The 60,221-nt window shown below is 37.9% G+C and overlaps 3 protein-coding genes across 3 annotated transcripts; 1 reads left to right on the forward strand and 2 right to left on the reverse strand.

The window, feature by feature from the left end:
* Nucleotides 1–4,486: 4,486 nt before the first annotated feature.
* On the forward strand, nt 4,487–19,339 carry LOC122038186 (probable calcium-transporting ATPase 9, plasma membrane-type). The gene is made up of 7 exons (XM_042597820.1): nt 4,487–4,980; nt 7,382–7,445; nt 7,526–9,465; nt 9,676–9,834; nt 17,918–18,089; nt 18,176–18,474; nt 18,632–19,339. The coding sequence occupies exons 1-7, from the start codon at nt 4,804–4,806 to the stop codon at nt 18,938–18,940; spliced, it is 3,120 nt and encodes a 1,039-aa protein (XP_042453754.1). The 5' UTR covers nt 4,487–4,803; the 3' UTR covers nt 18,941–19,339.
* A 1,022-nt stretch (nt 19,340–20,361) lies between these two features.
* LOC122038187 (protein BONZAI 3-like) lies at nt 20,362–30,039 on the reverse strand. The gene is made up of 16 exons (XM_042597821.1): nt 29,745–30,039; nt 27,126–27,173; nt 25,766–25,914; nt 25,643–25,691; nt 24,613–24,669; nt 24,165–24,341; nt 23,943–24,077; nt 23,774–23,835; nt 23,586–23,679; nt 23,388–23,502; nt 23,010–23,086; nt 22,768–22,905; nt 22,249–22,413; nt 22,056–22,169; nt 21,750–21,846; nt 20,362–20,720 (listed from the first exon to the last, which is right to left on the reverse strand). Exons 1-16 carry the CDS (start codon nt 29,898–29,900, stop codon nt 20,590–20,592), a joined length of 1,764 nt encoding a protein of 587 aa, XP_042453755.1. The 5' UTR covers nt 29,901–30,039; the 3' UTR covers nt 20,362–20,589.
* A 312-nt stretch (nt 30,040–30,351) lies between these two features.
* Nucleotides 30,352–32,122, reverse strand: LOC122011837 (probable indole-3-pyruvate monooxygenase YUCCA10). Its single transcript, XM_042568237.1, has 3 exons — nt 31,499–32,122; nt 30,812–31,168; nt 30,352–30,700 (listed from the first exon to the last, which is right to left on the reverse strand). Exons 1-3 carry the CDS (start codon nt 32,120–32,122, stop codon nt 30,527–30,529), a joined length of 1,155 nt encoding a protein of 384 aa, XP_042424171.1. The 3' UTR covers nt 30,352–30,526.
* Nucleotides 32,123–60,221: the final 28,099 nt, after the last annotated feature.

Raw genomic sequence — 60,221 nt, forward strand, 5'->3', positions numbered from 1 at the left:
GGTTCACAACGACAATTGCAAGCTCTTGTTGTTCAACCGACACTTCAACATTCGATCCTTGTTGCATAGGTCGCCATTATTGCCTTGTAGGGTTATTATATCTCGATCTTGCTCTCCCACAACCCCTAGCTGATTGAGATCTTGGTCTCCCATATCTTTGCACATTTGGATCAGTTTGGGGACGGTTTGGTTGCTGCCCCACCGGTGTGGCTTTTCCCCGGTAATTTCCCGCTAGATGACCCAATCTATTGCATGTTTGACAAAAATCCGACACCATTTCATATACGATCTTCAAATCCACTTGAAGTCCAGTAGGTAGTGTGATAGGGACCTCATGAACACGCTCACCAATAGCCAGAATCTCTACCATAAGCCTTGCATACTCCAACCGTTCCCTTGTCCTAGTCAAATTATCCATGTACAACGGTTTGCCAACTTCCGATCCAATCTTGCTTAGCACAAATTGGCTCCAACAATTTGGTGGGAGGCCATGAATTTGAATCCATGCCGGCACAAAGCGTTCATCTTCATCAAATAGAAAACACTTGGGCATAATCTTTAAGAACATCGAAATACCAAAGGCAAAGTAAGGACCTCCTTGAAGAACTTTTTAGCGATCCTCTTCTTTATCAAACTTAAACACTACCCATCCACTCTTGTGTAGGAAGAATTTGTGAGGTGTCTTCCATTGGGAACCAATATATCGGACTCCATCTTTGCCCGGATGACGACCCATGAAGCATCCAACCAAACAAAACCCCATTGCATCCTCCACGTTGTCTATGTCTTCAAACCGGATGGCTATTCTTTCTCCTTTTGATTAGTACTGATCTAAATTCATAGCGAGCTTAGTTTTGCGATTATTCTTGAAGAGTCCAGCCCAATCTTGCTTCTTTGCTCGCTGATCAGTCCCTTCCTTGTTCCCAGCATCATTCCTTTATTTCGACGAGGTGTTCGGTGTCGTAGCTCATTGTTCTTGCATCTCTGGCAAGGTCTCCATCTCCACCACCGGTGGAGCAGGTGTTGGAGGAGCTTCTTGGGTGTGAGGTTGCTGGAGAGGAGATCCTCCATGCTATGATATGTCCACATCATCATCCACACGGGCTAGATCCTCCATGTCATCAAAAACCGGTTGGTCCACATGTTCAAGTGACTTTGTCACCTTGGATGCTTCACTTGCCACCTCATCTTGGTTGCCCACCTTGCTAGTTGACTTTTGACCTGAATGTCTCTTGCTCTTCCCTTTTCCCTTAGCCATGAGAGGAGAGGAAAACAGCTTGCACGTTGGAAAAACTTCACCTCACAAGTTATCCAATGAGAGTCTTTGCATGCATTGCCTTTGACCAAACTTTCAATGAGTTGGCAGCCTCCAAACCTCCCCCAACCACTTGGCAACCCAAGAGTGGAGGGGAGGGCCGCCCCTCGCCGGAGAAGGTGGCCGGTGCCGGAGCAGTTCGCCAGAGTTGGAAAAAACTGCCCTATAACACAAGAGTGCGGAAAAACCAACTATAGGACCACTTACCTTGCTGCTTTGGCCTCAAAATATCCACAAGAAAGCCCTCCACAGATCGTGGAAGACACCCACAGCGAGAACGAGCCCTCGTCCTACCGGTGAGGAGGAAGGAAACCTCCGCCGATCTCTCCAACTTCAGGAGGAGTGTTAGGAAAGTAAATCGTATCCTATGATTCTTGCTCTAAATTTGTTAGTAAAGTAAATGGTATTTAATAATTCTTGTTACAAATATCGATCATATTAGAATTATTGAATTATAGGAATAGAAGATATATATACTTGTATATATATTACATCTTTATTAATGAGAAAAATAGAACAGATTATTAACATCATCTTCTTTTATTTTACACACTCAGATAATGTGAGAAAATTTGAGTATTATCTATTTCAGATACTTAAGTTTCATAATTTTAAAAGCATGTATCACATTCCCATTAAGCCTCTCTCTTTTTTTTCACATTTAAAATTTTAAATTATCTATTTAAAAATTTATATTCTCAATTTATATTGTCGAATTCAGATCTAAAAGTATTAATACATTTAGTAGGTTTGTAAAAGTATATTAATTAAGATTTGAAATGATTTAGAGTTCAATCTATTAATATTTGACATTGTAAATTTAAAATATTAAATTTTTTAATGGATAAAATAAGGGTTGACTCAAGGTATAAGTCAACAAGTCTATGTCTAGGACCCTATTTTATTGGGCCCATTAATTTTTTATATTATATATAAATAATATTTATTAAATAAAATATGACTATAGTTTTTTAAAAAAATATATGAGTTTGGATGATAAATATTTAAAATTACTAACTAAAATAAGTTTCAAATTTATTTTGATAGTTAATTTTAATTTTTTACTAGACAAATTATATTTCATCAATAATTTTTAATTTTTTAGATTTCACCAATAATTTTTTTTCCATTTTTATTTTTATAGATCAAAGTTGAATTTGATCATTTTAATTCATTATTTGTAGATTAGGTTATAATTTTAATTTTTTACTATTAAAGTTATTGATAAAAATTTAATTTTATTAACCAAAGTAAGTTTATTAATAAATCAAAATATTTATTAATTATACTTTTTAATTATTTATATTTTTTTATAAAAATATTATTAAAAATTAAAAAATATTTAATATTATACTATTATTTCTCTCTAAATTTTATTTTTTTCTCTTTCTTCTCTTTCATTTTTTATACCCTTCTCATCCATAATTTATTATTCACACTTTTTTTTAATTCACCATTGATATTTATCAGTTAAATTTATTGAAATTAAAAATTGATTAAAAAAATTGAAAAAGGTCAGTACTACTCACTCAAGACCCCAAAACACAGCATTGCAGTTACTTTTGACTTAGAAAGAGTTTGCATCACACTTGAACCTCAAAATTTAGTATATATCTTTCGAATGAAAATTCATGAATTTCTACCCAAATTAAGCAACAAATAGTTTCCAACGCATAACCTCCTAATGAATCAAAAGACAAAATTTATTAACGTGCTCATAAGGACCTCCAGACAATGTGTTATGCTTTCCATCTCATCTCCTCAACTACTCTACCTACACGTCCCCACTCCCGTCCTTGGTGACATCTTCCCCACTTGTATCATTTATATCATCAGTCCACAAACCCAATAAGCAAAAATCCACTAGTAGGTACATGACATGAGTAGCAACAAGAACAAGGAAAAAAAATTAAATAGGGAGCATGAACTTATTGAAATAGAAGAGAAAATCTTAAGCATTCATTTGGTAAGAATAAAGTTAGGGAACATCGTGCATGGCTTACTTACACATAAAAGAATACTTAAGCATAGCTGAGCAATAACAAACATGTTGCAATGGTGGTGACCGTCCTTAGAGCACATTCATTAGTTCTATAAGCATGAACTTTTGGGAGGTACAGTCTAAGATTACTTATAATTATATAGCCAAAGCCAACATATAACACATCTTCATTCATGTTTGGAAGGATCTTCCCTAAATCTTATCCCGGAACACCCATCTCGTACTGTCACTGTACATGCACATATTCAATCAAATAATCATATAAGTAAACGTATCACATTCTTATCATACTTCATAATTAACTATGCATGATGCTTAGACAAACTTTCATAGAAAGAACTACTTAGAATATTAAGCAGTGCTTATACATAACTTGAGGAAACAAGGGTATAACAATTACTTAAAACAACATGCAACTTCCAAATCTGTTTAGAAGTAGAGAATATGAATAAATATGATTGATAGAAGTATGTTGTTTGATTAGTACTAAGGAATTATTATTATTGCCATAAATGATATTTGATTTACTAATAAACGAATCAGTATAATGTATTTTCACATTTTATTTTTTTACTATATCTCATTTTTAAAAATATAAAATAATTATATTTAAAATTACTCCCTCATATTATATTTTTATTACATTATATATTTTTTAAAAAAATATATAAACTAATAATTATATTTAAATTATATAGTAATTAATCATGTTATAATTTATAAAATAAAGAAAATTTGACATTTTATTGAAACTGAACATATTTTTTTTCAATCCGAATAATATTTTTTCCCCTTCCTTCCATTTACTCAGAACCTATTATCATATTTGAGGAATTGAATTTATGAGATCCACCATCAATCGCTCTAACTAAACGTCAACTTTCAATCCTTTTCCCCTTCCTCAATCCTATTCCATCCAATCAAGCACCCGTAAAATCACGCATCCCTAAAGTCAGATGGGATTAAGGAAATATAATAATCAAACTTCTCGGCGGTCTAATAAACTACCGTTTTTTTTCTTCGTAAGTAAATTTTGACAAGCTTCAAGATACATTATAATAGGGAAATTATTGCTCTCAAATAAATTTAAATGGATTTAATTATTATTATTTTTTGAAAAGGGGAAAATATAGATAATTGAAAAATGTTCGCAAGCAAGTAAAGTGTAGTTTTAGATGGACGATGGAGTGTGAATTTGATGGTTGACGATTTTAAGAACTCAGGCATCTTGAGAACTGAGAAAACAATAGCGTTAAGTACACCTGCTCTGATACCCAAAGAGATAGAGTGATTGGCGGAAGCGGGACCACGCAGATGCGCCGTAGCTCCGCCGTAAACTGCTGCTCCTTTCCCCTTCCGCCCCCGCTGTATTACGCCGAGTCACGGGCCACTCCGCGAGTCTCCTCTTCCTTGCTTGATCTGTCGCTGTGACCGAGACTGAGACTGAGGCTGAGAGGAGAGGAGGGAAATCGGTGCGCCGGATACGATGGAGAGCTTCTTGAAGAGCAACTTCGAGGTGGAGAGCAAGCACCCCTCTGAGGAGGCGCAGCGGCGGTGGAGGAGGGCCGTCGGCTTGGTTGTCAAAAACCCCCGCCGCAGGTTCCGAATGATCCCCGATCTCGACAAGCGGTCCGAGGTCGAGGTAAAGAAGAAGAAGATCCAGGTTTGTGCATCATCCCATACCCTAGTAGATCGAAAGCATCATCATCGTTCCCATCTGATTGCTTTATTTCCTTACCGTTTTTCGGAATTTGTTTGCCATCGGGATTTTCGTTTTGTGGGTTTCTGTTGTTTCTTCATAAGAAATTTTCATCAAAAACTTTCTTTCTTTTCTTTTTCTTTTTTCTCGTTAAGTTCGGCAAATCTGATCTTTGGTCAGTTTTTCTTTGAAAAATTTCAAAGCACAGTTAGGGTTCAACTTACTTTAAAAATAGAGCAACTTGGAATCACTGAGCTAGGAAATTTCTGCGAAGCTTCCTGTGTAACCGCAAAAGTCTAAAGCTTAAGGGGTCCTAGGACATCACTATTTTGTTATTCTTTTGTGCCCCTCTACGCCTCCGGGTTATTTTTTGATGCCTGGGCAACTGATGGACAAGGACCGGGCTTATGAAAACTCTGCTGGATAGAATCATGACGTACTCCCGTACTGCACGGCTAATGACCGTTCATATCAAATGTAGAGATAAATGATGGAGAAAGCCAATTTTTTCCCGTCTTCTTAAAGTAGGCTCGATAGCTGCTTTGTTCCTCATTTTAATATTGTTTATTAGGCGATATTGGAACACAGATTTGGGCCAACACTTCTATTCAGACGAAAAGAAAATGAACAAAAAATAATAATTAGGTCCATTCACCAATCAGCTTTCTAGAACAAATTACTTTTGTCTAAACTTTTGAATTAAAAAATATTTTACACGTAACTGAATTGACATATATTCCTATTTTATTTATTTATTTATTTTGAATTTGTCGATTCCATCAATTTATAAAATGAGGGGCCCATTTATTTATTTTTTAAATAATTCAATTTTCTAAAATAAAATGAGGAAACTATTTAATTTTATGAGTGTTTAATTTTTCAAAGACAAAAAGGAAAAAGTATTTTTCAATATCAAAGGGCCTGTATGGGTAATTGCTGTCTAGGTTGGGTGGGTGAATCTTTCTTTTTACTACTAGTGGATTTGAAATTTTGATTAATTTTAGGAATAAAAGCTGTGATAGTTGAATCCCTTATATAATTGGCTGAGAATTTTTAAACTAAACTGACTATCTTAGTTTTTTTTTGGGATGAAGGTAAATTGTATTATAAATCATGGAAAGGTATACATGTTAGACGCCTAAAAAGAGGAAAACATGCTTAGATATCTTTCAAAATATAGTCTCTATGTTGGGGACATCACCCTCATAGAGACATCTATTCGGTGCTTGCCAAAGTAAGTAAATTATACAAGACATGCATAAATACCGAGCTTTGTCAATGAGCAATGGCCTCAGAATCTTCGATGGAAAACCTTCAACATCCACTTGGGCATGCCTAAATCTGGCCTTGTGTGTAGTTAGGCTCTGACTATGGTATGGAATACTGTTCCGTGCCGCTCGACACGTATGATTTTTACCGTTTCGCTTGGGGAGCGAAACCGGTACAGGAAGCTTCCCAATTTCGTGTGTGTTAGCCGTCCATCATGCGATTGCGTCGCATGACAGAAGCATCTCCGAGGCAAAGCTAGAAGCCTTCGGCACGTCAGAGGCGTCGCCAGACGGTTCGGGCGCCGCCGGAGGCGTCCCGCAACTCTTCCAACGGCCCTGGAAGCTTCTGCAGGTGCTTGTTGTGGAGATTTCACTGTGCAACATGATTTACTTAATTTAAACAATTCCACTAAGTGTGATATTTTGAAAAGACTTTCATAAATCCTAAATAAATTATCTCAATAAAATATATAAAAAATATTAATTTTATTAATTGATATTCTGAAATTATTTTTTACTGTTTTAAATTTTATTTAAAAATTATAAAAAAATCTTATAAATCAAATTTATATTCTGATATTTTTTTTAAATTTTTTTTTACTGTTTTAATATTTAATTAATATTATGATATTTTTTTACTTTTTTAAATATATATGATTTAAATAAATAAATAAATAAATAAATTATTAATTTATATAATTATTATATATAAAATAATATTTTTGTATTAATTTATATAATTATGATTGTTTAATATGAGGTCTGGAAAACTATATGGTGCCGGTATGAATTTATGAGGCTGGAACACTTTAAATCTTCAAATACACAAGGTAGGAGAACCTGTATTCCAAGTTCTATATGGACGGTGAGGCATTCTGATAAGGAGCTTACGCTAATATACATATGCATGGATTTGTCATCGTATCTCACCTTGACTTCATGTAATTACACTCAGCGACATTCTAGGTTTTGTTATTTGGTTGTGCTATTGTTTCTGAGTGCTTTCATTTCTGTCCATCGTTCATTTGACTGTAAACAGACTCCTTTTGGTAACACAATGTCTTATGAGAGATAACACGCTTGTGGTTTTTACACAGGAAAACATTCGGAAATTTCGGGTTGCCCTTTACGTGCAAAAGGCTGCTCTGCACTTTATTGATGGTTTGAACTTCAAGCACTGAAATTATAAGTAAACTCTTGTTCTGTTCGGTAAATCATTTTTTTTAATCTTTAAAATGCAGCTAGTGCAACTGCTGAGTATCCACTCACAGAAGAGGTTAGAAAAGCTGGTTACCTTATCAATCCTGATGAATTGGCAAACATTGCACGCACACATGATAACAAGAGATTGAAGAAGCATGGAGGAGTAAGTGGGATAGCAAGGAAAACTTCTACTTCACTGGATTATGGTGTCAAAACAAGCGACTTATCCATTAGACAGGAAATTTATGGAATTAATCAGTACGTTGAAAAGCCTCCTAGGAGTTTTTTAATGTTTGTGTGGGATGCTTTACATGATTTGACATTGCTCATCCTCATAATATGCGCTTTGATATCTATTGTTGTGGGTCTTGCTACTGAAGGATGGCCCAAGGGTATGTATGATGGGCTGGGAATTGTTCTCAGTATTTTCTTGGTTGTCATAGTCACTTCCATCAGTGATTACAGGCAATCATTACAATTTAGAGACTTGGAGAAAGAAAAGAAGAAAATATTCATTCAAGTAACCAGAGATGGCTACAGACAGAAGGTTTCAATCTATGATTTAGTTGTTGGAGATATTGTTAATCTTTCTATTGGAGATATAGTTCCAGCTGATGGGCTGTTTATTTCTGGGTATGCTTTGTTGATAGATGAATCAAGCTTGTCCGGGGAAAGCCAACCAGTGCATATTTCTGATGAGAATCCCTTTCTTCTAGCAGGAACTAAAGTCCAAGATGGCTCTGCCATAATGCTTGTTACTTCTGTTGGAATGAAGACTGAATGGGGAAAATTAATGGAAACATTGAGTCAGGGTGGGGAAGATGAAACACCACTTCAGGTAAAGCTCAATGGTGTTGCAACAATAATTGGGAAGATTGGTTTAGCATTTGCAACATCAACTTTCTTTATCCTGTTAGCAAGATTCATAGTTGAGAAGTTCTACAATGAAGGCTTCAAATGGTTGCCAAATGACGCTTTGACAATACTAAACTATTTTGCTATCTCTGTTACAATCATCGTTGTAGCTGTTCCTGAAGGGCTACCTCTGGCTGTGACTTTGAGCCTTGCCTTTGCAATGAAAAGACTAATGGAGGAGAAGGCACTTGTGCGGCATTTATCAGCATGTGAAACTATGGGATCTGCTAGTTGTATTTGCACCGATAAAACTGGTACACTAACCACTAACCACATGGTCGTTGATAAGATATGGATTTGTGAAATAGAAAAATCATTTAGGGGTTCTGAGACTGCTGTATCTTTGACATCCATGATACCAGAAAGTGCCCTAGCAGTCCTTTTGCAATGTATATTTCTCAACACTGGTTCAGAAGTGGTTAGAGGGAAGGATGGTAAAAATACAATACTAGGGACCCCTACGGAAATTGCATTGTTAGAGTTTGGTTTGGAGTTAGAAGGACAAGTAGATTCACAATATCAGCACTGCAAAAAATTGAAAGTTGAACCTTTTAATTCAGTTAAAAAGAAAATGTCTGTCCTTGTTGAATTACCTGATGGAGGGACTCTCGCTTTCTGCAAAGGCGCATCTGAAATTATCCTACAAATGTGCGATCATGGAATTGACAGTAATGGAAAAATCATTCTTTTATCCAATAAGCAAAAGGAGGATGTTATGAAGGTGATTAATGAGTTTGCTTGTGAAGCGCTGAGAACTCTTTGCTTAGCCTATAAGGACTTAAATGGTGAAGACCAGAATATGGATGGAATTCCAGCTACTGGCTACACACTTATTTGTATTTTTGGCATCAAAGATCCAGTGCGGCCAGGAGTTAAGGAAGCTGTTCAGAGTTGTATAGCTGCTGGTATCAAAGTGCGGATGGTTACCGGTGACAACTTAAGTACAGCTAAAGCCATAGCAAAAGAGTGTGGCATATTAACAGAGGAAGGTTTGGCTATAGAAGGGTCAGAAATTCGGAACAAGGACGCTGAAGAAATTAAAGATATAATACCAAAAATTGAGGTTTCTTTAAGTTGCTTTTTTGCAATGAGTAACAATTTCAGCAGCACTAATATGTTTGCTGTCAACATTTTCACACTGGGGTCACAAATAATCTTTTTTTTTCTAAAAAACAAGCAACCAGTTTAACTGAAAGATTTACAAGAAATTATATGTTGTAGATTTATATTTCCTAAGCTTTAACAACTAGTCTACTCCATAAATTATGTGCAGGTAATGGCCCGGTCTTTGCCTTTGGACAAACATACATTAGTAACAAACTTGAGGAAAATGTTTAATGAAGTTGTAGCAGTGACAGGCGATGGCACTAACGACGCTCCAGCTCTACATGAGGCTGATATTGGTCTTGCAATGGGCATTGCTGGTACAGAGGTAAACTTGTTTCAACCCTAATTACTTATGCTGGTTATGCATAGTAATGGTACTTCTTGAATTAATTTTAAATTGACTTCTTCTTTGGTTAACTCCTGAAGAGAAATTATTTGAAATGAAGGAACATAGCATTTTTATATTGGTTTGATTAAGCATGTAAACTAAAAAAACCTGAAAAAAATAAAAGGAACTGAGATGTGAATACTAAGTAGAGATATGGAGATATGAATACAAATCAAGTTGGAGCCAGTGGCTATGCCTCATTGTGGTAGTTGGAGCTAAGCTTTGTTAGCTGGACCTATGAAGCCTTGTAAATGACTGTTCTTAACTACTTGTTAGAATCTTATATAGATGGCTATTCTAAAAATTCTGGGATCTTATCTCCAAGGGTAGCTGCCAGAGTAATACTCTTTTTTGGCATTCCCTCATTATTCAGAAATCAGACTTTGTTTATTATTAGGTTTTAACTTCTTGCCACAATTTAAGAGTAAATAATGGAACCTCACTTTATTTTCCTTTGTAACCCTTTGTTAAACGCCCCTTTATCTTCACAGACTTTAGAATCTTGTAGAATCAACTGTCTGAGGGAAGATCAAGGAAGAATTATTTGGAATATCTGCTCAATTCAGTCTCTTTTGAAGATTGTCAAAATTTTAATTCAAACAATTGCTATGTCAAAGCTTTTTAATTGCTTCATTAGTGTTGGATCTTCATCATCTTCGATAGGTGTCTTAGTCTCATTTTTCTATCAGCGGAATATATCATATTTTGTAGGACATTGATCACCATCTATGCTCGTCATGAGGAGTGTTAGCTGGGGATACCTGCTGGCTGTGTCTCGTCAGGGCACAACACCCATGCCCAATTGGGTCATGTAATGGGTGGTACAACCCACTTGGCATTGCTAATGTTAGTGCTAATAGTTAAATATGTGTTAGTTGTTGGAAATTTAATGTAAATGAGAAATTAAATCTTGATCGTTGGATCAAGATTGACAAATCTTGTTCATTCAACTTGAAAGGTTTAAGTGCCCTTTGGATGACTAAATCTCATTCATTGATTTCTAAAGGGTGGCATCTAATGAAGAGGTCGTGTGTCTCATAGGAAAGGATGTGATCTACATCATCCAATTCAAAATGGATGGATGAGATCTAATTGAACCAAGAGGTTCTTATACCCTTCATTTAATATAAATAAGGTCCCTCACATCCGCATTTCAATCACTCAATTCCTTCCAAACAAAGCAGGCATTGCATTCCATACTTGCATTGGAGAGTTCGAGAAGCTTCTTCGGTTCGGAGGTCTTGCGATTTGCAGTGCTGCTATCGTAAGATAAAATCGTATCTTAGGAGATGATTGTCGTGTTCTGTGAGCACTGTGTACTGGGCAAATTCGTCTTAAAGAGATAAAGTCTAACTCTAGGCTCGACTTCGCCAAAATGGTGGTATATCGTCATTCTGTCCGTGCTCAGATTGCACCACTACAAGATCCCAATAATTTTAAGACGAATTTTTCAGTGCAATCTTAATAGATTCATCATCGACGACTCTTGTTCCACCGGCACATGACGAGAAGCTAGAGAAGTTTACAGGTACGGATTTCAAGAGGTGGCAGCAAAAGATGCTGTTTTACCTAACCACGTTAAACCTTGCGAGGTTCTTATGTGAAGATGCCCCTCTATATCTCAAGACGAGGCTGATAAAGGAAAGAGGGCGGCATATGATGCCTAGGGATATAGTGACTTCTTATGTCAAAACTATATCCTCAATGGCTTGGATAACACGTTATACAACGTGTTTATTCCAATGACAACTGCAAAGGAATTATGGGAATCTCTCGAAAGGAAGTACAAACAGAAGATGCCGGATTGAAAAAATTCATCGTCGGCAAATTCTTAAACTTCAAGATGATTGATTCCAAAACTGTGACAACTCGTCTAAGAGTTGCAGTTGAACCTACATAATTTGCATGTCGAGGGCATGACAATGAATGAGTCCTTTCAAGTTGTCGCGATAATCGAGAAACTTCCACCTTCGTGGAGGGAATTCAAAAATTATCTAAAGCACAAACGAAAGGAGATGGGACTTGAGAATCTGATTGTAAGACTGTGGATTAAAGAAGACAATCGCAAACAATCAGAATAATAAAAATGCCTATATTTGCAAAGACAAATCTGCGGAAACCAAACACTGGCAGGAAAAGAAAGTATCCGGGTAAAGGACAGAGCCAAGAGAGGGCCAAGAAGTTCCAAGGAACATGCCACAACTGTGGCAAACCGAATCATAAGGCTAAAGATTGCCGACGTCCAAAGAAAGTCACTCAAGTGTGTGGGTGCAGTCGACCTAGGTTTGATCATGTACGATCATGATTTCGATGTGTGTGTTAAAGAGTTTAAGTTAGGTTTCATGTATGTTTGAGTTATGCAAGACTTGGTGAAAGACACATAAGGAGCTTGGTGTGGCCAAGCTTAGAAAAACTCATCCTATGGCTCAGGTCCTTGAGATCGGTGAAGGATGGTGCATCCGAGGGACCGTTGGACGAGGAGCAACGGAGTGAAGCCGAGGGAAGTGAACTTCAAGGCAACGTAAAGGATGCATGGAGAGGAGCCGCGAGCTTGAGTGCATCTGAGGGGCGAAGGTCGAGGAAGATGGCTTCAAGGGTGACTCCGGAGAGGATGAGTGTGAGCGTGTAATCGGGACCGGTCTATTGATGGAAGTTGCAGTCGAACAGAGGCGTTATGTTCGCTCAGCTAGCAGCGATTAGTCGACTGATACTTTTACTAGTCGACTGGTAAGTGGTCGTTAGTGACCATTAGCAGAATCCCGGATTCTGCAGAGTAGCCGTTGGCTACATCCGATGGTAGCATCAGTCGACTGATGGTTTTGTCAGTCGGCTGGTGCGCAGGAAATGAGTTGATTAGTGATCAACTCTTTCCGCTCTATTTGTAGGGAGCTTGGGGCATTGAAAGAGATTACTGATCTTGTTGATATACTCCTAGTCTTTGCCTCCAAGCTTCTAAAGTCTACACTCTTCTTCGTACATCTAATTCCCAATCTTGTAAAGAAGAAGAGTTTCTTTGTTGGAGGTTTTGCTTTATCGAGAAGGAGCTCATTTAACCAAAGATTGTCGGGGACTAATCCACCGAAGGATTGAAGGTTCACCCACCTCAAGAACAAGTCGTGGGGTAGGAGTAAGCAATCTCCGAACCACGTAAAAGGAAACGTGTTAGCGTTTGTCTTCTTATTGCTTTCAATATATTTGTATTTCCGCTTGCACAACTAACAACTTGTAGAGAAGCAAACGATTTGAGGGTGACCATGCTATTCAACCCCCCTTCTAGTCGGTCACCGATCTTCAACAAAGTGCACATGACTGAAGATAAGTCAGTGTCAATAGATATGTCAGAATTAGACCTTGAAGCCAATTTAGTGGACAATCTAAGGCAGTGGTGGGTCGATAATGGTGCCACACGGCACATTTGCTCTGACAAAGCCCAGTTTTCAACTTATACCCCTATTAATGGGAGAAAACTAATTATGCGCAATTCTGCAACTTCCAACATTGTTGGTCTTGGCAAGGTGGTACTAAATATGACATCAGGTAAAGAAGTGACACTAATTGATATGTTTTATGTTCCCGACATTCAGAAGAATTTAGTGTCAGGGTCGGCTCTTGTCAAAGTTGGATTCAGGCTAGTATTTGAGTTAAATAAATATGTATTGACAAAAAATGGTCAATTCATAGGCAAAGGATTCATGGTGAACAGTTTATTTAAAATGAATGTAATAATTGTACACCATGAATTCAATGGCAATAAAATTATAAATTCTGCTTATTTGGTTGAGTGTTCCAATTTATGACATGTTAGACTTGGACATGTAAATTATAACACTTTACGACGATTTATGAATTTAATTTTATTGCCAACATTTAATGTTGATCCAACACATAAATGTGAAATATGTGTTAAAGCTAAAATGACAAAGTTGTCTTTCCATTCAGTGGAAAGAAGCACGACCCCTCTAGAATTAATTCACAGTGACATATGTGACTTAAAATTTGTGCAAACTAGAGGAGGCAAAAAGTACTTTGTTATTTTCATTGATGATTGCACTAGATACTGTATCTATTGAAAGGCAAGGATGAAGCCTTAGAAGCATTCAAAAATTATAAGAATGAAGGTGCGAATCAAATTTTATCAAAAATGACCAGACAGATGCGAGATTGGAATAGGTAAGTACCTAGCTCGGACTGTTTGGGGTAATAAAAGTAGTGGAATACCTGAGGGGTCAGTGGAATGTTGTGCACTTGAAACAACACTACCACGCCGCACAGCAAGCGGAAGGAATTGGGGGCAAGCTGGGCAAGAGGGACACGAAAGTAGTTGCAAACCTCGGTTATGAAGGGGTGGATGGGAAACCGAAGACCGACCACAAATTGGTCTCGAAAGAAACAGACTGTGCCGACTGGGGGTCATTGGGCCGATCAGACGGAGAGGCTAGAACTATTTCATAGTCGGAAGGAAGGTCAAAGGTGTTTATCAAACTCGCGACGTCGCCCGCGTTGAACCGGGTCTCCATGGTAATATACTAGAGACCGGGAGCGGGGTCGGACAACTGCGAAGAGCTCGCCATGGCCAGGAAACGAAAAAGCAGAAGGCTCGAGGGGAAAGATGGCCGGAAAACATAGAAAGCTGAAAAATACGGTGGCAAAAAAAGAGCAGTGGGAAAACAACAATGGAGAGGAAAAGGTTGAAAGGCTTACGGAGAGAAAAGCCGCTTGAGGAGGAAGCTGAGGATCGTCGGAGCAATGGACGCAAGCAGAATCGCCGGCGCAAAATCGTCGGAGAGCACGAAGAAAACGCAGAGTAAGGAAAGGCGATGCTGAAGCTTTATAAAGAGGGGCGTGGCTGACCGGAGCCGTCCGATCTAGGGCTTGGGAATCAAAGCGTACATCCAACTATTGAAATCGAACCGCCAAACGTCACATTAGCAGCCGTCACCTCGGACGTACGACGGCTGCATTAGCGAGAAGTTAAAGTGATTGAGGAGGAGAATATGATGATCCATTTGATAAATTTTGTACAGAATTTAGCATTATTCATCAAACGACAGCTCCTTACTCTCCTCAATCAAATAGAATTGCCAAGCGTAAGAACCGAATTCTTAAAGAAATGATGAATGCTATGTTGATAAGTTCGGGCTTACCCCATAATTTGTGAGGGAAAGCTATTTTATCGGCAAACTATATTCTCAATAAAATCTCTCACAAAAGGAAAGATAAAATTCTTTATGAGTTATGAAAGGGTCATAAGCCTTCTTATAAATATCTGAAAGTGTGAGGGTATTTGGCTAAGGTAGAAGTGCCTAAGCCAAAGCAAACCAAAATAAGACCAAAGACAATTGATTACATTTTTATTGAATATGCCAATAATAGTAGTGCATATCGAATTTTGGTGCACAAATCAATCGTCCTTGATGTACTTGGAACAACAATTAAATCCAGGAATGTTGTATTTTTTGAAGATATTTTTCCTTGCAAAGATAGGAAAGAGGAAAGTTCAAATAAAAGAACTTCTGAAACTGCGAGTAATCTTAGAAATAATGAAGAACCAAGACGCAGCAAGAGGGTCAGAATAGTAACTTCACTTGGTCCTGATTTCATGACTTATATGTTGGAAAATGAACCAAGGACAATCAGCGAAGCCTTATCAAGTCCTGAGGCTCCCTTTTGGAAAGAAGCTATGAAAAGTGAAATAAATTCCATCATGTAAAACCATACTTGGGAATTTGGTGGATATTCCACCTGGAATCAAGCCTTTAGGATGTAAATGGATCCTAAAGAAAAAATATAAGGCTGATGGAACTATTGAAAAATACAAGGCAAGACTAGTGGCAAAGGGATTCAAACAAAAGGAAGGCCTTGACTTCTTTGATACATATTCACCAGTAACAAGGATCACATCCATTCAAGTACTCATTGTTATTGCTGCAATACATAACCTTGAGATACATCAAATGGATGTGATAACAGTCTTTCTAAATGGTGAATTAAAAGAAAAAATATATATAGAGTAACCTGAAGAGTTTGTGTCTCCAAGGTAAGAAAATAAGAAGTGTAGACTCGTGAAGTCACTAAACAGTGGCATGAGAAATTTGACAAAACTATGCTGTCAAATGGATTTAAAATAAACGAGTGCGATAAATGCATATATATCTGTCAAATGGAAAAACGAGTGCCTACTGTGATGATATATTGCAAGGGCACAAAATAGCTTATATAACGGTAAGTCACGACATATTTGACGACGACACAATACCATTAGGCAGTTGATCTTTAATGGAGTTATATCTGTCGATTATATCAAATCAAAAGATAATTTGGCGGATCCATTTACACAAAGGTTGAATAGAGATCAAATATACTGCACATCAAGAGGAATGTGATTAAAAATCTATAAACAAGAACATTTATAGTGGTAACCCAACCTTGTTGATTGGAAATCCCAAGATCTTAGTTCAATGGGACAATGAAATTATGAAAGTTCGCGTGAGCACTTGGACTAGTTCCCCTCTCATTCCTAGGATGGAAAAGTGCTACCTACGATATGTAGTGAGGTTAAGTTATAAACTTTTAATAACTCCTATACTTGAAAAAGTAGAGTATAGTGGGATATTATTTATAGGAGGCCACCTATATAAGTATGAAGACGGATTGTTTCAATGAAATACTTATGAATTCAAGATGTTGTTCATGGCTAAAATGGACAAAATAGTGAGAACTATAAAGAAGTGAGAGAAGTTATTGTGTAGGTACCATTTCTTGGTTTACACAAACGACTGAGTAGTTAAGACATCATGTTTACTAAGTAGCCTAGTAAATTTGATAGTACTCTACTACCGAAGGTTCAAAGCCATAAGTTACCTCTCCTGATGTAATAATTTTTCGATTGAACTCTCCTTAGGTGATAACATGCATGCATTAATTTTCATTTATGTGGGGGATTGTTGGAAATTTAATGCAAATGAGAAATTAAATCTTGATCGTTGGATCAAGATTCACAAATCTTGTTCATTCAACTTGAAAGGTTTAAGTGCCCTTTTGGATGGTTAAATCTTATTCATTGATTTCTAAAGGGTGCATCTAATGAAGAGGTAGTATGTCTCTTAGGAAAGGATGCGATCTATATCATCCAATTCAAAATGGATGGATGAGATCTAATTAAACCAAAAGGTTCTTATACCCTTCGTTTAGTCTCACATACTCATTTCAATCGCTCAATTTCTTCCAAGCAAAGCAAGCATTGAATTCCATAGTTACATTGGAGAGTTCGAGAAACTTCTTTGGTTCGGAGGTCTTACGATTTGCAGTGCTGTTATCGCAAGATAAAGTCGTTGTATCTTGGGGGACGATTGTCGTGTTCCGTGAGCACCGTGTGCGGGGCAAATTCGTCTTAAAGAGATAGAGTCTAACTCTAGCCTTGACTTCGTCAAAACGATGGTATATTATCATTCTGTCCGCGCTCAGATTGCGCCACTGCATGATCCGAACAATAGTATGAGTAGATGTGAGTCATGTGACATGAAGTATTACCAAGTTCTATGATAGAATTTGGATGTAAATTCTTGTTTGAATAAATTCATCTATCCTTCTTAGTTCAATCAAACCCAAAGGAATTTGTTTTGGATGCTCTTCTTTCTACTTCTATTTTGGACTTGGAAGTTACCTCAATTCTGTTCAAAATCTCCATGAATATAGAAGTTTATTTTCACACGCTCTTAGTATTCTGCTCTATAAGCTGATAAATATGTTGTCAAGTGAAATAGTTATGGCCAGTAGCTTAACTCTGCTCGTATCATAACCAGAAAGATCCATGGTTGTAAAAGCATCAAGTTGACGTACCTTTTCCGTAAATTGACAATACATTACCAAACCTTCACTGCTTTTATTCTACTTAGATGCATACTTCTTTATCTGTGAAAACCATGTTATAAAATAGATACTCCCAAGCTTTCTGTTTTTGATTATTGTTTGTTGTTATGTGTATGTCCTTATTTATCAGTTTACATAACATAATCTGCAGGTAGCCAAGGAGAGTGCTGATATAATCATTTTGGATGACAACTTTACGTCCATAATTAATGTAGCCAAATGGGGTCGTGCAGTTTACATCAATATCCAAAAGTTTGTACAGTTCCAACTGACAGTTAACATTGTCGCTCTGATGGTCAATTTCTTTTCTGCAATCATGACAGGTACTCATATTTTAAATAATAATGATGTTTTAAGAAGGTCAAGATGTTTTGCTCAACACTTAGATCAACCAACATTGAACTCTCAGGGAATGCTCCACTCACTGCTGTTCAGTTGCTTTGGGTCAACATGATCATGGACACATTAGGTGCCCTAGCATTAGCAACAGAACCCCCAAATAACAATATGTTGGAAAGGCCACCTGTTGGGCGGAATGAAAGCTTCATTACGCCAGTCATGTGGAGAAATATAATTGGACAGAGTATGTATCAACTGATTATACTTGGTCTCCTGATGTTTGATGGCAAAAAGCTTCTAAAAATTGATGGACCGGACTCTGACATTGTTCTCAATACTTTTATATTCAACACTTTCGTATTTTGCCAGGTAAAATTTCTATTTGATTTTCATTATTTTATTTGTGACCCAATCCGATCAGTGCCCACCTCTATCAACACAAGTTGTGATTATTCTAACTGAGAACATATTGCTTTGTGACTGTTAACACTTAACAAATTTCTACTCACCTTGGTTTACTGCTCAGGTATTTAACGAGATAAACAGCCGCGAAATGGAGAAGATAAATGTGCTACGTGGCATATTCAGCAACTGGATCTTCTTGACTATCGTGGCATCCACCGTCATATTCCAAGTAATTATAGTTGAATTTCTAGGGACTTATGCAAGAACAGTGCCATTAAGTCGGCAACTTTGGTTGTTCAGTCTTGTGATTGGCTCCATCAGCATGATAGTTGCAATAATCTTGAAGTGCATCCCAGTTGAATCAAGCAAGAACAGCGTTGATCAACGAAATGGTTATCAGGCCCTCCCTAATGGTCCAGAAGCCGTATAAACAGAAAAGCATAATGACACTTAGATATGTTTGACCTTACTAGGGGAATGATACACGATTTTGTTATACTTGTTTGCAGCTTATCGGAGCAGAACCCGAGTTAGTTGCGAGTGGACTATTGTTTCAGGACTACTTCAGTAGGAGTTTTTATTGTCGCAAGGTAATCAATGCTTTTGGATATGCACTACTTACAGCTGACATGGAGTTTTGACTCTTGATTGTGATTAACTACTTGATTGGAGGGACTATTGCATTTTTCTTTCAGTTTTTTTCCCTCTAAAAACATGTTTCATTGGCTGACAAGGATAGAACTTGCTGATAAATTTAATGGTTTCTTGATCTGTAATTTGGGTTCCTTTACCACGAACTTATATGCTAAGAACTAGAATGTTTTTCCAATTTGTAGTAAGTGAACAATTCGATGATTTGACTGAAATAGAATCTTCATGATTGTAACTCTCAGAGCCAAGAGAAATCTATGCTGGAAGCTGAGATGAAACTTATGAGTTGAGTTTAAATTTAAAAGTGATTGTATTCTTTAATACTTGATATGGTTCCAATTAATGTTGGAGATTTCACGAAAATATTTCCCTGAATTGTGAATAAAGGAAATTTACAACAATTTGATTCGTCATTTTTAGGTATCTTATCCTATTAAAGGTTGTTTTTATAATTCGAATTTGTGATGATAAAATTACACGGTAACAATTTTATTGTTTGTGCTACAGCTGGTCTTCAACTCCAACAAAACCATATATTTCAAAAAATTGCAGTCAGTTTAATTTGTTTCACGTATAAAAACAAAAGTCTTAATCAATAAGCAATTCCCTCAAACGAGAATTGGCAAAGACCAAAAACAAGTCACGTGTCCAAATCAACACATGAGAGTAACAAGAATACAAAACTGATCGTGAAACATCTCCTTATACCACTGCTGAATCTCTGCGCACAGAATAGAAAAAGGTTTCTCAATCCAAGAATCTTGCAAGTGAGTTCGGCTATCAATTGCTTTTATCCCGAACTTGTCATCACAGAAGATCCTGTACTCTCCTTTGTCCCGGGCCTTCAAGCCTCAGCATGCTTAATGGTTCTATCAACAGGATCAAACATTTGATTTGATCGCTAAAACACAAGGATTCGAAAGACAACAAGATAGAATGATCCTCTACGAGCCATCGAATAAACCTCGATGTTCGCTTACTGATGCCTCACAGGTTAAATCTGCGTTTGTTTTTTGTTTTTAAAAAAAGAAGAAAAATGGTTTCGGTCCAATCCCAAATAAATCAGATTCGAAGTAAATTATGTTGATTTCCCCCCAATTTCAATCCGGTTCGTCCAATTCAAACGCAACAAAAAAAGGCTAAGCCTCACCCACTCCAAAATTGACTTCAATCCACTTTCAACATTGTTTTCCCCTGAAATGAAAGCAATAGGCCGAAGCTGAATCTATGCCAGCTATACGATCTTTTTTTTCAGTGAAAATTCAATTCGCCTCCCCCGAGGAAAGAAAAAAGTTAGATCAGTAGACATCACCACTAAACAGAGCGATTTCATACACAACATTAACCCAATTCAGCCTAACAGCAAATCCTGTATAACAACGCTGTACAAGACGTATGCAACGAAAGAATGTGAAGAACATGACGGCATTAGGAGAGCATAGACACAGGAGCTTCTGCAGTGTAAGCAAAATTAGGTTTAATATCCCTGCTCCTCATGTATGATAGAAATTGTCCGGGCAACTCTTCCAACAGAGATTGAGCCACCGAAACCTGATTCCCTGAGAATCACAAATATCACATATATGAGCAAACATTTGAACTTATCAAGGAAATACTAATTTGCTGGATAACAACTTCATTTTCAAGGTTGAATGCTAAAGGTGGTGACACCATTAGAATTTACAGCTAGGAAATTTGAAAAATACAAAGTCCAGTGTTCATTAAATTTTTTATAATAAACCCGAAGCCTTATCCCACTAGGTGTTCGGTGTTCATTCAACTTTTTAAGAAGTAAAAAACATAGCATGCCTGAACATAGTTGGCATAATACATACGTTACAGTATTAACCAATTAAAAAATGTCCAATGTGCAAGAAAAATGCTAAAAACCAATATAATGTTTTAATAATTGGGCTCTGTTTAAAATTTATCTGGAAATCAATAAACCAATCAGATTCAAAGTGTTGGCCATGGATGATATATCACAAATTGACAGCCTAAGATTTTTTGACTAAAATGATGAAAGAGGGACAAGAGAGGGCAAGGTGGAAAACCTTACACCATAATGATTGAACATGGGTGTTCTTGAGGCTTGATACTCATTGTAAGTTGTTTTCAACGGTCATTAGCATATTCATATATCATTATAACATACGAAACAAATAGAGAGGCAAAAGGAGACAATTTGAGACATTACTTAAAAATGGTTACAAGTTTACATGAAATCCCTCTTTTCATTCATCTGCTCCATTACAATCAAAACTGCAAATGAACATCCTTATAAATTCCCTCTGTAGTCTATCTTTGCATCAAATTTTGTATAAAATTTTATGAAGCTCGTATCTTTATAATATTGCTTCTTAAATTTTATTTTTCTTCAATTGAGTTTTGCCAATTTAACTAAAACCAATGAAATGAATCTCCACCTTATCACTCATGACAAATGAAACTATCTCCTTAATAGAAATTTGCACAAACTATAAGTTTGAAATTCTGAAAGTAATAAATAAAGTGATTTAACTCGAAAAACAGTAGAACTTCAATTCAGCAGCATATATCCATCTAGAAAACAAAGACATAATACTTACCCTGCAAATCTCGCATAGGAACAAATTGTACAATGTCCCGAGTAGCTATTCTGCCTGTGGAACTTTCTAATCTTTTTCCATCATCAGCATCCAGAATCTACTCAAAACTCAGAAAAGATTTCATATGGTATTGTGTTAGATACCAGAATTAGATTACATGAGAAAACCCGGAGACATTTTAGATTAGAGCACATGCACCAAGTAGCAGGTATAGCAGCATTTAGTTCCGTGAAGAAACATGATAGTTGTATGGTGTACATGAACCAATAAATAATATAAGTATGAATGTGATTGTGACTTGCTTACATTCATTTCTTTGTAGTCAGCACCTCCTACTCCAACAATGAGAATTGACAAGGGCAAATCAGAAGCTTTTACAATTGCATTGATGGTCTCCTGCAAATCTGTAATAACCCCATCCTATGAAGAAATAAAAGTTCAACAAAACGAATGAGAAGTGCTAACTAATAGAATGACATGGTATAACAGGTACATTTACCGTGATGATAAGTAATACGTAGTACTTGTTTCGACTAGTCAAAAGAGATTGACCAGCAATTTCTGCAGCCCTATGGATCACTGGGCCAAACAGAGTTGGGCCAGCAAGAGTAACATTATGCAGAGCCATTGCATATGCTGCCATAATACCTTCAACACCTGAAACCTGAAAAAAAAAGTACAACCTCTAAGAAAAATAATAGTAACAACCTCTTGTAACGTAGGGTAATGTTGCCTACAATAGACCCTTCTCCGGGACCCGCATTGGCGGGAGCTTCGTACACCGGTTGTTCCTTTTTTTAATCAATATTGATATTAAAGTACCAAGTTGTATTCAATCTGGGTAATGGATGATATGAGCCATTGTCCTACTTTTCATTATAGGATCAAAATAAGCCAATTTCAATGCCTATGAAATATATATGTATTTGACACTATAACAAATAGTTAATGACGATTTGTTAGAGAGTTAGCTTAAATAACAAAAAAGAACATTTGAGAGAATGAATCACACCCTCACCTCACTCTCCTCGGGGCTCCCCTTTAGGTTGAAACAATGAGAAACTGATCCATATGATACCCTCCCTCCAAAACCCCAAGCAGGAAAATGTTTATCAGAATCATAGAACTGCAGAACCTCCCCAACTCCTACTATTGCCTGAAGCATAATCAAGTTAATTGAATACAGAAAATTTAGCTATCAACAGTATATAATGATTGAATTTGCCATAATCTTTATGATGAAAGACAAAAAACTATTACTTGCTGATAGGAATTTAATCGCCCAGAAGGATCAATAAAATGCAAGGAAGCAGGAAGCCTTGGATCTCCATTTGAAGCTAGACAAACAAATATAAATACATTTTGTTAGAAACAAAAACATGTTAGTATACATCTGAGAACAGTATGCAATCTTCTTTTTTAGGGGAAAACATGTTAATGCTTCTAAATTACAAAAAAAAAAACAAAGTCACCCAAGGGCACAAAGCTTTAGCCAATGCATGGTATGCCGAGCTTAGTTATTGCAAGCAGATAGTTATATATATGACATAAAAACTTAGTCATCAAATTGCAAGCTTGCAGTATTATAATTCTAATTTCACAAGTAAATTATTAGGAAAAATGAGAAAGTTTGCACACCTGTAAAATCAATGGCAACCATAAAATTAAGCTCAAATCCATTGGATATATAATCCAAGAAACTATATTGAGTTTTTTCAATGAAATTATCCACGTGCAGCTGCCCCTTGAGGATCTAAATCAAAGGAAAAAAAGTAATGATGAGTAAGAAGCACATATCCTAGTAAAGTATAGATAGAAAAAACATGCAAGGTTCACCTTCTTAGCACCAGAACGAGATTGGACATACAAATTTGCACCGCAATTTTCTCTGGCAAGCTTCTCAAGATCTGCCACACTAGTCTGAAGCAAGCTGTTAGAAGTGTCAATATTATGAAAACAAGTAAGAATGTGAAGGCACATACAAACAATAGAACAGCTGAAATTAGTTGCAAGATTTTGGTTACCCTAGTTGATCATGCTTGCCACTGTCGTTGAAATCAAAACACTCAATGATTAGGGGATTCTCCTACAGAAGACAATGTATCCAACATATGTCAGGTTATATGATTGGGAAAAGAAACAAAAATAGCTAATTTAATTTTTGAATTTTGTAAAACAAATTTGGAAGTATGCCTTGCTGAGAAATTGTTGCATCGATAAAGTTACAGGTTTCCAGACGGGGTTTAGGTCATTGTTGATAACTTCAGATTTCCATATAGGGATAGAGATACCACTCTCCACAAATTTTGATATTATTAAAAATGGATCCTGTAATATGAAGATTGAATAGTTAGTAAAAGTGAGGATTAGAATCAACATAATCAAAGGAGTGGTCCAAAGCCTTCACGTATGTACACTTTTGGAGAAAACATCCTTATTTTCCAACTTTGAACAGCGGAATGTTATCTCAAAAGCAGTCCTAGAAGCAATTGGCTCCTCGGCATGAATTGTTATGGTTCCTGAATGTGCATTGGGATGCCCATTTTTCTGTTGGAGATTTAAAGTCAAACTTCTGTTGGGCTTGGTCACTAGCTGTCAATTAAATTAAATTATGAATACTCCTTCCAGATGCTGTTGGAACTTACAGATTAAAAACACACATGCATGCAGACACAATAGCACACAATTATATATATATATATATATATATATATATATATATATATATATATATATATATATATATATATATATATATATATATATATATATACAGAGAATGTGAAAAACAGCTTGCTATCAAAAGAAATAAAATCATTGAAAACCATTTCAAAATGTCACACCAAGTATAGAAAGATTTTACCTCAGACATGGCAAAAGAAGCTTCTCCAAGATAATCTTGCTCATTCAAATTGATAGTCTGCAAAAAGTTCAATAGCAAATAGATTCAATCAATAAAAGTTGTTTCAAGTTCAATAAGAAGAAATTGTGTCTTAACTAAAAGGAATTGATACTTGAGAAGAAAGGTGAACTAAGTTGACTACTAGAATCCAGATAAACAATGCACAAAATTGAATAAGTTTAGATTCGAAATCGCATTTTCTAGAAGTTGGGAACTTATTTGAATAATTAACAGATTGTCATAATCAGCTTTACACCAAATAACTATTTTTACCTCTCAGTACGATGTAGCAATAGCAGCAATGGAGACATATCAGAGCCAGGCAAGTTAAAAAGGTTGAGTTGGTTCATACATACAGGCATGAGGAAACATTTCATAGGTGCAAGTAAAGTAATCCTTAACATTCATACATACACTATACTAAATGGCAAAATGATTTTTGATTGAAGATGCCACACAACAAAGTCATATATTAGAGAAACAACCACCACTTCAAATAGATATAACAATTAACTGAAAGTATAGTACCTTCCTGCTAGGTCTATATTTTCCTTTAGCCAGGTTTTGACTATTGATTATCAATTATCATACATGTTCCATAAGGGCAAATAATAGGAAGAAATACAGAAATATTTGACTAATGTAATTAACATAGGAAAAAGGAGTAATGATTAATATAGTAAATTTTTTTGAAACAAAATAAAAACAAAAATCTATATGAAGAAAACTCCACTCAGAATTCAAAGGACATAAGAACAGACAATAATCTAATATGATCATCAAGGTAACATATACAAAAGAAAAATCAGAAACATCAAAAGATCTTCTTAAGGATGACAAGAAAATTAACCAACTTTATGAAGTTAAGACACTGGAAAATCATGAACCAAACAAAATAATCACAAGAGTAACCAGAGATACAACTCTATAGGTATCGCCCAAACAGTACAATTTTCCAAAGTAGAACCAAAATTTACTAAAAAGCAGTTACCTTAACAGGTATATTGAAATATTTGGTGTCCACATCATAGACTCGTATCCTGCCATGTAATGCAGTTAAGAGGAAAAAAAATGGTGAATTGAAAAATATCTGGAAGTAGGCTAAGAAGCTTACACCAAGTGTTGAACAATTTCAAACTGATAATTAATGGTAAATTTAGTAATCCAAGAAGGACTGAGATTGTTCATTATGACTTCTGTGCGCCCAAGTTCTTCAAGCATACCATCTCGTCTTTTCAGATAAAGAACAGCTAGTGGATCGCTCTGAGAGTAAATTGAAATCAAATCACAAATAGACAATAAGAAATTGTGATACAGAACTAAAATTATGTTAAAAAATTCAACATTTTAGGTTGTAATGTTTTAAAAAACTGAAGATATAACTAGGAGAAACTAACATTAATTACAAATGCAAGTCCCAAATTTTTAGTTCAGTTCTTCAATTCATTTAACTTAAATGGATAAGACTACTGTATTGGTTCAAAAGAAGAACTTTTGGATATAGGAATATACAAAAGAATCTAGCATATCATCTAATAACATAATACCTGATATGAGATATCATAACCACTACACCTCTCTCAGCATTGATCTATTCCCAATTTGTTATATTTAAAAAGTAAAACAAAACTGATTAAGACCTTGATGAAGAGGCAGACAAAATGTTGGTGCAATGACAATTAAAGAGCAACTGAAGAAGAAATGTTTAACAAAGCAAGTGAAACAATCGTGACATACACTTGGAAATGATAATCAAAGAAAGATGCTAACATCTCACTAGAGTCAGGTTTTCCTTGGTGGAGCAGAATGATACGGTATAAAATTAGGATTAAGATAGATATAAAACTAGAAATTTTAAATTAAAATTTTTAGGAGCTTTAATTTGTAGTCAAATAAAAAGGAGGGAGCTAAATTTTTTCTAAGATAATTTATTTTAGGAGTTGGTCATCCATTTACCAAGTAAATAGGACATAGATTATTTTTTAGAAAAATATTTTTTTGTTCTAAAGGACTCCCAAACACTCATGTAAAATATTTTTCAATTTTAATACAAACCTTGTAAGTATTGCTCTCTATACGAGATAGTTATCCTTTGATGCTATAACAATTTGGTATTAAAGCTTTGTATGAATTTTGTTGGATTTTGGTTTGCATCACTTGTACCATTATCTATGGTGTCATCTATGATGTGAATGTAATTTCACTAAAATTGACAAATGAAGTTCAATTGAAAATCCTTGGGTGGTTTGTGAAGATTTCCCTTTTTTGCAAATTTGTAGATTTAAAAAAAATAAAATAAAATAAAATCCAATTTAGTAGAAATAAAAATCCAACCATAAACAACAATGAATAGAAAATGTTAGATCAATAGATAAAGTAAGCACAGGACTGACAAAGAAATATATTTTAATGAACAAAGAGTGATTAGAAACTGATGCTAGCAGCAATACACTAGTTAAAGTATCAGGATATACCTTTGACATAATATCATGGTTCTGTAGTCTAGAGGCAGAGAGTGATAGCTGGAAACAAAGAGCTTCTTAGAAGAATAAAATTGAAGAATAAAATAATAATAAAAAACTTTAGATTATCATAATTAACATGGTATTGCCAAAGATCGGAAAAGAAGCAGAAAAACATAAACAACTTTAATTTATATATTTGACACAGAATTCTTAGAGAAATGAGCAGGACAAGCAAGCATAAATTATCTTGAAATTATAAAAATAATGAGTGAAAATTTTTGCACGAGCTATCAACCATATTGATCAAATGGTTGTTGATTCAATGTGCACCCACCATAGAAGCTCCAATTTTCTCTACCTTTTCAGCATATAGTTTAAGTTTAAATTAGTGTTACAGAATTTATTTTGAACAAACTGAGATAGAAAGAGTTGGTCACAAACTAGCATGATTACAGAGGTAGTATAAAAAAACTCATCCAATATCAGAACTATTAATTGATAAAGGAAAAAAGCACAACAGGTACCACCACTCTGAGAGTACAAATCTTTCTAACATTGGTAATGTCCTTACAACACCATAAAACTTAAATTAAATATTAAAACACCATATTAAAAAAAAGTTGGCTTTGCTTGTACTAATATTAGTGTTCTAAATGGTAGTTGAGGCAGCCGCCTAGGCGGGAGGTGGACCTCAACCGCGAACTGCACCGCCTTGTGTTTAAGCGGTGGTAATGCATTTCCGATTCGGACTCGAGTGACGTGTCTGGATTCATTGCCGGACTTGGGCGACGCATGTGGACGCGTCACTGGTCTCGGACGACGTGTCTGGGCATGCACCACTAGTCTGGACTCATAGCCGGGCACGACAAGTCTAGACTCATCGCCGGGCTTAGGTGACGTGGCCGGACTCGTCGCAGGCTTAGGCGACGCGTTTAGACACGCCACGTCCGACGATGCATCCGACGACAAAACACGAAGCCGATCGCTGAATAGAATAAGTTTTTTTTTTTTTAACTTAGGATTTAATCAAAACTTTAGATTAATAATTTTAATCATGATTGAGATAATTTAAATAGGCTTACCCAATAAAATTATCCTATTAATTTAATATATTTAAAAAATTATTATTGTTTATTTAAAAAAAATATTTAGATTATTTTTTTATTTTTAGTTAATATATTTTATAGTAATTTGTTTTTAAAAAATTGATCCTTTCTTTAATATTTTATCCTTTACTTAATATATTATCTAATTATGTATAAAAATAATTTAAAAAAAATTCAACCGCCTAGGTTGCTGAGGCAGTAAGCGGTTACTGACCGCACCGTCACCGTCTACCGCCATTTACAACACTAACTAATATATTATGATTACAAATATACTAATAAAATAACTGTTTCAGAACTCATATTGACACTTCACGTTTATATCCTGTAAGATAATCAGGAAAAACCTCTGAAAAATTTGCATTCATGGTATGATTTTTCAATTTTTCATAGCTAACAACAAAGAAGGTCCTAGTAATTTTGGGCTAACAAAAAAGATGATCAAAGTTTCAACTGGCATCTTCTCATGTAAATAAGCAAATTAATATTGCATGGTGCAGAAACTTGATGGTTTTCTTCCAAAATCCCATGCTACCATGAATCTCAATGGTCATGTTGAAGAATTGCATCGAGTCATATCTCATATGTGAAGAATATGGGATGTGGTTATTGGAAATGCAACAAGGTTCGCCGATTATTTTACTTCCAGCAGTTGTTCAACTAACAAAAACTTGACTCTTCTTCATTATATGAAGAATGAATTGGCCAACACAACTCAGGATGATAACTCAATTTTTTTTTAAAGTTTTTTGTAAATCAAAAACTTTATGCTTCAAATTTTCCACTTGTTCATTTGAATGAGGATATACCAGAAACACATAAAGAGTCATACTATTTATGCATTTTGGAAGAAGTGTATTCCTTTTATTACATTATGTCAAGAAGGGGTCCAACTACCTCGTAGAGTTTAAAATTCTTCTTTCTTTACAAAAATCATTATTTTATCATGAATTACTGAATTGCCTCTTTGGATGAGGAGGGAGATGTGCCATTTTGGCAAGAATAAGAACCATAACAAAGAAAGAGAGAAGAACAATGCTGACAAGTTTTAAGAGAGAATATTTAATCCCCACCACTACCTGAAAATTTATTATCCAAAGAGCTGAAATGATCTATCCGCATCCATAGAGATGACTGGACAAAATTATGTCAACGATGAAAGCACCAAAGATTGTCCACTAAACCCAAAGGGATATCTCAATGACTAACAATAGAGTCATTGGTGATAATTATTCTACAGGGGCGGGTCAATTCTGAAGGGTATTGGATTGTGTCGATAATTTTAAAGGGGCATTATCCGTGTCATATTTGGGCGACCAAACTGTTCGCACCGTACAAAGTTCTTCCAGCAAAAATCACAGCGTCCAGAAACAAAAAGACAAAATTGCTTCAATAACGGATGAAGGCTCCAGTCCTACAGGTAAAAAGTAAAACATTGCGACGGGCCCAACGCGGGCGGAAAAGACGGCACAGGAGGAATCGGGATAATGCGAATCGACGATTAGGGTTGACGGGTTCTCACCTCGAGCGAGGTGCAGAGACCACGAAGACCGCGGGAGTGGAAGAGGTAGCCGACCGCATCGTCGACCTCCTGCCGCGCCGACCCAACGGAGGCGGTGGGGCCCGCGGCGCCGATCGCCTGTTGCCCTCCCTTCACATCAGAGAAGCACCCGCCCATAGATCGATCGGCCGGTTCCCGTTTCGCCTCTCTCTCTCTCTCCCCACCCGCGCCTCGTCCTTCGCCTCAATCCTAACCTTCCTTTCGAAATGTTTTATGGCTATTTTTGCAATCGTGGGAAGCGGAGGCGACGTGAAATTATATATTTAGGCAAAAACCTCGTGAAATATCATAATAAGGGGAATGATATCTAATCACGTTAAATATAGCAGTTAAATAAAATCAATTTATGATGATTTATTATATCTGAATTGGTACAATGAATTGTATTTATTATCATCATCATATTTTTCCTAATATATTATCTTGACGTGTGTAAATAAATTTTAAAAAAAATAATTATTATTTATTATTCTTTTCTATATTTATGCAATTCGACTTATTGTTACGGTCTCCAAAGGGGAAAGGAATAAATACCGATGGCGTAAATAATAAGTAAATATTTGCCCTTTTTTGCTATCCCAGGAATAACTGAACGAACAATTGTCACTGAATACACATTTCAATGGTTTATTCACTGTCTAAAACCAATAATATAAAGTGTAGAAAAGGACCCCAATTCTTCTTGTCACATAATAATCCTCGTGCATGCATATTTTATATTCGGAACAGATGGAGAAACGCTACTAAATGTTGCGATAGTCATCAGCAATATCATTAGCAATCTTTTGAGCATCCTCGCCGGAGCCTAGAATTCCCATTCTCACAAGTCCGGCGCAGTAAAGCTTATTCTTCCCTTTCCAGTGGTTAGGGTATTTCTGCTTCGACATTCCGTCTTCTCCTATCAGGAAATCATCACCCTGTCAAAAAAAAATAAAAAATACATATATATTATTAAATTTTATGAAAAGCACTGCATGCCTTCGAAGGAACATGAGTTCACTTGAATCCACAGAAAAGTTTGAGGTTACCTTAAGCCATTTCTTGACGGAGCTCCTGTAGCCTGTTGCGAGGATGACAGCGTCGAAGTTCTGAATCTTTCCGTCTGTGAATGTGACGTTGTGGCCGTCGATGCTCTTTATCGACGGAACGACCTGAACGGCTCCTGATTTAATTTTGCTTACCGTGCCAACATCAACGACCGGGTATATTGGGGTGTGCTTTTTCATGTACATGGGTCCTATCGACGGTCTGTGTAGGCCATACTTTGCGAGATTCCCGTATATGAAATAACATGCGAGGAGAATTAAGTGGTCGACTAGCCACATTGGCAAATATTTCATGAGACGCATGGCAACGAACCATATCGCCCTCGGTACTATGTGAAGCTGCATGAGCAAATACAGACCAGCAAATTTAAATAAACAATTCATCGCAAAAGATCCATCTAACTTTTTTTTTTATTTTGCAGAAGCCATTTATTTGTTGTTTTATCTCTTCCATCAATTATATAAATATAAATTTTGTAAAATGAAAAACAAATGTACTTTTTCCACGATCTAAAAATTAAATATTGGGTTAAGAATTTCATAATTTCGAATCGTCTATTTTGATAATCGATGTCCAAATAAAAGGTGACTGCCTTTTTGGCGTATATTCCCTTGCTTTCCAAATGGAATGAAATTAATAATATGGTTATTGAGCCATAATTAAGTTACCTGGCTCCTGACGACGACGCAGGTGGTGTGGGCCCCGCCGTTGGCGACGTCGAGCGCTATCTCCATGCCGGAGTTGCCGCCCCCCACCACGAGCACGGCCTTCCCCTCGTAGTCCCTCCCCGTCCGGTATCGGCTCGAGTGCACCATTGACCCACGGAACTCCGCCAGACCCGGGATCTCCGGCATCGCCGGATCGGCGTTTTCCCCGCTCGCCACCACAAGGTACCGCGCGGCGTAAAGCTCCTCAGCGCCGCCGCCGTTCTCTTCTGTGTTCCTCGCCGTCACCAGCCACCTCCCCGACGCCTCGTGGTACTCCGCTGACACCACCTCGCGGCTCAGTGCCACGCGGAGCCGGAACCGCTCCGCGTAGTCATCCAGGTAGCGGACGAAGTCGTTCTTGGGGAGGAACGTGGGTGCCTCAGGCGGGTGGGCCGAGTGCGGGAGATGGCTGTACTCCTTGGCCAGATGGAGCTTGACGCGATCGTAGCATCGCTGCCGCCACAACGAGGCGATGCAGCCGTCGCGCTCCAGGATGAGGCACGGCACCGACAGCTCCGTCAGGCAAGCCGCCGTCGCCAGCCCGGACTGCCCTGCCCCGACGATCAACACTACCTCCTCCCTCATTGATCGGCTCGAACTCTGATTTCAGCAATTAGGAAAGTTGAGAATGGAGATTGAAATCATCCGAGGGAATCGTTTATATAGAAATAAGAATGCCGTTCGCTTTTGTTATCTCTCTGATTAAAGGAAGAAAGTATTTAACCAAAAAAAATAAAGAAAGGAAGTATTATACTTATAAAGAAAGAAATAAAAGTTTATTTCTTGATGGATGAAAATAAATAAATAAAAAAAAGGAAAAGTAACTAATTTTTTCCCTTTATTTTCCTTCTCAACAAGTAAGAAATTGAGGTAAGTGATAAAGTTTAACATTTTTTTAAATATATATTATTTTAAAATTGAGGGAAATAAAGCAATTATTTAACACTAACTTATTATTATTTTGATTCTTAGGGGCAAATGGTGACTAAGAATTAATAATAAAATCTAAAGTAAAGTTTTTCTTGGGGGAATTAATTTTTTATAAAACATTGTACATCCTTCCCTCGTAGTTTTTCTAGTCCATTATATTTAAGTAAAGTATGATGATGCCACATACATATTTGTTGTTTTTCTTTTTGTTTTAAGCATCCTTGCTCCTTCATCTTCATAGTAATATTTCTGTTTTTTTTTGGTTTGCCAAAGCATTTGTAGTAAAGCTCACCATTAGTACTCCAAACATTTAAAACCACTTCTCAAGTAGAATTTTGCTGATCTTTAAATCTTTTTTATTTTGCTCACAACCTCCATGGGCTTGCTAAAGCAGCTATTACTAATGGCGGAGGCAAAAGGATAACCTAATGGGGTTATCCATCATGTGCCAAAGACCACCATGGATCTTTGAAAGATTAACCCCTATCAAACACTTTTGCTGTTTTCCCATCTTTTTGTACCTTCTTACTAGAATATGTTTTAACTTTCCTCTCATTATTGTGCTCTGTGCACAGTTTAAATGATTGTAGACTTGATATCTCAAGGATACTAATGCAAAAGAATTGCTGAAAATTTATCAATGAGCTATAATTTGTAGCTTGGTGTCACTATTTTTCATTGTCACTCAGTTCTGTTAGTTCCAATGTACTTATCAATGGTTGATAGGAGTAGCTGTTTGCATAGGGTTAAATTGAATAGGTTAATAGACGCATCAAACATTATATGTGTGTGCAGTCTAACAGAGGTGTTTTGTTCCTTACTCCAGATCATTGTTTTCTTAAGCGACCAATTTCGAAGTACTAATTGTTGATTAATTAATCATGTCATTTTTTCACTTTAACATATGTACTATTTTAGTTAGTTACTTGGTTATTCAATCTTGTTTAGTTAACATATGGCACTAAGGATGAAGACTTCATAGTTTTGTAAGTATGTGATGCATTGTGGTCTTGCCTAATTGGATATTCAATGTCTTAAGTGCTGTGATTTTCCTCTCCTTTGTTTAACAGTTATCTAAGAGGAAACGCTAGATGTATTCAAGAAAACAAGTTGAGAGTTGCACTTCTCAGTCCTCTGCCTTCTCCAGAATTAGAACCAATTAGTTGCAGGCAACAATCTCAAGGAGTTGTTCTTCTCAGCCCTTCAAGTTGAAGCTCAACAATCTTGAACTGAAACTAGACTACAAGGTCAACTTTCATATCCTTCTGGCAAGCCTGTTGTGACTCCAGCTTTTATTACCTAAGAGATGGAAATTTCTAGGCTGAAAAGACAGCAAGAACTTGTCAGTTTATTTCCTTTGGTCAAAAGTTCATCTAGTGCCCCTGCAGCTTTTTTGCATTTTTCATCTTAAACTGACAATGAATTATGACAACAAAAGCTTGAATTGTTGTGCTCATAACAACATCATTGGCATTCTTAGAAGACCATTAGTCAAAACTTGTGTAAAAATGCTGAATCAGTGTTTCAAAACTGGGTCAGATCACCAGCTAATTTTGATCTGAAAAATTCTTAAAAACTTTAAGACAACCAACATTATGGAAACAATGCATCATGGAATTAGAATCCAGTGTATTATTGACTACTTTTAAGCATATTGAAATGACTCATATTAGCATAAAAGCTTGTTGTCGTTCCCATCAAAATTGCATAACTAACTTTGCATCATGGAATTTGCATCTTGTTCTAAATTAATCTCATCTAATAACAACTCACGATAGCCATTTTAGTCACATGATGTGGGCATATTCTAAAGTGAATTTAATTTCGAATGAGTTCACGGGCATGTGGACCCTATGAATCCCGACTAATCAAATCCAAATGCTTCATTTGCATTAGCAGTACATAATTATATATACGATGTTTTTTTTAAAAAAAAATGATTTCTTTTCCCCTTGTTCATCATGAACTTTCATGCCATTTGGTCAAATTAAAATCGAAACCTGATTGCGAGTGCCAATGCTGTGGGTTCTTTTGATTCTACTTTTTTTTCAGGTTTAGTGATCATGAAGGCAACACTACCACTTCACTTTGATTAGTGCACAGGCTCGGATCATGATTACTACTTCTGGTGTTTCTCATCATGCCATCACCGATGTTAAGATGCTACAACCTTATTTTTTTTTTTATTGTAGTCTTTAAAAATATCGTTTTACTTTGCTATCTAGAATACTATTTAAAATGGTATATTTCAACCATTCAAAAACTAATTTTAAAATTTCAGTTCAATCGAAATATTCTACCAAATCAAAATTCAATTTGATTTATTCAAATAGTCTTTTTTTTTAAATATCAATTATTACAATTAAATCGGTTTCAGTTTCAATTATAAATTTTAAAAATCAATTAATTATTTTTTAATTAAATAATAGAAGATATTAAATTTTTTATTTTTTATTAAACAAATTAAGTTTTCATTAAAAAATCTTAATATTTTTTTAAAAAAAATAATTAATTTGATTACGACCAAATTAACTAATTTTTTATTTAGATGGTTCAATTTTAATATAGTAAAAATAAATCGATTAAGTGGTTGGAAAAAAATTTAATAAATTTAGTTTTAATAAATTTGGTTTGATTTTAACCGAATGTTTTAAAATATTCAACAATTTGCAAAAGAAACGGAATATCTAAACCATGATGCCGACTAAAAATATAAATAAATCCTAAAATATCTTGTATCATTAATCTGTGATCGTATAAATATCACAGGTGATGAATACAAACAAATATTTCCATTTTGAAATTATAAATCTCCTCTTTTAATTGTTCTTGTTCTGTCAATATCATAAATTTAATCATGGCATAGTTTGGTTGGCAACTTCCCAATTAAACAAGAGCCAACGTAATAAACAATAAAAAATATACCAAATAGCGACGAACATATTCTCTCGTATTTATGTTACTAGAGACATTCCGACGGAATAGCAATAGAATGTATCTCGTCTTGTAGATATCAGTGTTGCTACTTTTAATGATGGATATTTTAATTTTTGGCGCTACTAGTTGAACGGAGTGAAATTTTTATTGAAGCATTAGTGACGGATATTTTAATTTCCGTCGTTAAAAATAACGACAGATATTTACTAATCCAGTATATCGAAGAGAGCATCGACGTTTAGCAATTAGCGACGGGTTAATTGCAACAGAAAAATAAATTTCTATTGCTAAATTTTGCTACATTGATACATGATCTCTTCATTTTTCCTATTTTCTCTGTCTATATATAAATCTAATTCACTATAAAAATCACAAGTGATGATTTTCACAATAAACTCATAATATATAATAACAAAACTTACAACAAACCCATTACATATCAACAATTAAAATATAGCAAACTCATAACACATAATAAACGTACAACACATCACAAAAAGTACAACAATCCATTTGTCCAAAAGTCGAAGAGACGGAAAGCTAGGGATGTGGCGCTCACGCTGACCTCCTGTGGACTCTGCTTGGAGCTGCAACAAAAACTACGTCAGTACCGAGTTAGGGAAGGGGTCCCCGACGTTGGCCCTATTGGGAGTTACAGGAGACGAAGGGGCATGTTTCAACTTCGTTTCTCTCTTTGCTGCAAACGGCAAGAAGACTAAGGGATGTCCTTTCTCCTTCGTCTTCCTTAGTCTTCTTATAAAGGTGCACCCAAGCCTTTGAGAAGATCAGAGGATCGCAGCAGAAGGTTTGCGAAGGTGATCAAAGAGCGCAAGTGAAGTTGTGAGGTGATCAGAGAGCGCTAGAAAACATCCAGAGGCTGGGATTTGGTTCGTGGAAAAGTTCGAGAAGGTTCCGAGTGGTGATCTTCTCGGCGACAGCATCAGCGACTTCTCCGGTGATTCTTCGGCGATTTCTTCGGGAGATCACTGTGAGTAGTTACTGCTTTGATTTCGATTTGTTTCATGCTCTCAAAAAAACCTACAATGGTACCAGAGCATCGATTTGAAAGCATGAAAATCGATGCGGAAAAGCTCGCGTTTTTTCTTCTTCTATCGCGAAGAAAAAGATGAACAGTGAGTTCATCAATTGAATCGATTGAAATTTCATTTCAATCGATTCAAAATCACGCACAGTAGTTTAATCGATTCTTGAATCGATTGAAGAGAAAAAAAGAATGAACAGTGTCATTTTGACGAAGCACAGTAAATAAATAAAAAAACGTGTGCACTTGAATCGATTCAAGAGTGAAAAAAAAGCATCAACAGTATTTTTTTTAATAACGAACCACAGTGCATGCATATTTTTTTCTCTCTTCACGTATATTATATACCGTGATGTTTAAATTTTAATTAAATATATTTATTAATTAATTAAATACATAAGGAAATATATTATTAATTAATAAACATTTAATTAATTTATGGTTCAATTTATTGAGAATGGAACCATACCAACTTGTCCGATCAAACTCATGTCTGGTTTAAATTATTAATTGATTTAAGAAGACTAGTTTGATTCAATGATACCTAGATCTGGTTCAAATTATTTGTTGGTTTAACCAGTTCGGTTTATTATTGAATTAATTGGGGTGATCTTAATTACAGAAGTTGGGTTGATCAAATATGACCAGATTAGTTCTGTTGTATCAGATTTGATCAAAAAGATTAGATTTGTTCTAATGGGTCCGACTTAATCCAATGGGCAATTGGACGAATCAAACGGACTTGAGTTTGATCAATAAATCTGAGATTGACTCAAATGAGCTTAAACAATAACAGAACATAGGTCAGAAATCTCTGTCCAATTAGATTAGTTCTAATGAGGACAATAGATTAAGCTTAGAGATCCAGACTCCTGATTGACCGATCCAATGGGTCAGTCGACTTAAACTCCTGAAAATCGAAAAGATTTATTTTTCTTGATTTATAATGATGATTTTATGCATGTATAAATTGAATTGAACTGATTTTGTACTGGTTAGTCGGTTTTGTACTGACTTATTTAAATTTAATTTTTCAGATGACACGGACTATTACCACATTGACTCGTCGTGAAGTGTGGTGAAACTAGCTCCAAGAGGAGATTCAGGAGATAGAGTATAAGTCTGCTTATGAAGTCGACGGACATGTTAGACGACTTGATAGACTATTTTGGAAACTTGAGCAAGAAGAGTTTCCAGTCCTGGACAGTTATAGGATCTAGGCATTAATGCAATCATTGTCAGAGTATCCTAGGGTAATAGCAGACTATGTATGGGGACGTCATGAAGGACGCGTCACATATTCAGAACTGTGTGAGGAACTGCTTCACCATATGGGTGAAGAAGAGTCTGAAGAGGACCAGGAAATGTTCGAGGAAGATCCAGAAATGGATCTGATGGAGAATCTTGAAGATGCCCCATCTAAGATTATACCAAATGAGTCCAGGTTAATAGGGATAATGTTGGCTGCTGCACTAGTGTTTGTCCTAGTGGGAGCAGTGCTGGCCTATCTAGTTTATTAGTGTTCTGTTTAATTTACTGTCATTATGTACGAACAGTGCTAGCTCATCTAGTTTTTGAGTCATGTAATAATTTCTGTCGTTATGTACGAACAGAATTATATAATGAAAAGTTATGTTATATGTTAACAAACTTGGAAATGATTAGTTCATTTCATGACATGATTAGTTCATGTGAATATGATTCGTTCATATATCCATATGATTAGTTCATATGAAAAATGATTAGTTTATTTTAATAATGATTCGTTCATTAGATGGGATGTGTGTAATATGATTGATCAATGTTGATTAGATTAGAACATACAAATGATGAGTGGAAACAATGTTATCACTTGATTTTGTAAACTAACTCTAATTTACACTGAGTCAATAAATAATTACACATATATGAATTACACTGAATAATAAATAATGTGTTTATTTATGTAGACCATGACAACTAAAAATAATAAGGGTGAGTAATTATATGGGGATAACTACAAAAACTGGCACCTCAAGATACAATACGTTCTTGAGAAACAAGAAGTTCTAGAGGTTGTAAATCAAATCATGGAAGAACCGGCTGATGGTTCTACAGCACAGCATAGACGTGACCTTGATGCCTATAAGCAGTGGCGTAGTTAGGATTTTCAATTAGGGGGGGCGAATTCAACAAATTAAAAAGAATAATACAACACAGAAAATGTATAAAAAAAATTATATATGAACTTCATATGTTTTTTACAATATCACTCTTCGAGATTTCATATTTTGAAAATGCTGAATAATAGCTTCATTAGCAATGGTATCAAACACATCTCGCTCAATATATGGTATCAAACAATCATTTACCATATTATCTCCCAACCGATTTCGAAGTGAGGTTTTGATTATTTTCATTGCTGAAAACACTCTCTCTACAGTTGCAGTTGCAACAGGTAATAGCAATGCTAACTTCAAAAGTAAATACACCAAAGGATACAGACGATGTTTTTTCAATTGAACCATCCTTTTAGCAAGTTGGCTAATCCCCACAACCTCATAGAATTGATTGCTACTCCGCATATCAAAAATAAAGTTATCAAGTTGGGGCTCAAGATGCATTAACTCCATTGGGGAAAAATCGGATGGATAAAACTGAGCAAACTGAAGTAATTTTCTCTTATCATAAGCAGAGAATGAATTTGATGGATCAAGACAACTCATACACAACAACAACTCCGTGTTCACCTCGTTAAAGCGACTGTTCAACTCCTGAAGTTGCAAATCTATCACTTCATAAAATGTTTCAACACGATAATAGTGAAGATTTGTCCTTCCTTCAATATTTCGTCGTGATCTCCCATGAAAGACGAACAAGTCTTCCATGTGCAGGGTGACTACCTCATACTTAACACAAAATAAAGAAACTTCATTCAGTAACAAATCCCAACCATCATCTCTCATAGTTTGCAGTTGATGTTTGCTTGATCTTACAAGAATCATGGCATTTACAATGTCTTGATCTTTTCTTTGTAAAGCTTGCGACAAATCATTCGTGACTCCCAAGATATTCTTCATTAAGTGCATCTGAAATATAAATTCATATTTTTCAATCAATTCCAACAGATTATTTGCTTGTGCCCTTTGTTTGTGATCTTTTCCCTCCTCTTCAACAAATAAAAGAACATCAATAATTGAAGGATACAAATGTATCAAACTTAACAATGTATTATAATGTGAACCCCAACGTGTGCTCCCAGCTCTTTTTAATGTCATCTCTTGATTCATACCTTGTCCAGTGAAGATATCACCATTGCAAATTCCTTTAATAACTTTTTCAAATTGTTTGTCACGAAGTATATCTCTTCGCTTGCATGACGCTCCAACAATATTGTTCAATTGTGCAACCACATCAAAAAAAGTAGAAATTCTTATATGATTTTCAACAACAGCTACAAGTGTAAGTTGCAGTTGATGAGCAAAATAATGAACATAATAAGCAGAAGGATTTTCCATCATAATTAAGCTTTTTAAGCTATTGAATTCTCCTTTCATATTGCTAGCTCCATCGTATCCTTGCCCCCGCAAATTAGATATAGATAATCTATGTTGGCACAACAAAGAATCAATAGCAGTTTTAAGTGATAAGGCAGTAGTGTCGCTTACATGTACAATGCCTAGAAAGCGCTCAACAATATTTCCCCTTTCATCTACAAACCGTAAAGTAACTGTCATTTGTTCTTTAACAGATATATCGCGAACCTCATCAACCAATATAGTAAATAATTCATCACCAAGATCTCCAAGAATAGAATTAGTGGTTAAATAAGCAATGGATCTGATAATATCTTTCTGAATATCAGGCGATGTCAATTTGAGATTTGAGGGAGCATTGTCTAGTGCAACTCTATTGATTATCCTCATTATGGTCAGCAAGAAATCTTAACAATTCAAGAAAATTACCATGATTGAGTGAGTTTGTTGATTCATCATGACCATGAAATGCTAATCCTTGACGCACAAGAAATCTTATGCAATCAATTGATGTTGTCAAACGAACACGATAATCAATAGCTACTTGACTAGACTGATTGGTCAAACAAGTTTCAATATGTTGTTTTTGATTCATTAAATCATAAGCTGCCATCATGCACCTGTTGTGAATGCTGCTCTGATTTCCAACATGTTCATTAAATTTTTCTTTCTTTCTCCAATTTTTAAATCTCTCAGTAACAAAAGAATCACCACCACTTTGACCACCATGATCCGCTTTGAATAAATAGCAATAAAGACAAAATGCCGCATCTTTTGCAATGCTGTATTCTAGCCAATTAGGATGAAGACTAAACCATATAGCTCGAAATCTTCGTTTCTCTTTGGGACAAGAACGCCAAGGAAATTCATGATTTTTAGGTTGAAAAGGACCTTTTTGCAAATAGTAACGTCGAACAATCTCCCTTTCATTAACATTATACTCAAGAATGTGCTTTCTTAGCCCAGGATCACTAGGATACTCATTTGAGTCAGCATCAAGAGGAGCTGGTAGAGGAGGCGGAGGAGGAGGAGGTGGTGGAGGGGGAGATGACTTGTTTGAAGTAGGTTCATCTCGTATTTTCTTAAAATACCTCAACATTGTTATTTCACCTAATTTATCATCAACATAATATTTCAGAAACATAATCATCTAATTAATGACTATTTGTTTTCAAAAATTTATATTAAAAAACAAATAATAAACAAAATTGATAGAGAGTTAATGATCCCTTGGTAAAGATATAAAGTCAAATGTTTACATTATAAAAACATATTTTTCTAATTATATGACTATCTAATTTTAATTCTTATCATAAAGATGATTCATTTTATATGCATATTATTATTATAAAATATTGGTGTAAATTATATGATAAGTCTATTCATGGAATAAATGATATGATTCAGATCAAATTTTTGAATGATCATTAATGACATTCCTCACATTCATATAACAAATCAAACATCAAATGTACTTATCACCTCAATATGTGCAAACATTTAACATACTTGAATAACAAACAAAAATATGAATATATGCAAAATTAACACTACATATTTTTTTCAATACTTAAATTCGTAATCGAAAGAAATCAAGTAAGAAAATTTTACCTCAATCAAAAGAAATTTATTGTGGAGCGTCGATAGCGTTGTCAGCAAACGATAGTAGCGAAGCAATGATGACAGCGTTGGCAGCAAACGATAACGGCGTTGGCAGCGGCGTGCGATGACAGGCCGACAATGGCGTGGATGGCAACGACAATGTGCGATGGAGGATTTTGAGGGCAAAATTAAGATTAGGGAAAAATAAGATGAGAATTAGGGGAGGAAAAAGAACATGGGATAAAGGAAAAAGGAAAGAGTAATGGTGGAGGAAGAAGAAAATGGAAGAGGAAGAAGCTTCGCCGATAGGGAAAAAAATAGTGAAAAGGGAAAAATAAAAGCTTCGGCGGCGGAGAGAAAAATCAAGAGAAAAGAGAGATAACTTTTTTGGACAAGAGATAGCAATTAAAACACGCCGCAAGTTTTGACTTTTGATTGGAGTTTTACATAAAAGCCCACATACTTTTAGATTTATAAATAAATGGTTTTTATTTTATTTTTAATCATATTAATTTTTTTTTACTCTAAATCTGAGGGGGTGCGATCGCACCCTCCCGCCCCACAGTAACTACGCCCCTGCCTATAAGGCATAGAAAAGGAAGGACTCCATTGCTAAGGGTATATTGATTAGTTCAATGGTGGATGACCTGGTATTTGAGTATGAGCCATTACCATCTGCTCATACTGTCTGGGTAGCCCTTAGAGAGAAGTACAGTGGAGTCAGTCTGAGTAAGCTCCGTCAGCTAACTATCAAGTTTGATAGCTATACAAAACGCTCGAATGTTATCATGGACCAACATCTCAGGGAGATGGGTAACATGATTCGAGAGCTTAAGACTGTTGGTCATGCGTTGATCGATGAACAACATGTTTAAACAGTTATCCGTTCCCTTCCTGATTCTTGGGAAACGATGAAACAGAATCTGGCCCACAGTGAAAGTATCAAGACTTTCACCAATGTCTCACACCATGTTGAACTTAAGGGGGAGAGGATTGCATCCGCTAGTCAAGCTCTAATTACTCTTTTGCAATCCCACCAAAATAAGAAGGAGAAAGGAAAGGAAGGAGGCTAAGATGCTATCATGTTAAGAAGAGAGGAAGAGATATGGATGAAGACAGAGAGCAAGATGACTTGTATCGAATTAAGAAGGGTCATTTTGCTCGGGATTGTATTGAGCCTAAAAAGGTAGATCCATTATTGTTTTCTTTCCACGAGCAATATGTTGCAAGTACAGTGTTGTTAACTGATTCGTATTCTTTGTGGATTATAGATTCAGAAGCAACGAACCACGTAGCACGTGATCGAGCTACATATGTGGAGTACCGTCAGGTACCAGCTGGCAATAAATGGATATATGTAGGAAACAATGCAAGAATTGAAGTCAAAGGCATTAGCACTTGCAAGCTCAACGTTCGTGGTGGGCGCACTTTGTTTCTACATGATGTCCTGTATGCTCTTGAGATTCGACGGAATCTAGTTTCCGTCATTTGTCTTCTTGATTTAGGTTATACTGTAAATTTTTATAGCCGTTGTGTGGAACTTCGAATTAACTCTGTGTTAATTGGGTACGCTTATATAACAAATGGTTTTATGGTCTTGATGTAGAACCAAATAATAATGATGGTTGTTTTTCAAACATTGCTCTTACTAGTAATGCTGATGTTAATGATGAAATGTGGCATGCTAGGCTAGAACATATAGGACAAGAACGAATGAATAGATTAGCTAAGGAGAGCTTTTTAGGCACTCATGCTAAGATTAACTTGTCTATATGTGAGCATTGTCTTGCTGGAAAGACGACTAGAAAACCATTTGGTAAGGCTATTAGGGTTGAATCACCATTGCAATTGATTCATTCGGATATTTGTGGTCCAATGAATATGAAGGCTAGAAATGGGAGTTCTTATTTCATTACATTTATTGATGATTTCACGCATTTTGGTCATTTGTATTCGATTTCTCACAAATCTGAAGCATTGAATTGCTTTATTCGTTACTTGAACGAAGTTGAGAATCAATTGGAACGTAAGGTTAAAACATTGCGCACTGACCGTAGAGGTGAATATTTATCTGATCAGTTCAAGACAATGTGTAATAAGAAAGTAATTATTAGACAACTAACTATCCCTGGAACTCCACAGCAAAATAGGGTTGCTGAAAGAAGAAATATGACTCTTCTTGAAATAGTTAGGTTTATGATGATGCAGGCTAATTTGCCAATCTCTTATTGGGGAGATGTTTTATTAGTTGCGGCATATATACTTAACAAAGTGTCTTCAAAGTTAGTTTCATCTACTCCACATGAACGTTGGACAGGCAGAAAGCCGGATTTAAGTAATCTGAGACCTTAGGGGTCAGCTACCTACGTTCATGATAAGACTCACGAACATGAAAAATTAGGACCCAGAGATGAGAAGTGTATCTTTATAAGGTACTCTGAGACTTCTAAGGGTTATGTTTTTATTGGTGAGCTACAAGATGGAACCATCTCTGAAATAGAGTCAAGAGATGCTACTTTTCTTGAAACTGAGTTCCCAACACGAGGTGAAGTTGATAAGACAATTCCTCTATATGAGATAGAGGAGGAGGATAATGTTTCTTTATCAACAGATCAGGAGATGCTTGAATCTAGTCAACCGAGTGGGAGTAATTTGCCACTGAATGAGTCAGTTTCTCAACAGTCTAACTTTCGAAGAAGTAGTCGTCAGATTATTCCTCGGAGAAGGTTTGATATTGAGAATGAGGCATTGATGGTTCTCCCAGTTGATGATGAGGAACCTCGAACAGTTGAGTAAGCTTTGAGAAGCTTAGTTAGAAAAGAATGGAAAATTGCAATGGATGAAGAAATGGAGTAAATGAGAAAGAATCAAGTTTGGGATTTAGTCGATCTTCCTCCGGGCCCAAGGGCTATTGGGAATAAGTGGATTCTCAAAGTAAAGAGGAAAGCAGATGGATCGATTAATCGATACAAAGCTTAATTAGTTGCAAAAGGATATACCTATATGGAGGGTATTGACTTTGAAGAGACATTCTCCCCAGTTATGAAGTTTGTGTTAATACGTGTCATCCTAGATATAGGAACACAATATGATATAGAATTACATCAGATGGATGTAAAAACTGTTTTCCTTAATGGTAATATTAACGAAGAAATCTATATGGTACAACCAGAAGGTTATGTTGTTGAAGGCCAAGAAAAAAGAGTATGTAGACTTCGAAAGTCTATATATGGCATAAAGCAAGTGTCAAGACAATGAAACATAAGATTTAATGAAGTAATATTGTCTTATGATTTTGAAATGGTCAATGAGGATCATTGTGTTTACCAAAGAAAATAGAAAGGAAAGTTTGCCATTTTATCATTATACGTTGATGATATGCTAATAGCTGGAAGCGACATAAAGTGTATGATAGAAGTCAAAAGTTGGCTTTTATCACAATTTGACATAATAGATATGAGAGAAGCAGAGTACATCTTAGGAGTGAAGATCGTTAGAGACCGATAAAAAAGGCTTTTGGGTTTGTCTCAAGAAGCTTATATCACTAAGATGCTACAACACTTCAATATGTCAGATTGCAATATTGAACAAATGTCTATAACGAAAGGTACTGTTTTGAGAAAAAGTATATATCCCAAGACTCCTGAGGAAATATCTGAAATGAAGAAGAAACCATATACCAGTGCTATTGGTAGTTTGATGTACACTATGTTGTGTACTCGTCCTGATATAAGCTATGTTGCTGGCTTAGTTAGTCATTTCCAGTCAAACCCAGGATCGAGACACTGGAAAGCGGTGAAGAGGATATTCAGATATCTCAAAGGAACAACGGATTATTGCCTCTGCTTCCAAGGATCAGATATGAGCCTAAGTGACTACTTAGATGCAAATTGGGCAGGAGACCTTGATGACAGAAAATCCACATCTGGCTATGTCTTCTTGTTGAATGGTGGCGTCATCTCATGGAACAGCAAGAAGCAGGCTTGTATAGCCTTGTCGATAATGGAAGCTGAGTATGTGGCTTGTGCAGCGACTATGCAAGAGACTGTCTGGCTAAGAAGGTTCCTGAAGCATCTGAAGATTGGTGAGGACAATGGGAGTCCTATTACAGTGTACTGTGATAGTCAAACTGCGATAGCTTTTTCCAAGGATCCCAAATATCACAGCAAAGGCAAGCATATAGAAATTAAGTATAATTTTGTAAGGGATATTGTTGACAAGAAAAAGATTATTCTTGAGTACATCCCTATACGGAATATACTTGCTGATCCTTTTACTAAGTCATTGACTAAAGAGTCATTTCATGGACATGTGAAGTCTTTGGGACTTCGAAGAATGTAACTAATTGTAAAGATATTTTGATAAATGAAAAATGTCATGATCTATTCAGTGTATATGTCTTTGTTATATTCAAATAAAAGTCTCAATAAGCATGTTGGCAGATTGAGATTGGTCCACTCACATAGACAATCATCTCTATTTGTTAAGTATAAATAGAGGTAAGATCGTTGCTTATGGGACAACTTATGTAGCTGTAAATAGAGACATACCCATAAGTTAAGGTCGCCTTGATAAATGTGTCAAGATGAGATCATTTGTGTAATAATTGAAGTAAATGCACCTACCATTTACTGAATCTACTTAAAGGCCAGATTAGAATTCATATGTTAAATTCAGGATTAGATATTAGGTATGTCTAGATCGAAATCTGTACGATGTTCAATTTGAGAAAAATATGCTCTCTTTTTAGTAAAGAGAATAACATCGTAGCATGTGATTCATACCACATGTGCTATGGTGACAAGAAGGGTAGTAGGAGAATGAATCCCTGCTTCTCTACTATGTGAGACCTTTGAGATTATAAATTAATCTCAATCTTACCTTAAGTGACTATTTAGCTGTCTACTTGAAGTTTTGATTAGTGTCTGCTACTTTAGCATGTTTCCTATTGACTATGGATGATTCGGTCTATGGAGCATAACTAGGAAAGCAACTGATTAGAATGAATAGATTTTAGCTAAAAAAAGGAAGATTAAGATTGATTTACATCTGTGACATTTATTCACTGGTACCAGTTACATTTTTAGTTCAGTACATAAAATGTAATTGTGAATAATTTGTTTGATTAAAGATGTTGAACATGCTCTTGACATATAGTCAATATGAGGGATTAGAGATGTTCATAATGATATAAATAATTTAATCTGGGGTAAAGGCAAGTCATTTATGTCTCTGATTCTTTCTATGGACATTTATGTCTCTGATTCGTTCTATGGAGCAGCTAAGTAAGGTGTGACAAACTTCTTAGCAGTTGAATGCTCAATGTGCTTGCTGTTGCATGAGCCATTTTCCCTAATGTATGGAATGGATGTTCTTATTTGGTCTTTGTGACTAATTAATTTTGCTCTGGTCTTCGTGACTTGATCCTCATAAAGTCTATGTAACTTATTTGATTTTTGTGACTAATTTTGCTCTGGTCTTCGTGACATGATCACCTTGTAGTCTATGTGACTAACATGGTCTATGTGACCATATAACCTTATGGATTGACTTGGACGAGTGGGAGATGTTGGGTGTTACAGGAGACGAAGGGGCATGGTTTCAGCTTCGTTTCTCTCTTTGATGCAAACGCCAAGGAGACGAAGGGGTGTCCTTTCCCCTTCGTCTTCCTTAGTCTTCTTATAAAGGTGCGCCCAAGCCTTTGAGAAGATCAGAGGATCGCAGCAGAAGGTTTGCGAAGGTGATCAGAGAGTGCAAGCGAAGTTGTGAGGTGATCAGAGAGCGCTAGAGAATGTCCAGAGGCTGGGATTTGGTTCGTAGAAAAGTTCGAGGAGGTTCCGAGTGGTGATCTTCTCGGCGACAGCAGCAGCGACTTCTCCGGTGATTCTTTGGTGATTTCTTCAGGAGATCACTGTGAGTGGTTACTACTTTGATTTCGATTTGTTTCATGCTATCAAAAGAACCTACAGGCCCTCCTATGCTTAAGTCAGTCACCGACGATGAAGTGGAAAGCGGAGCAACAAGAAGACTGTAACACAACAGTGAATATCGCATACCTCCATCGATACTTGGACCCCCCTTTATATAAAACTCCAGTAGCGTGCGTGCATGCTTCCCAAGGCATACATGCTTCTCAAAGCTTTCCCTGAAAAGACTTGTCAGTAAAATATCACTGACACAGTACTTTAACGGGCCGAGCATATCTTTGGAGTGACAGTGGAAGCTTCCGCCGTACGATCTTTTGGCAGTCCATGCCTAGTGTCGGCGGTACCAACTCCCAAAAGGATATCATTGGATATCATCAGGAGTGTACTGCTAGGCCAAGCGGGTTGGCCGCTCGGTCGGAATTCCGTCGCCCTGGTGCCCTGTCTGGTCGGCCAAAACCTCGATGTTCCTCAGTGTGTGTCCGCTCGACCGAAGGTCCACTTTGTTATTACCGAAGCATGCTGCCAGGCCAAGTGAGGTAGTCGCTCGGCCGAAGTCGAACTCTGCCCACATCAAGCTTTGCTGTCTAGCCGAGCGGGGTAGCTGCTCAGCTCGGCTTCTGCACATTGTCTCCCTTGAGTCTCGGTTGTTTGATTGCTCTTCGTAATGAAGGCGACGGCGGGTCGGAGACCTCTCTCCGGTCGGGGCATGCTTCGCCCAACCGGTCGATGTCATCTATGCGTTGACCGTCTTGACTTTGACATCCACAGTGGCAGCGGGGTGGGGCCCTTCATCATCACCGCATCACAAGCCTCCCCCTTAAGTTTAGTCGAAGGAGGTTGTAAGTCCGATTGACTGGACAATTATCTGAGCATATTTCATCCTGATCGACCTTCGGCATCAACTTGGCTTCTGATTGGGGGGTGCACGCTTCTTGTCGATCGGCCTATTGATGCTTGTCATTCGGTCGTAGGTATGCTCCCACAATCTGATCGGCACGCCGAAGGTTTGTACTTGTGAAATATTTTCTTGGGTTGTCCTGGCGAGTGTGAGCGAGGCTTACGTCACCCAGATTTCTAGAAAATCTTACAAATCTCTTCGCATTAAGGCTGAGCACACCCCCATGCCCTCATTAAATGTTGACCCATGGTGATGCGCCACGTGTCGTGCTCACTGCCGTCGCACGCCTGACGTGACAGGCGAATAGCCGCTGTGGGGTTCAAATTCAATGGGCAGATCTCGGCCTTGATTTTTGTGACCTAGATCGGACAGCTCCGGTCGGCCGACCCCGAGGCTTATAACCCCGTGCGTGTCGCCGCTTCTTCCTTCACATCCTCGTCTTCGTGCTCTTCGACGCTAGCTTCTTTGTGCTCCGGCGACCTCTCTCCTCTACTGCTCCACCGACAACCTATTTCCAGTAAGCTTCCTCCATCAACCTTTTTCTTTCTCATCTTCCGGCTTTTGTGTTTCCTCGTCTTCGACTTTTTCGACGTCTATGTTCTGGCGATAATTCCGCCAGTAGGTTTCCTCTCTTTTGCATCTCTTCACCTTCCCTTGTTTTGCGATAGCGAGCTCCTCACAGCCTCCCGTCGACATCCCTGGGCTCTGGTACACTTCTACCGAGTCCCGGTTTGACGCCGACGACGCTGAGAGTTTGACAGCCGCATTCGAGTTTTCTCCTAATTACCAAGTCTTTCTTTCATCTTCTTCCGATCGGCCAAATTCTCCGCCGTCCGGTTGTATCACCTTCTTTCGAGATCAGTTTATCGCTGGTATACGGTTCCCTATTCATCCCTTCTTCCCTACTGTTTGTAAATATTTCTGCATCTCCCTCCTCCAACTAGTGTTGAACTCCTTTCGGCTGTTGTGCGGGGTGGTAGTTCTTTTTCACTTACATGACATTTCCCTTACTCCCCAGGTCTTCCACTATTTTTATTATCCAAAATTATCCGAGCCAAGGACTTTCCTTTTCAAAGCCCGAGTGGGCTTGGTTTTCTTCGACAAAATGTCGTCCTCCAATAAGCATTGGAGGGAATATTTCTTTTTTGCACACCTTCTCGAGCGGCCAGAATTCCTGACTCACTGGCAGCTCGAAGTGGTGCCTCAGCCTCCCTTGAAAAAATACAAGAGCCGATCAGACTATCTCAACGCAACTTCAATGTTGGCCGATCAAAAATACGACATCCACAAGCTGTTGTTGGAGGGTGTCCTGTATATCTTTGGCTTAAGTCCAATCCGCACCTGGCTACCGACCAGCCTAGGTATGCCACTTCTTTCAATCATTCTTTTGATTCTAACTGATTTTTCTTCCTTTCGTGCAGCCCAAGTCATGCTGCGCGCACGTCTGGCAACAAGGCAAAGCTCTCGGATGTCGCGATCAACACAGCTATTGTAGAAGAACTAGGGAGCCGCTGCCTGCAACTGGTCAGCTCGCAAGAGGAGCCGCAGGATGAGAGCGAAGCAGCTCCCATTTTGGCTAGTGGCGGGGCGACTGGTGGCTCACAACCTTCTGAACGGCTGTTGGTCGTCGAAGTTGAGGGGGCTTCGGGCTCAGCCTCCTCAGCGGAGCCACTGATCAGGCACAAGAGGCGACGAGCGGAGACTTCATCGCGCTCTGCCACTTTCAAGGTGCGATCCGCCGAACGAGTGGAGACATCGACCCCTGCTCCCGTCCAAGAATTCACTGCTCTTGAGTCGTTGGATTGGACGCCCTCCCTATCCGGTCTGCCTCAGGGGATGGTCTGCGTGTCGTCGGTGGCCTTCCTGCCACCAAAATCAAAGTCCAAGAAGACGGGCATCCGACCGGCCTCTTCATCACGGTCGTCCGGGTGGGCCACTTCTGCACAGTTGGCCCCGAGCGGCCAACGCCACATTACTGCGATTCTGCATCTGTCGACCGAGGAGTGGCGTGAATCCAACACCAAGTCCCGAGCTCCGAAGCACCATATCATCATCCAAGGTCCGCTCGCCAAAATATGGGAAGATGCTAGGGCCCGTGCGATGGTGATGCCTCCAGGGCCACTCGCGGACAGCTACACCCAGATGTCTATTAGGGTAAATTTTACATTTGCATAGTTTACTTCCGATCGACGCTTATATTCGCTTTGTTTGCAGTATTGGGTGGAGAGCTTGGTCATATGCCAAAGACTCGCATTTTTGGAGGAGGAAGTGAAGAAAATGAAGGCGTCGAGTGACCAATCCTCCGTCGCTCAAGAACAAACAAACGCCGAGATGACCAAACTTCGAGCCAATCTGGCGAAGAGCAACAAACTGCTCGAGGCCGAACGAGAAAAGAGCTCCAGGCAGGCCACTCTTCTGGCTCGGCTCAATAAGCTGGCCACCGCCAAGGATGAGCTGGAGGCCTCCCGAGCGACCTTGAAGACCTACCAAGAAGTCGAGCGTAGCCGTTTCGAGGCTATGAAGAAGAATTACCTTCGCTCGGATGTTTTCAATGAGAAGGTCGCCGATCGGGCTCTGTGCCTTTTCGATCTGGCCATCGATGGGACGATCAACCAGCTCAGGGAGGGTGGCTACCTACCGGTAACTCTGACCAGCATCATCATCAGCCGGGATAAACTCACTGCAGCGCTGCCTGACGACGTCTTGGACTACCTTGAGTGAGGCCGAGAGTCTCTGTAAAGTTTCTATAAAATTTTTGAAGTCTTAATGAATGCTCATCCATTCGGACGAGTTTTATCTCCTTGAATATTTTTTTGACTCCCCTTTTCTTTGAGCATTGCACGAACTCGTGGCCTCGTGACTCCGATCGTCCGTAATTAGTCTATCCAGCTGACCGATCCCTTTTGTATTCGGTGCCGTCATGATTCTACGAAACTCCGATCGGTCCCGAGGATGTCTTGAAGAATAGTGTCGAACGGTTACTATATTTTGGAGACTTAGGCTTTTGCATAACCGACACTTGCCCTCTCATTGAGTGAAGGATTTAAGGTCGCCGCTCGACCGTCGATGTAGACCTAGATTTAAAGTCGCCGCTCGATTGTCGATGTAGACACGGGTTTAAGGTCGCCGCTCGACCATTGATAGAGACAAGAGTTTAAGGTAAGCTTTCAGGGTGGTGTTCATCTTGGAGGATCGTCGCCCACACGACATCTAAGAGGAGGCGAGGGATACGGCAGAAGATCTCAAGGTTTTTAGCATACAAGGAAGAGGTATAACTAGTATTTAATTTCCGCATCATACTAGTTAATTTTTCTTTGTATAAATACCAAATACAAGAGGCATTCGATTCTTGTTTTTCGAATTTAATTTCGATGTTGTGTTCTTTTTCTTTTTTCCTTGTGATTTGATTATTCCTTTTGGCTAACCTAGAGTTATATAAAGAAATTAAATATTAACTTTCCTTAAAAGGCTTTGTCTAGTCGGTGGTGGTTGCTCCCATATCCAAGAAGGCCAAGTGCCTCGCCATGCAGCACTGGAAGCCAATTTTGTACAGTGGAGCCATTGGGTTTTTCGAGTAGCAACCAACATAAGGTCGTCACTCGACCATTGATGGAGACACGCATTTAAGGTCGTCGCTCAACCGTTGATGAAGACAAACATTTAAGATTGCCACTCGATCGCTGATGACGACTCAAGTTTAAGGTCGCCGCTCGACCGTTGATGGAGACACACGTTTAAGGTCGGCACTCGGCCGTTGATAGAGACAAACGTTTAAGGTCGCCGCTCGACTATTGATGGAGACTCGATGTAGAGCCGGGTTTAAGGTCGCCGCTCAACCATTGATGGAGACTAAGTTTAAGGTTGTTGCTCGACCGTTGATGGAGACACGTGTTTAAGCTCACCGCTCGACCGTTGATAGAGACACGCATTTAAGGCCGCTACTCGATTGCTGATGACGACTCAAGTTTAAGATCGTCGCTCGACCGTTGATGGAGACACGCATTTAAGGTCGCCGCTAGACCATTGATGGAGACACGCGTTTAAGGTCGTCGCTCGACCGTTGATGGAGACTCGATGTAGACTCGGGTTTAAGGTCACCGCTCGACCGTTGATGGAGACTAGAGTTTAAGGTCGTCGCTCGATCGTTGATGGAGACACACGTTTAAGGTTGCCGCTCGACCGTTGACGTACACCTGGGTTTAAGGTCGCTGCTCGACCATTGAGGGAGACGCATTTCAAGAGGCATTCGCTTTTTATTCATATTTTGCCCTGCGCTCGAGAGATATACAAAAAATACATAGTATTCACTCGTGCCCCTCTCACCCAGCCCTGTAGGGTTGAAGATGATTCGTACTCCATGGCCTCTCAAGCTGCCTTCCCTCTTCATCCTCCAGATAGTAAGCATCGAAATGGAGCTTCTACACGACCTTGAAAGGCTCTGCCCATGGGGTCTCGAGCTTGGTGACGTCGTCGATCGACTTCACTTTCTTCCAGACGAGATCACCGACCTGAAAAGACCTCGGGATCACCCTCCAGTTGTAGTTCTATTTCATCCATTGTCGGTGCGCCGTTAGCCGAACCGTTGTTTTTGCCCGTGTTTCATCCACCAAGTCGAGCTCCATAAGGCTCCGTTCGGTGTTTCCCTCATCATAGTGCTGCACCCGATTATATTATACTCCGACCTCCACGGGGATGACTGCCTCGCCGTCGTATACCAAATGGAAGGGGGTCACACCGATCACCTCTTTCGGGGTCATGTGGAGGGCCCATAACACACTTGGGAGTTCGTTGACCCAACTGCCTATGATATGGTCGAGCTGATCGTGTAAGACTCTGAGGATCTGCCGATTGACGACTTTGGTTTGCCCGTTGCCTTGGGGGTAGGCCATAGAGGTGAAGACTTGTTGGATATCATAGCCCCTACACCACTCTCTAAGCCTTTGACCGACGTGTTGACGCTTGGAATTTCGTTCTGTGTAAAACCCCTGTACAAAAATTTGTACAGGCATAAAACTTTTTCTAGCAACCTACATGCTCTATCAGACATGTGTTTGATCAATCAAGCAAGCCCTTGATTGACCAAAATACACTTTGATCGAAGCACAAGATCGCTTGCCTCTTGTGTTGGCGTTCATGATCCATACAAAGAAAACATAACTAGTTGCGCTGCGGAATAAATAACTAGTTATACATTTCTTCGTAGACAAAGACCTCTTGATCTTTTACTGTATTCCTCTCCTCTTCTTGGACGTCGTATTGACGACGATCTACCAAGACAAACCACCTGAACATTCTTTTGTTTCCAAGCCGCCTACCACCAAAAGATGCAAAGAAAAGGGGTGTCTTCTTCTTCTTCTTCTCCTCCAAACCTCCTACCACCTAGGGTGGTTCTTCTCTTCTTCTTCTCCTCCTCCAAGCTCCGGCCACCAAAGGAGATATGTGCCGACCCTAGAGGGAAGAAAGGGAGGAAGAGATGAGAAGGTGGAGCACCGACCCTAGGAGGAAGAGAGGAGGTGGGCGCCGGCTCTAGGGGAAAAGAAAAGAGAGAAAAGAAGAGATGAGATGCCGACCACAAGCAAGGGAAAACAACTCACGAGAGATTAGGTTTTGGTGGCATGACTTCTTCCCTTTTTATAACCTTCGGCACTAGATAAAAGAGGAGAAATATTAACGGAATTTTTGTTTAGAAAAAATCTCTAGGAAAGAATTAACATAATTTTTTTTAGAAAAATTTCTTAGAAAAAAATCAATATAATTCTTTTTAGAAAATTTCTAAGAAAGAATCAACATAATTCTTTTAAGAAAAATCTCTAATTCTATTGAGAAAAAATCTCCCCTTTTTTTCTTTCTTTTCTTTTCTCTTCCTTTTCTTTTCTTTTTCTTTTCTTTCCTTTTGGTTTGGCCGACCCCTTGCTTGGGCACCAAGCAAGGCTTGGGCTGACCCCTTTCTTGGGTAGGAAACAAAATCAAACGAGTGAATGCGAGGCTATGTAGAGGCTACAACAGGGACCGAGAGGAGGAATTGGTTTTGTCCTCCTGATGGACTTAAGCTTCCTGTGTTCGACCCGAACACCCAACTTAAGTTCATCAATAATAACGCATACCACTAAAGAGTTATTATTAAACTACCGCACCAATCCCATATTACAATATGAGCTCCTTCTTATCATGAGTGCGTTAATCTCCCTGTGTTTAAGATATCGTATGTCTGTTAATTAAATAAGCTACTTACAACTCAATTAATTAACATCTAGCTCTAAGAGTAGTATCACTCAATCTTATTATCATGTCGGACTAAGTCCACCTGTAGGGTTTACATAATAATCCTTATAAGCTCCTCAAGGGGACATCATCAACTTAAATAAATAGGACACAGTTTCCTTTTATAATCAACAACACACCATATAAATGGTACTATCTCCCAACTCATCAGGCCTATTGATTTAACAAATAAATCTCACCCATTGATAAGTCAAAGAAATAAATACTAAGTATATATGCATGTTATTATATTGAGATTAAGAGAACACACATCCATAATAACAGAGGTTCTGTTCTTCTATGCAGTCAGTATAAATCGAACAACCTCAAATGATCTTGCTTAATACACACATAGTGTACTAGTATAATTTTATAGTCAAGACAGACTAATACCAAATTACACTACAACCGTTTCAATGGTTTGTCCCAATCCATCTTGGTTGTGAGCTACTATTTATAATTTATAAGGAACTGATAACATGATCTTCTGTGTGGCACCACACACCATGTTATCTATAGGGGTGTAATCGAGCCGAGCCGAGCCGAACTCTTGGATGTTTGAGTTTGGCTCGTTTATGATCGAGTCGATCTCGAGCTTTATTTAACGAATATATTCATGGCTCACGAGCTTATTCGAGCTTTTATCGAGCCTAAACGAGCTTAATAAATATAAATTATAAATTTAAATATTCATTAAAAACTAAATTATATATTTTTAAAAAATTATAATATTCTTGTTAAAATTTATAATTTTATTCTAATAAATAAATTTAATATATTTATCTATGTTTTTCATAAGTAGAGTGTAAAATCTATAAATTCAATATCAAAACTATTATTTTTTATTTAAAAGTTGATTCATGAGCTTAACGAACATGTTCACGAGCTAACAAGCTGAATATTATGAAACTTGAGCTTGATTTGTTTAGCTTAACGAGCCTCATTAAACGAGTTCAAACGAGCTTTTATCGAATCGAGATTCGAATAACTCATGAGCGGCTTGGCTCATTTACACCTCTAATTATCTACAATATAAATTAAATGAACAACTGCATTAACATATAAATATAAAATGCAATATTTGACCAAAGCGATTCTCATTTCAAAATATCTCAAAAAATAAATGTTCATACAAAAGCTAGGCTTATAGTATACATCCCAACATGGTGAACTATCTTCCATTGTCAGATACGAGTCGGCGTAGGATGCCGAACTGGCATGATGTTTCTATTTACTTCTTCCCGAGCGGATGTTCTTTATCGCTAGGCCGGTACTTGGGAGGGGTCAGTGTTATCCCTCCGTTGATGTTGGTGGTGCCGCTCGAGCGCCCTCCTGTCGTCCTCCCTCTGCTTAGCGGATCTATGCCTCTGTCGCCGATCAGGAGAAGTAGATCAGTGGTGGTATTCGCGTGGAGCCGGTCGGCAAACGATTGGTGTTAGACCGCGACAATCACGCGTGTTGTGGGTCAGTGATTGGTGGAAAAAACAAAACATCGGCGTCCATACTTTGCCTTTTGACACCTTAGGCTGACCGGACGCCACATGTTGTACGGTGTGTGCGCTGGTCTCTTGGTGTGGTCGCGCTCCTTCGGCCCTCGGCTCTTTAGGCAGCTGATGGATGCTTGTTGGTCGGCGCTCGGTCTGTGCCGAGTGTTCGGTCAGCGCCTCTTTCCTTCTGGCCACTTGGGCTTCTTCCACGTTTATATATTCGTTGGCCTTCTTGAGCATGTGGTCGAAGTCCCTGGGCGGCTTCCTTATGAGTGATCGGAAGAAATCTCCCTTGACGAGCCCCTAGGTGAAGGCGTTCATCATTGTCTCGGATGAGATCGAGGGGATGCCCATGACTACTTGGTTGAAACGCTGTATATATGCTCGGAGCGTTTCTTTTGATCCCTGCTTCAGGGAGAAGAGATTGACGCTCGTTTTTTGATAGCATCGGCGGCTAGCCAAGTGGTGTAAGAAAGCAGCTTGGAAGTCCTTGAAGTTGCATATTGATCCATCCGACAGTCTTTTGAATCAACGTTGCGTCGATCCGGAGAGGGTAGTGAGGAAGACTCGGCACTTCACTCTGTCTATATACTAGTGCAGCATGACTTCATTATCGAATCGATCCAGATGATCATCTAGATCGGTCGATTCGTTGTATGTCTCGATCGCCAGCGGGGTATAATTTCTAGACAGAGGGTCTTGTGAGATCTTCTCTGAGACTGCCGGTTGATCCGTTCGAGCGACGCGTTACTTCGGGGCGCCTTGCATTTTCGTGCATCTCGAACGGGAGCATTATCCGAAGACGATCCCCGCTCTTGATTCGCTTGGACTATCTCCGAGAGGGTTTGGAACAAAGCACGATGACAAGGGATCATCGCAAGCGGTGCTTCCCCTTATGTGCCGGTCGACTTTCGGTTCTGCCCCCATACGGAGATTTCCTCGATTCGGTCTTCCGGCCCCGCTCATCTACCAACCGCCGATGTTGTAGGCTGTGGTGCTGGCCGATCGGTTAACGCCTGCTATTGTTGCTGCTCGATCATCTTTGCCGCTCGGGCTTGAATGAGCATCTCGAGCTCCTCCTAGGTGAGTGTCACGGTGGTGAGTCGTCTAACGCCCTCCATTATTTCGGCTCAGATGCAGGCTACGTTCCCATAGACGACGCCAAATATGATCATGTCCAAAAGTCGAAGAGACGGAAAGCTGGGATGTGGCGCTCACGTTGACCTCCTGTGGACTCCGCTCGGACCTGCAACACAAACTACGTCAGTGCCGAGTCAGGGAAAGGGTCCCCAGCGTTGACCCTTCGACGCTCAAGTCAGTCACCGGTGATGAAGTGGAAAACGGAGCAACAAGAAGACTGTAGCACAAACAGTAAATATCGAATACCTCCGTTGATTCTTGGACCCCCTTTATATAGAGCTCTGGTAGCGCGCGTGCACACTTCCCAAGACGAGCACGCTTCTCAAAGCTTTCCTGAAAAAACTTGTCAGTAAAATGTCCCTGACATAATATCTTAACGGGCCGAGCATATATCTGAAGTGACAGTGGAAGCTTCCACCGTACGATCTTCTGGCAGTCCATGCCCAGTGTCGGCGGCACCAACTCCCAAAAGGATATCACTGAATATCATCAGGAGTGTACTGCTAGGCCGAGCGGGTTGGCCGCTCAGCTGGAATTCCGGCGCTTTGGTGCCCCGTTTGGTTGGCCAGAACCTCGCTATTCCTCAGTGTGTGTCTGCTCAACCGAAGGTCCACTTTGTTATTGCCAAAACCTGCTGCCAGACCGAGCGGGGTAACCGCTCAGCCAAAGTCGAACTCTGCCCACATCAAGCTCTGCCGTCTGGCCGAGCGAGGTAATCGCTCGGCTCAACTTCTGCACATTGTCTCCCTTGAGCGTCGGTTGTTTGATTGCTCTTCGTAGCGAAGGCAACGGCGGGTCAGAGACCTCTCCTCGGTCGGGGCATGCTTCGCCCGACCGGCCGATGCCATCTACGCATTGACCGTCTTGACTTTAACCTCTTTTGACCTCCACCGTGACAGTGAGGTGGGTCCTTCATCATCACTGCATCAAATAATAATAATAATAATAATAATAATAATAATAGATGGTTTTTATTTTCTCTGTTGTAAAAATAATTAATTTTTATTACTGACTAAATTAACTAATTTTTTGTTTGGTTTGTTCAATTTTAATATAGTAAAAATAAATCGATTCAGTTGGTTGTAGGGATGTAAATGAGCCGAACCGAGCCGAACAGTATCAGGCTCGAGCTCGGCTCGTTTAAGTTATATTCGGGCTCGAGCTCGGCTCGAGCTCGAATCGAGCTTTTATCACAAGGCTCAAGCTCGGCTCGTTTTAGAATTATCAGGCTCGCGAACAGTTCGAGCTCGGCTCGTTATTAGCTCGATTATCAAAGTTAACGAGCCTAACTCGTTAAGCGAGCTCGGACTCGTTTAGAGCTCGTTTTTGGCTCGTTTTAGAGCTCGTTTTTGGCTCATTTTAAGGCTCGTTTTAGAGCTCGTTTTTTTGGCTTATTTTAGAGTTCGTTTTTTTTGGCTCGTTTAAGGCTCGTTTTAAGGCTCGATTTAAGGCTCGTTTTAAGGCTCGTTTTTTTGGCTCGCGAGCCTATAAACGAACATATTCGCGAGCTCACGAGCCGAATATCCTTAAGCTCGAGCTCGGCTCGATAAAACTGTCGAGCTCGAAATCGAGCTCGAGCTCGGCTCGATAAGATAAACGAACGAACTCGAACGAGCTTTTTACCGAATCGAGCTCCGAATAGCTCGCGAACCGTTTGGTTCATTTACATCCCTAGTTGGTTGGAAAACATTTAATTAATTTAGATTTAATAAATTCGGTTGCTCAAAAATATTCAACAATTTGCAAAAGAAATGAAATATTTAAACGATGATCCCACTAAAAATATAAATAAACCCTAAAATTAAATATCTTGTATCATTAATCTGTAATCGTATATGAATACAAGCAAAGTTACGAAATATCTAAACGATGATCCCACTAAAAATATAAATAAACCCTAAAATTAAATATCTTGTATCATTAATCTGTAATCGTATATGAATACAAGCAAAGTTAATTTCCATTTTGGAATCAGAAACCTTCTCTTTTAATTGTTCTTGTTCTGTCGTTCATAACTCAATTGCAAAGACACCAGAAAACAACACTTCTTCAGGACGTACGCCCTGTAAAGCTAAATCCTGATTAATTACGCACAAGAAATGCAATGTCATAAATTTAATGATGGCATCTTTTGCTTGTCAACTTCCCAACTAAACAAGAGCCAATGTAATAGAAACGGCTTGTAGCAAAAGGAAACAAAAAAAAAAAGAGAAGGGAAATCAATTATTTAAGTCGTGTTTAAGATTATACTAATTATATGACTTCGTTTTCAAATTACAAAAAAGCCTACTGCATCAATGAGTTAATAAAATATGTAGTAGTTTATATATATATATTTTTCTTTTACATTTCTCAACATATAAGAAGAGGACAAAATGAAGAAGAAAAATAAGAGGTGAAGGAGGAGAATTAAGTTCCTCTACGTGTAAACAAAGTCATGAAATGAAAAATGAATAATAAGGGAGTTAACCAAATTAGCCACATATAATCCATGAAAAATACTCTAGAGAGTTAACCAAATTAGCCACATATAATCCATGAAAAATACTCTAGATAAGGCAAATCTAATTACTATTTAAATATGTTTTTGTTGCTATATTAAATTTAATTATTCAAATTAATAAATAGGCATTTCATTATTCTATGAAAAATATAAATGGAAAAATAATACGATTTTAATCATTTATATGTATTAAATGCTTACAATTTATTTTCTGTAAGCACGAATGGAGTAGAAAAATTAAAATATAGTTAAATTCTCTCTTGTTCTCCAGTTTCATCCAGATAAATATTAAAATTAGCAATTATATTTATTTTGGTTGAAGTAAATTAAATATGGAGCTTAATATTACTTAAGTCAATTTCTGAAAACAATTTTATGATTTTGAAATTTCGCAAATTTAAAGGCGTCAAACGTAAAGTAGAGAAAGAAAAAAGAGGTCTCA

Source organism: Zingiber officinale, chromosome 1A (assembly GCF_018446385.1).
Source record: "Zingiber officinale cultivar Zhangliang chromosome 1A, Zo_v1.1, whole genome shotgun sequence".
In the NCBI taxonomy this organism is placed as follows: domain Eukaryota; kingdom Viridiplantae; phylum Streptophyta; class Magnoliopsida; order Zingiberales; family Zingiberaceae; genus Zingiber; species Zingiber officinale.

Coding starts and splice junctions, on each gene's coding strand:
- LOC122038186 (XM_042597820.1), top strand. CDS start 4,804: ATGGAGAGCTTCTTGAAGAGCAACTTCGAGGTGGAGAGCAAGCACCCC. Junction 4,981..7,381: donor TAAAGAAGAAGAAGATCCAG/GTTTGTGCATCA, acceptor GTTTTTACACAG/GAAAACATTCGGAAATTTCG. Junction 18,475..18,631: donor ACACTTTCGTATTTTGCCAG/GTAAAATTTCTA, acceptor TTTACTGCTCAG/GTATTTAACGAGATAAACAG.
- LOC122038187 (XM_042597821.1), bottom strand. CDS start 29,900: ATGGGCGGGTGCTTCTCTGATGTGAAGGGAGGGCAACAGGCGATCGGC. Junction 25,915..27,125: donor ACCATGATATTATGTCAAAG/GTATATCCTGAT, acceptor ATTTACTCTCAG/AGCGATCCACTAGCTGTTCT. Junction 21,847..22,055: donor CTGACTACAAAGAAATGAAT/GTAAGCAAGTCA, acceptor AGTTTTGAGTAG/ATTCTGGATGCTGATGATGG.
- LOC122011837 (XM_042568237.1), bottom strand. CDS start 32,122: ATGAGGGAGGAGGTAGTGTTGATCGTCGGGGCAGGGCAGTCCGGGCTG. Junction 31,169..31,498: donor GCGTCGTCGTCAGGAGCCAG/GTAACTTAATTA, acceptor TTGCTCATGCAG/CTTCACATAGTACCGAGGGC. Junction 30,701..30,811: donor CCGTCAAGAAATGGCTTAAG/GTAACCTCAAAC, acceptor TTTTTTTGACAG/GGTGATGATTTCCTGATAGG.